Source organism: Nicotiana tabacum, chromosome 19 (assembly GCF_000715075.1).
Source record: "Nicotiana tabacum cultivar K326 chromosome 19, ASM71507v2, whole genome shotgun sequence".
Classification (NCBI taxonomy): Eukaryota; Viridiplantae; Streptophyta; class Magnoliopsida; order Solanales; family Solanaceae; genus Nicotiana; species Nicotiana tabacum.
In genome coordinates this window covers 1,324,932-1,397,020 of record NC_134098.1, presented here as the reverse complement: position 1 = coordinate 1,397,020, position 72,089 = coordinate 1,324,932, and the positions used below count along the sequence as shown (strand labels likewise).

Below are 72,089 nucleotides of genomic sequence, written 5' to 3'. Positions count from 1 at the left end.
TAATACAGTTTTATGATATTTCGCACATATTATTTTTCATTTGAGTTAATTATTGTTATTTACTGAATCGAAATAAGGAAATGGTTTAATGATTGTCTAACGTTAGCTTGCATGGCAAGTGAAATGTTAGGTGCCATCACGGTCCCGTCGGTGGGAAATTTTGGGTTGTGACAGTTGGTATCAGAGCTCTAGGTTGCTTAGGTCCCACGATTCACGAGCAAGCTTAGTAGAGTCTGAAGGATCGGTACGGAGACGTTTGTGCTTATATTCCAGAGGCTATGAAGTTTAGGAACAAGTTTCACTTCTATTTTTCTCTGTCGTGCGATTTTGCTTTCTCAATACTGATTGAACTCTTCTACTCTTATTCTCTCGCAGATGGTGAGAACACGTACCGCTTCCTCAGCTGAGAAGTAGCCAAAACCTCCACTGACGGCTCCTACGCGGGGGAGGGGTCGTGCCATAGGCTGAGGCAGGGGTAGGGCTCAACCTAGGGCTCGGGCAGCAGCCCCAGCAGTGGAGCCTCAGATAGATATTGACGAGGAGGTTTTAGCCTAGACTGTTCCTATCGGACCAGCTCAGGTTCCGGAGGGGTTCATTGCTACCCCAGTACTTCAGGACGCTTTGGTCCGTTTGGTGGGCCTTATGGAGAGTGTGGCCCAGACTAGCGCATTTCCCATAGCACTCACCAGCAATCTCTCAGGCTGGAGGAGGAGCCCAGACTCCTACCACTCTCGCTCTGGAGCAGATATCTCCCCAGTATCAGGCTCCAGCAGCTTAGCCAATCGGATTAATTCAACCGGTTATTGCGGCACAGGTCGTAGATGGGCCAGCTATGTCTTCTGAGGCTTTATGGAGATTGGACAGGTTTACCAAGCTCTTTCCTATTCACTTCAGTGGTGCTCCTTCAGAGGACCCCCAGGAGTATCTTGACAGTTGTCACGAGGTTCTACGGAACATGGGTATAGTGGAAACCAATGGGGTCGATTTTGCTGCATTTGAGAAAAATGTTTCCGCCAAGAAATGGTGGAGAGATTACTTGTTAACCAAACCAGCTGGGTCGCCTGCTCTTACTTGGGGACCAGTTCTCTCAGCTCTTCATAGAGAAGTTTCTGCCTATCACATTGAGAGAGGAGCGTCGCCGTCAGTTTGAGCGTCATTGTCAGTTTGAGCGTCTCCAGCAGGGCAGTATGACTGTTACTCAGTATGAGACCCGTTTTGTGAATTTGGCCTGCCATTCTTCTGCTTCCCACCGAGAGAGAGAGGGTGAGGAGGTTTATTGATGGACTTTCTCAGCCTATCAGATTGCAGATGGCTAAGGAGACTGGAGTGAGATTTCTTTTCAGGCGGCTGCTAATGTCGCCAGACGAGTCGAGATGGTTCTTACTCAGGGAGGTCAGGGGTCTAACAAAAGGCCTTGTCATTCCGGTGATATCAGTGGTGCCTTATCTAGAGGCAGGAGTACTTTTGGTAGAAGCCATCCTCCCAGGCTGTTTCATTCAGCGCTCCAGGAATCCCACGGTGCCTCAGGTAGTCGTGGCCCTCCGATGCATTATTCCGACTAGCTAGCCTACAGTGCACCACTAGCTCCTATTAGTGCACCTCCACTCCAGAGTTATCAGGGTGGTTATTCAGGTCGAGAAGGTCAGTTTTAGGGTCAGCAATCATAGCATCCGAGGTTATGTTATACTTGTGGTGATCCGATGCACATTGCTAGATTTTGCCCTCGGGTAACGAGCAGCTCACAGCATCAGAGTTCTCATGCCATGGTTCTAGCACCAGTTGTTGCACCACCTGCTCAGCCAGTCAGAGACAAGGGTCAGGCAGCCTGAGGTAGGGGCCAGACAGTTAAAGGTAGAGGTCAAGCAGTTAGAGATGGAGACCAGCCAGCTAGAGGCCGTCCTAGGGACGTAGTTCAGGGTGGTGGGGCCCAGCCCTGGTGTTATGCTTTTCTAGCCAGGTCTGAGGCTGAGTCATCTGACGCTGTTATCACAGGTACTGTTTTAGTTTGCAGTAGAGATGTTTCAGTTCTATTTGATCCGGGATCTACTTACTCCTATGTGTCTTCCTATTTTGCTTCCTATTTGGATGTGTCTCGTGATTCTTTGAGTGCTCATGTGTATGTTTCCACACCAGTGGGAGATTTTATTGTTGTAGATCGTGTTTATCGTTCATGTGTGGTCACCATTGGGAGTTTTGAGACTCGTGTAGATCTTCTACTTCTCGACATGGTTGATTTTGATGTCATACTGGGTATGGATTGGCTGTCACCTTATCATGCTATATTATATTATCACGCCAAGACGATGACCTTAGCCTTGTAGGGGTTGCCTCTATTTGAGTGGAGAGGGAATCTTGGCCATTCTGCCAGCAGGGTTATCTCTTATGTGAAGGCTCGGCATATGGTCGAGAAGGGGTATCTAGCTTATTCTGCTTATGTCCACGATTCTAGTGTGGAGGTTCCTTCCATGGATTCAGTGCTGGTTATTCGTGAGTTTCCAGAGGTGTTTCCTGCAGAGCTGCCGGGGATGCCACCCGACAGGGATATTGATTTCTGCATTGATTTGGCTCCAGGCACTCAGCCTAATTCCATTCCGCCATATCACATGGCCCCGCCAGAGTTGAAAGAATTAAAGGAGCCGTTGCAAGATTTGCTTGATAAGGGCTTCATTAGACCTAGTGTCTCGCCCTGGGGTGCACCTGTGTTGTTTGTGAAGAAGAAAGATGGATCGATGAGGATGTGTATAGATTATCGGCAGTTGAACAAAGTCACCATCAAGAATAAATATCCATTGCCGAGGATTGATGATTTATTTTATCAGCTTCAGGGTGCCAAGGTGTTTTCAAAGATTGATTTGAGATCTGGCTACCATCAGTTGAGGATTAGGGCATCCGATGTTTCTAAGATAGCTTTTCAGACTCGATATGGGCATTAAGAGTTTCTAGTGATGTAATTTGGGCTGACAAATGCCCCAACAGCATTCATGGATTTGATGAACCGGGTGTTCAAACCCTACTTGAATTTATTTGTGGTTGCGTTTATTGATGATATCTTGATCGACTCCCACATTCGAGAGGAGCATGAGCAGCACCTTCGGATCGTTCTTCAGACTCTGAAAGACAGCCAGTTATATGCTAAGTTCTCAAAATGCGAGTTTTGGTTAAGTTGAGTTGCTTTCTTGAGTCATGTTGTATCAGTAAAGGATATTCAGGTGGATCCTAAGAAGATTGAGGCAGTCCAGAATTGGCCTAGACACATATCAGCTACAGAGATCCGTAGTTTCCTGGGTTTGGCGGGCTATTACCGTCGATTTATGGAGGGGTTTTCATCCATAGCAGCCCCGTTGACCAGATTGACTCAAAAGGGTGCCCCGTTCAGGTGGTCAGACGAGTGTGAAGCGAGCTTTCAGAAGCTCAAGACAGCTTTGACTACGGCACCGATATTGGTGTTACCCACAGGTTCAGGATCTTATACAGTATATTGTGATGTATCTCGTATTGGTATGGGTACGGTATTGATGCAGGGTGGCAAGGTTATTGCATATGCTTCACGGCAGCTTAAGGTTCACGAGAAGAATTACCATGTTCATGATCTTGAGCTGGCAGCCATTGTTCACGCGCTGAAGATTTGGAGGCACTATCTTTACGGTGTGCCATGTGAGGTATTCACTGATCATCGGAGATTGCAGTATTTGTTCAAGCAGAAGGAACTCAATTTGAGACAGAGGAGGTGGCTGGAGCTATTGAAAGACTATGATATTACCATATTATATCATCCCGGGAAGGCCAATGTGGTGGCTGGTGGTTTGAGTAGAAAGTCAGTCAGTATAGGTAGCCTTGCATATATTCCAGTTGGTGAGAGACTGCTCGCATTGGATGTTCAGGCCTTGGCCAACCAGTTCGTGAGATTAGATGTTTCTAAGACCAGTCGTGTTCTAGCTTGTACAGTTGCTCGGTCTTCTTTATTTGAGCGCATCAGAGATCGGCAGGATGACGATCCTCATTTACTTGTCCTTAGAGACATAGTGTGACATGGTGGTGCCAAGAAGATTACTGTTGGAAATGACGGAGTTTTGAGGATGTGTGGTCGTATTTGTGTGCCTAACGTGGATGGACTTGGTGAGTTGATCCTTGAGGAGTCCCACAGTTCCCGGTATTCTATTCCTCCGGGCACCGCCAAGATGTATCAGGACTTGAGGCAACATTATTGGTGGAGGCGAATGAAGAAGGACATAGTTTCCTATGTAGCTCGGTGCCTAAATTGCCAGCAGATAAAGTGTGAGCATCAGAGGCCTGGTGGTTTACTTCAGAGGTTAGATATTCCTGAGTGGAAGTGGGAGCGTATCACTATGGATTTTGTTGTTGGACTCCCACGGACTCAGAGAAAGTTTGATGCAGTTTGGGTTATTGTGGACAGGTTGACTAAGCCAGTGCATTTCACTCCTGTGGCAGTTACCTATTACTCGGAGCGGTTGGCAGAGATTTATATTCGTGAGATCGTCCGTCTTCACGGTGTGCCCGTGTCTATCATTTCTGATCGAGGTACGTAGTTTACCTCGCACTTTTGGATGGCAGTTCAGCGTGAGTTGGGTATGCGGGTTGAGTTGAGCACATCATTTCATCCTCAGACGGACGGAGAGTTCGAGCGTACTATTCAAATCTTGGAGGATATGCTCCGCGCTTGTGTTATTAACTTTGGAAGTTCTTGGGATCAGTTTTTTCCATTAGCGGAGTTTGCCTACAATAATATCTATCGATCGAGCATTCAGATGGCTCCCTATGAGGCATTATATGGTAGATAGTATAGGTCGCCAGTTGGGTGGTTCGAGACGGGGGAGGCTCGGTTATTGGGTACAGATTTAGTTCAGGAGGCCTTGGATAAGGTCAAGATTATTCAGGATCGACTTCGCACAGCTCAGTCCAGGCAGAAGATTTATGCCGACCGTAGAGTTCGTGATGTTGCATTCATGGTCGGAGAGAGAGTATTACTTCGGGTATCACCCATGAAGGGTGTAATGAGGTTTGGAAAGAAGGGCAAGTTGAGCCCTAGGTATATCAGACCTTTTGAGATTCTGGAGAGAGTGGGAGAGGTGGCTTACAGGCTTGCATTACCACCCAGTTTAGCAGCTGTTCATCCGGTATTCCATGTGCCCATGCTTCGAATGTATCACGGTGATCCGTCCCATGTATTAGATTTCAGCTCTGTCCAATTGGACAATGATTTGACTAAAGAGGAGGAGCCGGTGGCAATTCTAGCCCGGCAAGTCCACCAGTTGAGATCAAAGAGTTACCCTTCAGTTCGGGTGTAGTGGAGCGGTCAGCCTATTGAGGCAGCTACTTGGGAGTCCGAGTCCGATATGCGGAGTAGATATCCCTATCTTTCACCAGCCCAGGTATTTTTCTATGTTCGTTTGAGGACGAACGGTTGTTTAAGACGTGGAGAATGTGATGACCCAAAATGTCATCTTATGTTTTAGAACTCTAATCTTTGCTATTAAGCCTTTAAAATCTCATTGTTACCCTCCTCGATTTGCGTGCATAGTCCAGGCAGGTTTTCGAAAAGCTTTTACGTTAAAAACTAATGAAAATAAAAACATTTACTTTAAAAGTTGATTTTAGTTGACTTTGGTCAACATATTTGTTAAACGGCCCCGGATCCGTGCTTTAACGGTCCCGGTAGGTCCGTATCGAATTATAGGACCTGGGCGTATGCCCGGAATCGAATTCGGAGGTCCCTAGCTTGAGTTATGAATTTTTTTTATGAAAATTAAAAGTTTGGAAATTATTTAATTTTAAGAATTGATTGATATTTGGCATTGTTATTATCGGGTCCGTATTTTGGTTCCGGAGCCCAGTACAGGTTCTTTATGATATTTAAAACATGTCTGTGAAATTTGGTGAGAAACTGAGTTGATTTGACGTGATTCGGACGTCCAGTTGAGGAAATAGAAATTTTAAAGTGTTCTTCAGAATTTAATTTGATTTGGTGCTAAATTTAGAGTTCTAGGTATTATTTTAGCGATTTGATCGCGCGAGCAGGTCTATATGATATTTTTAGACTTACGTGCATGTTTGGTTTGGAGCCCCGAGGGCTCGGGTGCCATTCGGGCGATGCGCGAATTGAGTTCAAATCTCAACAAGGCTGCTGGTGCACCAAATTCGGTGTGCCCGCACCTGCGAGCCTTTGGTCGCAGGTGCGAGCTCGTAGGTGCGAACAAAAGCCCCGCATATGCGACCCAGGCTTGGACTTCATTTTTTCCGTAGATGCAGACTTTTCTCCACAAAAGCGGGACCGTAGATGCGGAACCCTATCCGTAGGTGCGGCCCAAGTTGGCCCAATCCTTCTCCGCATAAGCGCATATTCCGTCCCCACATGCGGATGCGCAGGTGCGACCAAAACACCGCAGGTGCGAAGGTCGCCAGGCAGTGAGCATTTATTTCGGACTCCAGCCATGTTTCTTCTTGTTTTCAAACGGGTAGGAGGCCTAGGGCGCTTTTTCAATGACATTTTCTTCCCCAAATCATAGGTAAGTGTTCCTTAACTCGTTTCTTTTAATCTTTTACTTCATTTTACTAGAATTCAACCTAAAAATCTAGAGTTTCATGGTAGAATTAGGGGTTAGGGTAGAAACTAGGGATTTCGGGAATTTGGGGATTTAGACCTCAATTTGAGGTCGGATTCCAAAACTAATTACATATTCGGGCTCGGGGTGAATGGGCAAAGGAATTTCGGTCCAAACCTCAGGTTTTGACCAAGCGGGCCCGGGGTCGATTTTTCGACTTTTTGGAGGAAAAATTGGGAAATTTAATTTATGCAATATAATTTATTCCTTTAGCAATATTTGATATTATTGAGTAATTTTTGAATAGATACGGGTGGTTTGGAGGTGAATTCCAAAGAAAAAGTTTTGATTGAGAATTAAGTGGCCTTCTGAGCGAGGTAAGTGTTGTGTCTAACCCTGACTTGAGGGAATTAGGAACCTTAGATTATTTGCTAAGTGAAATTCATGTGAGCGGCGTATATGTGAGGTGACGAGTACCTATGCGCCGCCAATTTACCTGTTTTTCCATGTTTCTCTGTTTTGTTTCTGATATTGTCTCATTCCTATGCCAAATTGTTACGTGTCATACTAGTGTTGTTCAAATTATCGTTCTTATCATGTTTACAGAATTTTCTGGTGATAATTGAGTTTTTATTTCAAAGTTGAGATAGATATTATGGAACCAATTGTTGAAGTAAGGTTTGTACTTGTTATTCTATCTCCTGATTGTTATTTATGCATTGCATTATGTTAAGGGAGAGTGTTAATGCACGAAGGGTGATGTCGTGCCATATTGTGAGTATTAATGCACGAAGGGTGATGCAGTGCCATATTATGAGTGTTAATGCACGAAGGGTGATGCCATGCCATATTGTGAGTGTTAATGCACGAAGGGTGATGCCGTGCCATTTCTATTAATTTTATGGTGAGATTGAGAGTAAAAGCACGAAGCGTGATGCCGTGCATTTTCTTTACTGTATTCACTATTCTTGTTGATTCATGGTATATTGACTGCTCCAGTGATCATTCTGTTATAGTTCTTTATCTTGTATTCACCTCAGTATGTCTCCCCTACCGACATTTCCTGTTTAGTTCTCCATTCCTGTTATTTGCATATACATTGTTAAATTGTACAGGTTGATTGTAGGTGCCTTGCCATAGCCTCATCACTACTTCGTCGAGATTAGGCTCGACACTTACCAGTACATGGGGCCGGTTGTACTGATGTTGCACTCTGCACTTTCTGTGCAGATTTTGATATCGGCTCAGGTTGATCGAGATTTGCTATTGGTCCATTGTCCGAAGACTCAAGGTAGATCTGTCGGCGTTCACAGACCTTGAAGTCCCCATCTATCTTTTTTGTTCTACTGTTTCTTTCATTCAGACAGTTGTATTTCATTCAGACTATTACTTGTAGTAAATTCTAGAATGCTCGTGAATTGTGACTCCAGATCCGGGTAGTAGTAATTAATATAGTGTTATGATATTCCACACATATTATTTTTCATTTGAGTTAATTATTGTTATTTACTGAATTGAAATAAGGAAATGGTTTAATGATTCTCTAACGTTGGCTTTCCTGACAAGTGAAATGTTAGGCGCCATCATGGTCCCGTCAGTGGGAAATTTTGGGTCGTGACATGTCCCTACGAGTGGAATTTGTGGCTCGATGAGTGGTGGAATGGCCTTGTGATGAGTATGATGTAACTTCGGGATATGTTAAGATGATTTGAATGTGACCAGAAGTGTTTCCGTGAAATGTAAAGGAAAGGCCATTGGGTGCTTGATTCTCGTTTTAATGTGACGTAGAGTCTCGAGTGTGAATGTTTTGAAAGATCTTTCACGTGTTTAAATTTTGGGACAAATTAAACTCTCATGCCTAGTTAATGAGCTTGGACTCAGATAGATTAAGTGAATGCATAGTAATTGTGGTTGCGAAAGGATATAACAAGATGCCAATTTGAGGTTAGGGAGGTGGGTTATCTCCTGGAAAGTAATCTACATAGGTGTGTTCCTTGTAACATGAGTGGAGGGTTTCTTTTCTGCCAGTGGGGCGTATGTGTGGAGAGTTGAATTTGAATCTGGCTCAGAAAGTTGACTTGAGTGTCAAGGGAATGATTGCGAGCTTAGCGGATGATTTGGGATAGTTTTATGGTTGGCATTGTATGAACTTGAGAAGAAATTGTGTTGCACTGACTACGGTATTATGACAGTAATAGAGTTTGAGCCAAGTGGGGGAGTCTGCTATTGACAATTTGATTTCATGGTTAGGTGTTAAATTTTAATTTTGGTCTGTGGCATACTTGTGGATTGGTTATGACTTGCAGAAGTTGAGATCGAGGATGAATCGAATAAGGAAATTCCTGGTTACGGGGTATATTGCACGTATGAGTATAGAAAAATTGTGGGATGCGTGAGTTGTTATTGGTGAATGATATAGTGCGAACGAAGTATGAATTTGATATGTGGTTTTAAAATAGAGTTACTTCTTTGAGTGTTGTGGTGCTAATGGGGCACGTGTCTTTTGGCCCATTTGTGCGGTGCAATTAGAATTGAGCAAAGTGGGTGACTCCCGAGAAAATTCCAGTGGGTTTGAGAATTATATAAAGCAATTGAGAATGTTTCCGGACTTGTGTATGGATAAAATCTGAGATTTGCGTTTGATGGTGCCTGGACTTGCGGAAATTCTATGTGACTATGGATTCTACATTTTTGTATAAGGAAGGTAAGAAGAACAATTTCAAATTCACATAAAGTATTCTCAGAGAGAGTATTATAGTTGTGGTATTTTTGAAGGTGCTTAAGAAGAATACAGTTGCTTATGAGCCGTAGGGCGTTGTGATTCTATTATAGGTTTGTGGGGTGAGCTGTGGCTAAAGATCGTGGCATTTTAGCAAGGAGAAGTATTAATCTGAAGACAGATTTGGAAGAAACTCGGAGAAAATAAAATAAATGGGTACAAGGTTGGATCAGTATGGTAATGGATAAGATCGGTCCTTTGGGTGCTTATGATGTGGGGGTTTTCTACAGGTGCTTTGTGGAAATACACCTAGGCTTGGCGACCTACGTGGCTTGGTTGATTTAGAGAGATTCAACTCTGATGTCCTGATTATGTGCAAATGGATTCCAAAGCATTCTCGAGGTTTTCTACTATGGTTTGAGATGGGTATTTTTCTACTGGCCTGAGGAGCATGTTGAGTATTGTGATTTTATACCGGATGGGATCAAATGTAAGGCTTCTGGCTGATCAGATATGTATTTTTATTGTGGCTCAGAATGATTATGAGGTTCTCGTATTTTTCAAATGATGGCATGATAGATGCGGTGTGTTGTGTGGGATTAAGGTTGGCGGGTGCAAGGTCATGGTTTAGCTTTGAAAGGGAGGTCATAAATTCTTAGAGGGCATAAACAGTTTTCGATGTTTAGATGAATGCTATAACTATTTGGTATTGCGTGAGTAGAGTGTACATTTTAGAAAGCGCACTCTGTTTTGAATTATGGATACCTCATAGGTATTGCGGCATTTTCCTGGTTGATCGAATGCTGATATTCAAATTTTGTCAAGTGGCACGGAAGAAATTTTAAAGAATTTCTCGTGGGATGATCGTGTATGAGAGAGGTGTTAGGAATTAGGGCAGTGGAGATAGAATCAAATATGGTGATTCGCGTGTTCTATGGAATTGGAGATTGGGAGTTCTCAAATGCAGATTGTTTCATGGTTGTGGACTGTGAAGTTATGGCCGGAGCTAGCCAGATGATAAGATGTGTTATGATTCAGTCATTATGGATTGTCGGAGGGAGTTTTATCTATTTATGGGCAACCCTAGTTGATTTGGGGTCCATAAGTAGGCCCAATTAAGATGTGTATTCTACACCAAGCCAGAATGGTTGGCTCCATACTGCTATTATTGAGGGATGTGTCATTCGGTTGATGTTGAACTTATTCGTGTTCTGAAATGATCTGTGAGTTACTCCTTTATACTACGAGGAGTTGTGATTCATTGGTTATGTGCACAGATGATGCGGTTCTATTTGAACTTTATAGCGGAATTTGAGTGTGATGAGTATTTGGGTATTGCATGATCGATTGCGTAATGGTTATTTTCTTTCAGGTTTTGTGTGGCATTTTTGTCATTTGCCTCTCTGTGGTTATTGATTTTGAGCGGGGTGACTCAAGGTATATATTATGGACCAATATTTGGATGGGGTCACGCACTGCAGCAAGGTATGAACCTTGTGTTAGGATCGGGTGATGGTTCTACGGTGTATGATGAATTTTCAGCATTTCGTTGTGGCGGTACTTGTTAATCTTGCGGGGCAGTTCTCTCATTTGAGTCATTTTTCATGACTGAGTTCATTTGAATTGTTGCGTATTGGTGCACGAATGGCATGGGCTGTGACTCTGAGTTATATTGGTGCGACATGTCCGTGGAGTAGTTATGTTTAGTAATATAAGGTCATTGGACCTAGAATGGGTACTATCATGTTTAATTATGGTATGTTCGGAAGTATAATATTAAAAGTTAGCTCAAAAAGCAATTATGGTTCTGGTTGGGGCGAGAGAGCTCCGCGACTTGTGATCTGGTAAGTGATTATGTCAAGTGACGGAGATCACAAGTCACAAGTCACAATGTAGAACTTGGTTTAATACGAGCATGCGAGTTGTGTAATATGTGAAGTGATTATGTCTGTGGTTATGGTGATGGTTATGGCTTGATACAGCTACTTTAAACTCATACAGTGTGTAAATGTAAGATTCGTGTCTTGAAAGAAATTCTAAAGGTTGGAAATTAAAATCCAAGGTTTATGGGCTAAGGTTAAATTAATGATTTTCAGTTGTATTGTGTAGTCAAGCCTATGTGGAATAAGGTGGTTCACCCCCGGGTACGTGTGTGGTAAGATAGAACAGTGATTTGATGGCTTGGAGACAACTCTTGGCACGTTCAAGGACGAACATATGTTTAAGTGGGGGAGAATGTAACGACCCGGCCGATCGTTTTGAGTATTACAACCCCCTTTCCCCATTTACTGCTCAAATTGTACTTTACAATTGTTGTGTGAATTGCCGGGGTAATTGGTTCGGGTCCGGTGAGGTTTTGGAAAGAATTGGACCACTTAGTTCCAAGGTTTAAATCTTAAGTTAAAATAGTGATCGGATGTGGACTTATGTCTAAACGACCCCGAAATGGAGTTTTAATGATTCCAATAGCTCCGTATGGTGATTTTGGACTTAGGAGCGTGTCCGAAAAATTATTTGGAGGTCCGTAGTGGAATTATGATTTGTATTGAATATATCGAATTGTTTGTGAATAGATTTGAAGCTTTCGGAGGAAAATTTAAAAGAAAAAGTTGTGGTTAAATAATTGATTGGAATTTGCAAAGCAAGGTAAGTGTTGTGGTTAACCTTGACTTGAGGGAATAGAACCCTTAAATTATTTATTATGTGAATTGCATGTGAACGACGTATAGGTGAGGTGACGAGTGTCTATACGTCATCAAATTAATTGATTGCCTGCTTACTTGAAAAATCATAAATTATTTTTAATCATAAATTAATTATTATAATAATTGTTTCTCTCTTATTCTTTATCAAATGTTAATTCTTGAATTCTTGCATTAATTGCTACATGTTATTTGAATTATGTGCCTTAATTGTTATGTTACATTTAGCATATTAATTATTAAATTGTCTATTTGCTCCCTGATTTTCATAATAATTGGCTATTTGTTATTGTTTGCTTCATAATTAAACCATAATTATTATATGCTTGTTGTCTTATAATTTTATATTAATTATTATATTTATTGGGAAAATTTCTTCTATAAGAATTGGTAAATAAATATGTTGGAGGATCGGGTTGCACGCCGCAACAGACTTATTAAAAGTCAATATTGTGGATCGGGTTGCACGCCGCAACAGACTTATTAAAAAGTCAATATTGGAGGATCGGGTTGCACGCCGCAACAGACTTAATTAAAATAAATATATTGGAGGAGCGAGTTGCACGCCGCAACAGAACCGAATGTGAATATATTGTGAGAGCGGGTTGCATGCTGCAACATAACTGAATGTGAATATATTGTGAGAGCGGGTTACACGCTGCAACAGAATTGATAAAAATAATAATGGATTATGACTGCTGAGTTGGCTTCAATTATTATAAATGAGTTACCTGATTTATTTCTATTATTTGTTGTTGTTATCAATATTGCGTACAAGTTAATGTAAGTGAACCGCCTTAGCCTCGTCACTACTTCGTCGAGGTTAGGCTCAACACTTACTAGTACATGGGGTCGGTTCTACTAATACTACACTCTGCACTTCTTGTGCGAATTTTGGAGTTGGTCCGAGCGGCGTACCATAGACTTGCTCGGATTTCAGCGACTAGAGGAGACTTGGGGTATAACTGCATGGCGTCTGCAGTTCTGAAGTCCCCTTCTATTTTGATTTGGCTGTGTGTTTATTTTCAGACAGCTTTACTTTATTCAGAACTTTATTTGTATTTATTCTAGAAGCTCGTGCACTTGTGACACTAATTCTGGGATGGTATTTAGACACCGTTATTTTGATGGATTATTTCAACATATTTCAAACTTTGCTTCCGCATTTGTTTTCTTGTTAGTAATAAATTTAAAATTGTGTTAAAAATGATTAATATTATTCTAACATTGGCTTGCCTAGCAAGTAAAATGTTAGGCGCCATCACGGTCTGAAGGTGGGAATTTCGGATCGTGACAGTTTTTTAAATTCATTACAAATCAATTTCTTTGCCGGTGATCCCAGACTAAAATCTATTTGGTTTCTATTCATTAAAAACTTATCAAAATAAATCAGTCTTTATTAAGACCATTTGAAAAATCAATTTCAGATGTAGTTGGGTCAAGGTTTGAGTCAACCTTTACTATATTATCCTGACTGATTTTAATATGATTAATCCTATTATTTTCTCTAATTTGTGAAGTGGATGCTCTGGAGGGAAAATCTACCATATAATCAATTGGATAAATATAAGATGAGTTAGATCTAGTTATTCTAAATTATGAACTCATATTATCGATTTGAGCGGGTTCATCATTGAAACTAATATTTGTGTTTCCATCTGAGGTTTGCTCAATTTTTGTGACCTCAAAATTACCAGTGCTTTGAGAGGCTATTGCTTCCTCTATGACCCATTCTTTGGAAAAATCAATTTCATCCCATTTAATTGGTCTTTGGATAGTGACTTTAGATCTACCAAAATAAGTTTCTATTAATATAGTTTCATTTTTTAAATTCATAATTTTGCACATAGGATTCAAAGTATATAAAGGTTTATAATATATCCTATAACATATGCATATAACTTCTGTACCAGATAAATAATCATAGCCATGTAATTTGATACTCATAATTAAAGCATCTAACGAATTTTCATCATTAAGAGAAATTTATAAATTAGGATAAGAATTAAAATAAACCGGGCCATAGGCTAAACTGGTTTGAACAGTTCCTATAAGTGATTTCTTCCAGTTTTAGTTTCTGCCATCCCTGAGAGTTGCTATAAAACTCTCTCGTAAGCCTTTTAAAGTAAGTGGCTTGAAGGCAACTTGTATTAAACCTATATGCATGAATCTATGTGTGTCCCTATAAGGGGCTAAGCCATTTTCAGATATTAATCTAAAAGTGGTATGGTCGCTATCTACAGTGATCGTTTCTTCAGTAGTTTTAACTACTTGTTTGAAACCTAGTTTCTCAATGGTTCCTAATTGATATATAACCTTAGGTTCAATTCTAGGAATTATCCATTTATTAAGAAGGTCTAATTGTTGAGGCAATTTATATTCTTCTTTTCTACTATTTTTAACAGTAGTCTTTTACCTAATGATATTCATTAAGGAATAGAAGTGTTAAACTTAGCACCTATTTCTATAGCGTTTACTCGCTCTGATACCAAGGAGATACATGATCTCTTCCAATAAAGCTTCGAAAATAAATTACAAGAACACCAACCCTGGCTAGACACAATCTCAACAGTAGACCCTAAACCACGGTCCTCCTCACAACCCTTTCGCGCCTATCCATCGTCTTAGCGGGCTAACTGAGGACCAACGGCTATGTTTCCATAACCAGGGTTTACTGTCAAAATAGAAGTTGTCTGTACTATATTGTTCTTAACCGTAGAATTTCATCGGAATTGATACAGTAATTCTTAATAACTAAGCATGTTTAACGTATGGCTAAGTTTAACACTTAAGGAATTAGCTTTTCATTTAGGCTAAATATATACCTATAGTTTTATTAACTAAGGGGAACAAAAATAGTGTACTTGAGACCGCCGGGTTGTGGCGAAGTGACTTATTTTTTTTATTGCTTCAATGAAATCTTTACAAAGAGAGAAGTATACAAAAGGATTTTAGAGAGAGGGAGGGCTATTCTAGAGAGATGGCAGAGCGTTTGGCTAAAGCCTGCCTTCTTCTAAATCTTATGACTCTTTATATAATAGAGTCTCTAAGATAAAAATAAAATTAAAAAGCTAAGAGGCCGACAAATGGCCGACAAAGAAAAAGAAAAAGGGGCCTAACATATGGTCGACAAAGAAAAAGAAAAAGTTTGATTCTTTGGTCCCATCTTCTTTATTAAAATATTGGGTCCCATAACTTTATAAAAGTTTTCTATTTTATTACCCCCATAATTTATTGGTGGGTGTTTTCTTTACGCTTTGTCTTTTCCTTTATTATTTTTATTGGTGGAAGATTCTTCTGCATGCTTCTGAAGTTGTTGTAGGAAATTTTTCACATCTTGAAGATTGACTTCAGTCACTTCTTCTTCTCGAGACTCTCCTGCTATGACTCCTTCAGTTTCCATGGTATTACTAGTTGATGCTACTGAAATATCATCCGAGATGTTTATTTCCAGATTTTTTATTAAATTATTTTTTACTTCTTGCATATAAGAAGCCAGCATTTCTGATTTTGTCATTGTCCCTTTCTTCATTTGTAGCTGTCTGGCTAATTGTTTGAAAGGAATTAAATCTTCTAAAATTCTTGTATTATCTTCTTTTTGGATCTTGTATTCATCCGATGTTTGCTGAATATTATCCAAAATATATTCGCCATATAATTTGCCTTGAGGGTCTTTTTGGAGCAATTTGGTCTAGAATTTTATATAAAAAATTCTGTTTAGGAAAGGGAACCCTTCTGTTGTATTATTAATTTCTACATCTCATTTCATTATCCATGGGATAGAAAATTCTATAAAGAAGTATAATGTAGCCATTCCTGGGAAGAAGATATCTTCTTTCTGAAGACTAATTATTTTAGGAGATATTTCTACCCATTGAGTATATAAACTTTTGAGTTGTTCTGGTAGAATTTCCAGAGATGGACCGTATAAAATCCACCAATTATAAAACCAGTTTGGGATTTTTGTCCATAAATATTCGAACAAAATTTGATAAACCATGAATGCTTTTTATTAGCATTCTTATATAAAAGGACTTTATTAAAACCTTCTACATAATCCTAATAATTAAATTTTATTGGCACTTTTTGTTCTGGATGGATATAATCCCTTTCTTTAAATGTGCTAATTCCCCATTCTTCTACAACTATAATTCTTTTTACTATAATTTTTGAGAAGTTATAAACTCTTTTTGTATTAGCCGGGTAAAAGTGTTGAATTTTAACTGATCCTACTGAGGTTAAAGCAAGTTCATAATGCATTCTATACTTGTATGAAAATGTAGCATATGAAGCTGTATCAAAATACCTTGTCATAAGTTGCCAAGGATTTTCTTTTCATTTTAAATCAGAATATTCAAGTAGAGTTATTAATTCTTTCTTTTTATTCTGGTTATAAACCTCCACTGTTTCATGGCTATCCTTTGTTAATGCTGAGGAGTATGAAGGATTGCTGGTATTACCTTGCTTGAATTTCATAATATCCATGAATTCTTTATACATGGGATGATTTGTATTTATCCCTGAAGAACTTGCCATGTCATCATTTGTTAATTGTTGATTTCCCATTTGTGTTATTACCCTTCCTTTTTCATAGGAAGGTGTTTCTCTTCCTCTTCCCCTTCCTCGGGAATTCTTAAATTGTGGCCTCATTATCTGCACAATTTATAATAAACTTATTAGTTTAAATATTCTCTAGTGAGAAAATTAGGAAGACTATTATCTGATTCTTTTTTACAAATAATATAAAAATCAAATGGAGCTAATAGTGTTTGCCATCTTGCAAATATTTGTTTTGATACGTCATGTTTAAAATCTTTATTAAAGATAAATTTAACTGCTTGGCAATCAGTTCCTATTAAGAACTTTTGATTATATAAATCAGTCTAAAATTTCATAACACATTTTACTATGGTAAAAATTTTCTTTGTCACAGTAGCATAATTCTTTTGGGAATTATTCCATTTTCCCGAATAAAATTGAACTAGATACTCTTGTTTATCTATCGGAGAGAACTGTTTCAATATTCCCCCAAATCCAATATCCGAGGTATCAGTTTCTACTACCTTTGCTCAGCTTGGATTTTCAAGAGTTAAACATGGAAGATTATTAACCTTCTGTTTAATTCTTTTGACTGACTCTGTATGATTATCAGTCTAAGGTTTTGGATTTTTCTTTAATCTATCATAAAGAATAACAGTATCTTTAGCAATATCACATATAAACGGGGAGATATAATTTAAACTTCCTAAGAATCTTTGAAGTTGAGTTTTATCAATAATTATATCAGGGAATTTAGAAGCAAATTCAATACTTCTATTGATAGGAATAATTCTTCCTTTTTCTATATTATGACCAAGAAATCTAATATTAATTTGAAAAGGGGCCATTTTGGGTTTAGATATAACTAAACCATTCTGAATAATAATTTTTCTGAATAGATCAAGATGCTTGAAATGTAATTCAATATTTTTTGAAAATACTAAGATATCATCTATGTAAACAATTATAAAATTTGTATAAGGTATAAAAATATCATTCATAATTTTCTGAAATTCAGAAGGGGCATTTTTTAAACCAAAAGGCATAACATTCCACTCATATTGACCCATAGGGACATTAAAAGCAGTTTTATATTTATCATTATCAGATATTTGAATTTGCCAGTATCCAAAAATATAATAGTATCATGTAATCTATCTAATAAATCCCTTTTATTAGGGATAGGATATCTAATTCATTTTAAAACCTTATTAAGAGGTTTATAATTGATAACTAATCTTGGAACACCTCGTTCCTGTTCAGCATATTTATTAACATAAAAAGTAGTACAAGACCATTTGGACTTTGAGAGTCTTATTAAACCTTTTTGTTGTAAGAAATCTATTTCCTTCTTACACAATTTTAAATAATTATAATTCATTTGACAAGGCCTAGCCTTTGTAGGGATATTATCCTCAGAGAAGTCTTCTTCATAAGGAAGACTAACAATATGTTTTTTCCTATTTCAAAATTGGTTTGGATGATCACCACACCTTCTGCATGTCCTTAACATTTATACTGTACATATGAAGTTAAGGAAATGATGTCCTAAAATTCAACAACAGAAGGTGCAAATACAAGTTAAGGATATTATGTCCTTAACATTTACATTGCACACATGAAGTTAAGGACAACATGTCCTTAACATTTACACTGCACATATGAAGTTAAGGACATGATGTCCTAAAGTTTAACAATAGAAGTTGCAAATACAGGACATTGTGTCCTTAATATTTACACAACACTCATGAAGTTAAGGACACCATATCCTTAAATATTTATACAGCATCCATGTCTAGCATTAACACATGGGTATTTTTGTCCGGGCGGGTAAAAATGTATTAAGCACTGGCTAGAGAGTAAATACATAAAACAGTAGCTAAAAAATAAAGGCATCTCTAATTAGTAGTTATATGTGTACTTCCCCCTAGTTATCCATGGTTATCCATTTTCTAAGTGTATAATATGGTTTTTATTCATATTCGATCAGTTTTTAAAATGTTCATTATCCAACTCATTTTTAACGAATAATATGGGTGAATAATTGTTGTCTTTTAACCATTTGGCACCTCTAGTCACAACTACTAGAGTTCTTTCACAGTTTTATCCACCTTCTTTGACATCTTAATGCACTCACAAGTGGTGAAATCGTCCGCAGCTGACAGAACATTCAGAATTATGCTTTCCGCTGGTGTTAATATTTCATAATCATTTCTGAAATTTGTTCAAACGTATCTTTTGTTTTTCAAGCAAATCCACCATAGTCAAGTCAGGCGCACTGTTCTTCTTCACTATGAGTGTTAGATGAGTACTGGATACTTGCTTACCATGTCCAGCGATCTCACTAGTTACACGAATAAAGGCCTCCTAGAAGTGATTCAAGCACACCATACTTCCCAAAAGCAGAGGTGGACCCACAATTTGAGAGTCGGAAGTGGACTTGAAATTCAATCAAAATCTGTTTTATATATAGAGTGTTCACTACTAATATATCAGTATTTTCTAAAGACAAATACATATATACAATACCGGCACCGGTCACGGGTGCCGGTGACCACTCTCGGTATAGTATAGGTCAGCCTCTGGTCAGAAGACTGATCGCCGACTACTACAATGGTAGGCAGCTGAATGCCGTCTTGCATGATGTTGAGATGCCTAAGCTTGTCCACACAGTCGAGGAGGGGTCGAATTCTATGTTTGACGGATGAAACAATGGGTGCATGAACACCAGAAGCTTTTTGTTCTACCACTGCAAGACGTTTTTGATCAACAACTTCTAGTGCATATTCACTAGAAGAAGAGTCATTCATGATTTGCTGGAATGTCATGGTTAGTAAAGTAAGGAGATATAGGTTTTGTGATTTTGTGGTTTCTTGCAAGGTGTGTTTTTACTGTTCTTGAGCCGAGTGTCCATTGGAAACAGCTATCTTCCTTCATACGGTACAGGTAAGGTCAGCGTACACATTACCCTCCCAAAACTCCACGTGTGAGATTTCACTGGACTTTTTGTTGTTGTTGTTCTGCAAGGTGTAGTTTGTAAACTCATTCTATTGCTACTTAAGCATGTCATTTGATCATTATTCGAAAATATCATAAGACCCTTACAGAAATAATAAATAATAATCAGTCTCATCATGTATTTTTTGTAATATAAATCAATAAGCATTAATTATGTATAAACCCGTTAATAATACCTTTTTTTTAACCCCTCCCGATTTAGGAGAATTTATAGTATTTTCACACCTCCCCTCCAGCGTGACTCGAACCCAGGAAATACATTCATCAATCAAGAAGGCCCGTTGCTTTTCCAAGACAATTAGTGCACCACAAAAACACTTGAACTTCTTCTGCAGATGGCGTGAACGGCATATAAAGAGACAATACTTGAGGGAGTATAATTTAATGTTTCTAATTCCCCCATAAAAAACTGATCTCTTTAACTAAGAATTCGTCAGTTGCTTTTTTCAGCCACATTTTATGTAAATAGTTTTTGGGCACGCGCAACGCGCGTGTACCCCTAATGAATATTAGACTTTAAAAATAACATAAATATTATTAAAATTATATTTTTAGTTATAACATAAAGTTTAATTGCAAATTCTAAAATAATGAACGTTGATCTTGCTTAGAAAATTCCATATAAGAAGAAACCTTACCCCATAAGTTGGTGGATACCTTAGATGCTAATGTTCCATTATTTTAGATAATTCGTAAATACAATAGCAAAGAAGCCAATACAAAAGAACGACGCAAAGCAAATATTTCAATTTAATTGCAAAAAATATAGAAAAATGCAATTGGCTATTACAAAAATATCGTAATCATAAGAATACAAGGTTTCGTGAAGCTAATTTAAACATAAATTTTAAGAAATCAAAGAACAAGTTGATTAGGGAATATATATCAACTTAACATAAATTTATATTTTTGTATTTCAGAGATATTTATTCATTTTTCTCCATGAGAAACTAATCACTTGCACTCAACTGCTTCACTTGTTGCATCCTCAACTCTATTAGGCAAAATTTTAATCTTTATCTTACACCTGCAACAAAAACCACAAAATGGGATTTAAGATATCAATATTTTAAATGAATCCAAATCAAAAAATTTAAAATTATGAGTAATGAATGTGCATATATAAAAAACAAAGTGGAGATAATGAAGTTTCTTTTGTAGAATAGAAAGTAAAGTTACATCGGTAGATGAATTCAGATACGAAAAATATTATTTTTTTAGTACTAAACTTAAGTAGAGAAAAGGATGGAGATAAGCTTTTGCCCATGAGATTTTAAACTACGATATGAAAGGCTACGAAAATCAGTCAATTAAGAAGTGTCTTTCTAAATTTTTAAACGGAAGAAAAAATATGAGTGTTCTTGTATTTTAGTGTGATTTAAAGAGCATAATAAGTGTAGGATGTCATAAATCAAAACAAACTCTATCGCCAATATATGCTAAATAAACCTTGTATATATTGAATGGATAATTAATTAATTGGTAATAATTTACATTCACTAGATGAATTGCCGTGTATTAAATTAGCCAAATGAATTTAGCCTATTATTAAGTTATTCAATGCAACTCCTTACATTCTCCAAAAATTTTAAAATTTTATTAGAATTTGTAATTCCATTTTTGCATAATGTTTTTTACTTTAGTAGTACTTGCTTGAAGGGTAAAGAAAGTCATTTAACTTTTATAGGACAATTTGGTAATTTAACTTTCATTTTGAGTCATTCATACTTATAATATAGTGATGATCATAAGAAAACAGTTTAGCATTCCAACAGTTACCATGAATTTCATTTTCTTGTAGAATTTTCTTAACCTATCACAAACATACTGCAACAGGCTTATAAATGGGACATTTCTCACATTATTTTGCGCAACGGGCTCTAAAATTACCAAAATTCTCTTTAGTTTGTTGTGAGGGCGTTCAAACCGAACCGGAAAATCGCACCAAACCGAAAAATCAAGTCAAACCGATTAAAAAACTCGATCAGGTTTGATTTGACTTGGTTTGGTATTGAGTAAAAAAACCCGAACCAAACCGACATATAAATATATAATTTTTATATATATTTTTAAGACTTTATATTGAATTTTCTTTAAAAAATATCGAAATATTTGGGATCCTCTCATGTGTTAACCTTGAAAGCGTACATTAACGAAAGTTATTGTTAGACGACTAAGAAAATAACTATCATGTGTTACTAAAAAAATTCTCCCATTAGAATATTTTAATAGATCATATGTTTGTCAATTTTTTAAATATTTAGTAAACATATATTCACTTATCAAAACTTTATCCATAACTTTAACAAAGTAAGATATATTCATGTAATTAAAAAAAAAAAACCGAAAATCCGACAAAACTGATCCAATCCAAACCGATATAGTTGGTTTGATTTGATTTTGATAAAAATCAAATCAAACCAACTATATCGGTTTGGATTGGATCGAACTAACCCGATCCATGTACCATCCTAGTTTGCTGATAAGAAATAGTGAAAAGTCTGAAGACTTACTAGGGAGACCATTGAAATTCGAACTCAGTGATAATCCCGCTTAAATTTGTTCTTCTGATTTCTTAGTACCATGTTGTTGTCTTACGAATTTATTAAGAGGTTATATAGGTTGAAATGGTTCCAGAAACTACAAAAACGTGCAGCAACAACAACACACTTCTTATTTGAGTTAAGAAGAAGAAATTGCAAAAAATGTAGGACACTTAGTTCTAGTAAAGTTCCATAGTTGAAGAGGTAGACCGTATCTAATTATCAACTAAGGGTGTGGCCTAGTGGTCAATGAAGTGGGTGAGAATCATGAGGCTTCAGGTTCAAATCCCAGCGGAGGTAAATACTAAGTGATTTATTCTCATAAATAGAGTTACCTGATACCTGTTGCTTGTGGGAGGTGGCAGGTATCCCGTAAAACGCAAGCTGATCCGGATACTGGATATCGAAAACCAAGAGAATACCACATTCACTTGTCCTTATTGCACCTATGCTTTTAAGCGAATGTCAATCTTCACTGATATGGTAGAAAAATTATCCTTATTGCACCTATGCTTTTAAGCGATTGTCAATCTTCACTGATATGGTAGAAAAATTATGCTTTGCCACGGTATTGTGAATATGGGATGAGGTATATTGCATGCAAACAATTACAAAAGCATAAACTGTCCAACTACGTTATAGATATTTCAAGAATTGTTTTAAAGATATAATTAGGCTAAGTACGAACCATTGTTTCAAAAAAGCAGTGAGTACAGTAATCTTTTATATGCACTAGTTATCACCAAAAAGACCCATACAAAAGCAATTAAACAACAGCACGGTAAGAGTATAGAGCTTGGGAAAATAATATGCTAACGAACATCCATTAATATAACAACACAATCACAGAGAAAAGACTATAGAGCCAGTGGAAAAGTTTTGCCAGCTTTCATATTAAATTTCTAAAAAGACCCAAAACAGCCACATCAACACAATCAAGATTGGCTCTTTCAAAGAAGCCTGAGAGATAATATTGGCATAGTAACAATGGGCTTGTTCATGAATGTAACCATCATGACTCCAACAGTAAGCTCGTGCAAGTAGTTTGCGTTCAATGTACATTGAAAACTAACACTCCCATCCTCAGTAGTTAGCAACTTTTACACACTTTGACAGTACAAAACAGTTATACTTTCCTCTCTATGTACCAATAGCAGAAATTAGAGCAATGGAGAATCTACTTCACTACATTAAAAGTGGCACGAGGGTTGGAAATCATCACTGGATACTCGCCTTTTTCATCATAGTCAGCAAACTCATCTCCAGACAAATCGATGCCTTCAAATTTTGTTCCCTCAAGCTGCATTAAACGTATCACATTAGAACTGGCTCCACACTTCCCATAACACAACCTTAGAATTGGACATAAAACCTAACTGCAAGTGTCTTCAGCAACCTAAAAGGATTGCTACAGAGAAAATCTCACAAGAAGGTTCACAAGTATGCCACGTAGAAATAAATTCAACAAAACAATGGATGTTAATCATTTCGTATGTCATCAGACCAAAATCAGTCAAGTTTATACCCGTACAATTCTAGGAGTTAAGAGTGGATCCAAAAATGTCATCGAATAGCCAGAAGCAGATGTAAGCAAGTATTAATAGCATTACAACAGGTTAAACTTTCCTGTCAATTGCAAACAGGAAGGAAGTGCATAACTAGTGTAAACCTTACAGTGGTTTTACCCATATGTCAAGTTCTGCATGAAACTGTACTTATTGCTGTCACAAGCATGTAATACCATAAATCTTTCCTTTTTTTAGTAAATACATATTACCATAAATCTTATAAAAGAGATGGATCATACGTAGTAGAGGGTGTGTTTTGGGGTTCGGGTGGGTGGTTAGGGACTTAGGGTTATATCAAGAAGAAACATGCAGAATAGCATAAGGTCCAAAGCATCCTGGGCAAAGAAACTTCACAAGTTAACAACCTAAAGTACAGGACATATCCAGTGCCTCACAAATGGTCTTCAGATGCTTCACAAAGATGAGAAGATGGTCCAATTAGTATCTTCTTAAGCACCATAAAATTCACTGATCTCCCATAATCAGGCCCATTATGCTTGTGAATACGTTCAACCGCACAAACATATGGATGGCATTTTGTGCAGTTCATAACCTAGTCAAAATTAGATCCCCTTAAGAAACAGAAAAGAAAAAAAAAAAAAAAGGCATTTGAGCTTAGGCAGCGATCATATCCAAGGATGATAATCATCACTTATCAAGACAATGACGTCACTGGAAGGGTGGGAGGAAAGGCTGGAGACAAGCAGAAAGCATGCTTCTCTTAAGTGGAAATTGAATTTCAAGTTGATATTCCGAAGACAATTTCAAAATTGAAGACCTATTGGAATAAGCATAACACTCTAGTATCCACTCTGTAGGAAAGAGAAGAAGACTCGTTCATGATTTTTTTTTTTTTGATAAGGTAATTGTATTAATCAAGAGGGAGAGAACTCCCGTGTACACGAAGTATACCAAAGACGTAGAGAATTTACATCAGAACATGATTCTCTACAAAAGACGCCCAATCTTCCATACAAGTAGGGGCTAAATGAGTGCACCAAAAAGCGATCAAAGAAAAAAGGTTATTCTTAAGATGTGAAAAAGGAGACTCAATCTCCTCAAAAGCTCTCCTATTTCTCTCCCCCCATACTACCCACATGAGAGCTAACGGGGCGAATTTCCACTCCTTTTGCTTTCTTCTTCTACGAAAACCGCCCCAGCTAACTTGGCATCACCCATTGAACACCAAAAAGATTCAGGATTGACCTCCACAATGCAGAGGACACAGGGCAATGCAACATAAGGTGATCAACTTCTTCCCCAGAGCTCTTACACATGTAGCACCAACTAACAAGTGTAATTCCCCTCTTTCGGAGATTTTCAGCAGTCAAAGATCACTTCCCTTGCCGCTAGCCATGCAAAAAAGCACACCTTCGTGGGCGCCCTAGGAATCCAGATCGAGTAGTATGGAAAAGTGGTCTCCTCTCTCACCAACATACTCTGGTAAAAGAACTTTACAGTGAACAAACCATCGCCACGCAAGCCCCATCTCCAATAGTCGCAGAATGGCTGGAGCATGTCTTGCCCGAATAGCAGTGCCAACAAGACTTGAAGCTCCGCAATCTCTCAATCTTGCATGTTCCTCCTGAATGAGAGGTCCCATACTACCCCTCCTTCATGCTCCTTGCGAATCTGTTGGACCATCAGTTCCTTCTGGTTTGAAACTCTGAAGACGTGGAGGAAGGAGACCCTCAGAGTATCCTCTCCACACCACCTATGATTCCAAAAGCTGATTCTCCTTCCATCTCCTACCCTGTAAGTGATGTTGCCACTGAATGCTTCCCAATTCTTCATGATACTCCTCCACATGCCACACCCGAAAGGTGTTGTGATCGCCTTGGTCCTCCAACCCCCTCCCATTAAATCGTACTTTTCTACTATGACCTCCCTCCATAGAGCATGCTCTTCTACCCCGAATCTCCACAGCCACTTTCCCATTAAAGCTCTGTTAAATACCCTAAGATCTTTCACTCCAAGTCCACCCCACTTATTTGGGGAAGTGACTGTCTGCCAATTCACTAGATGAAACTTTCTAGTTCGATCCGCCGCATCCCACAGAAAGTTCCTTTGAAGTCGCTCCAGTTTTTCTGTGATGCTCACCGGTGCTTGCAACAGGGATAAGTAATAGGTGGGCATACTCGATAAAGTGCTTTTGATAAGCACTTCCTTACCTCCTTTTGACAAATACCGTTTCTGCCACCCTGCTAATCTTTTTTCAACCCGCTCGATCACTGGATTCCAAACCGTAGTATCCTTATATGAAGCGCCCAAAGGGAGGCCCAGGTAAGTAGTGGGAAGGGAGCCCACCTTGCATCTGAGAACACTAGACAAGGCATCAATATTAATAACCTCACCTACCGGGAAAATCTCACACTTGCCGATGTTGATTTTAAGTCCTGATACTAACTGAAACCACTGCAGGACCTGTTTCCGGTAGGTCAACTGATCCATATCGGTATCACAGAAAACCAATGTGTCATCCACAAAAAGCAAATGTGAGACTCTTCGGGCACTGAGCACCCCAATCGGAGCTGAGAATCCTCTCAAGAAACCTCTGCCCGCCGCACGATCCATCATTTTGCTCAGAGCATCCATCACTAGAATGAATAACATGGGGGATAGGGGGTCACCTTGCCAGAGACCCCTGGAGCTGCCAAAGAAACCACATGGGCTACCATTAACCAAGACAGAGAATCTGACTGAGGAAATGCAGAACTTTATCCATCCCCTCCATCTTTCCCCAAACCCCATCCGCATCATAATGAAGTCCAGGAACTTCCAATTGACATGGTCGAAAGCCTTCTCAAGATCTAACTTGCATAGTAAGCCGGGTTCTCTATTTTTCCTTCTAGAGTCTACAAGTTCATTTGCCACCAAGGCAGCATCCAGGATCTGCCTACCTTCCACAAACGCATTCTGGGAGGACGAAACAGTCATGTCAAGAACCTTCTTAAGTCTGTTGGAAAGCACTTTAGAAATAATCTTGTAAATGCTCCCCACTAGACTAATATGCTTGTAGTCTCTGATACAAGATGCACCTTCTTTCTTAGGCACAATAGTAATAAAGGAAGCATTGATACTTCTCTCGAAAACACCATTCGCATGGAAGTATTCAATGGTTTCCATCAACTCCACCTTGATGGTGTCCCAAAAGAGCTTAAAGAAAGCCAAGGAGAAACCATCAGGCCCGGGGGCCTTATCACCAGCACAACACGACACAGCCTCGTGCACCTCCTCCTCCTCGAAAACCCTTTCTAGCCACTCGATGTCTCCCTCCCCTATATGGTTGAACTCTATTCCCCCCAAAGTCGGCCTCCAACTAACTTCCTCTTTATATAAGTTCTCATAAAACCCTGCTATCGCCCCTTTTACCTCCTCCTCTCCCTCAATCCTCACCCCATCCACAACTAAGGACTCTATGAAGTTTCTCCTTCGATTTGCGACCGCCACCCTATGGAAATACTTGGTATTCGAATCCCCCTCCTTTAGCCAGAGCGCCCTCGATTTTTGCCGCCAACTAGTCTCCTGAGCTATTGCTAACTCGACTATTTCCCTCTTAACCTCCCCCAATCTCTCTTTCTCAGATTCGTCTAACTCCCCCGCCCCTTCCCCTCTTTCTAAATCCCCCAATTCATGCATAAGCTCCCTCATTTTAACCTCTACCCTCCCATAAACCTCCTTATTCCACCTAATAATATCTCCCTCGAGCAATTTGAGTTTCTTCGAAAGACGGTATGAAGGTGTCCCTGATACCCCATAGCTTGTCCACCATTCTTTCACCTTGTCACAGAATCCTGACACTTTCAACCACATGTTTTCGAATTGGAAGGGAACACGCACCCCCCTCCATCTGCATCCATCTAGCAAAATAGGCAAATGATCTGAAGTCAGCCTAGGTAAAAGAATCTGCAGCACATTCGGCACCAGCTCATCTCATGAGGGAGATGTCAGGAATCTATCAAGTCTAGACCTTGAGTTGGAATCCTCCGCCCTGGACCAAGTAAACCTTTCCCGTGACAGAGGAAGGTCAATGAGAAAGTGATCATTGATAAAGTCAGAAAACTCCTCCATGGCCCTCGAAATCACACTACCCCCTAATCTCTCCTCCGGGAATCTAATAGTGTTAAAGTCTCCCCCTAGAACCCATGGAATGTCCCATTCCCCCATAATATTGGCCAGTTCCTCCCAGAAAGACACCTTGGACCCTTTCCCTACCGGCCCATACACTCCCCCAAATCCCCACTCACTCTATCTTTGACGAGAGCTGCCAAAGAGAAAACTCCCTTCCTAATCTCCTTTACCTCCAAGCTTCTATCATCCCACATAAGTAGGATGCCCCCGGCACTTCCCACTGCTGGGACCCAGTCATATTTCACCCAGCTACCTCCCCAGACACTTCTCACGATCGCATCCGACAAAACTTCCATTTTGGTCTCCTGAAAACAAACTAGGTTGGCACCCCACTCCCTAACTCCCACTTTGATGATGGCCCTTTTGTTTGGGTCATTCATCCCCCTCACATTCCATGAAAGGATCTTAACTTCCATAAGCAACAATAGCCCCCATTTCCCCACCCACCCCTAGCTGAGGTCCCCTTTCTCTTTGTCACACACTCGCCCTCTTCTCTGATACACCACTACATCCCCTAAGTTATTTTGCTTAACACTTTTACCCAACTCCCTCTTTGCACTATCGTAAAAAGATTGTTGTTCAATCTCCCTCAATAGTTCTAACACCCTATCTTCGTTCCCTTCAACAGAAACACCTAGAAACTTCCCAAAGTTTAATAGTTTATCCTCCATCCAAAAAGGCATATCCCCTCCTCCAATCCTTGACGAAATTAAGCAGGCTTCTTCTATATGTACTCTTTCCTTGCTACTACCAGAGAAATACAAGACCATAGCATTGCTAGCACTAGGAGTTTTAACCTCCGAAAGGGCCTCACTGTTTCCTTGGGGGTCAGCAACCTCTGAAATTAACACCCCGCTGCTATAGGAATGTCCAGAACCATCAGTAGGGTAGCATGGCGGAAGAGAGCACGGAACCTTTTGCGGCATATTAACTAAAAATATTGGTCCGACACTAACATCAATTGGGGAATGCTCAACAATCTCCCTAGAAGAAGAAGAAGCTTTAAGTGTGGCCTCAGCACAACTAAGCCCAGTAGCAGGTGAGGGGTTGTTGGAACCGGGTCCATCAGAGGCGGGGGGCCGTGGATTAACAGCACCATCCTTAGCCGGTTCTGCCCCTGCAGCAGCGTCCATCGTAGAAGGGCACATGTCACTAGAGCTCGGTGAAGGAGTGACACTGTGTGAAGCACCTTGGCCAGAGGAAGGAGGAACGACTGTTCCCATATGCTTAGGAGCCTTATCATGCACAACTTGAAATAAACTGGGGCCCTTAGGATCAATTCTAATGGAATTGGGGAAAGTTGCTGGGCCCATGTGAGGAGGCCCAGGACTATACTTGCTGAAAACATGCCCGACCCTATGATAAGTAGAAGAGGACCGTCCCATTCTGCCTTTCCAGCCCGCCTCACTGACCCATTCACGTCTTCTCCTCCTGTTAAAATTGTCTTCCTCCCCCAATTTCAAACCTCCCGTCTCTTCTCGACCTAACGTTTGATTCCGGCTTAATCCAGTGAACCCTCTCCTCCCCTCAGAGACTGATTTCCCCTCCCCTCCCTTCTATCTGACCTTCCATTTTCTTCCGTTGCTATCACAGGCATAAAGATAGGGCGAAATTCAGGGCTCAACCAAACCCTATAACTCAAGTAGCCATCTTCCACCACAGTGGAGACAGGGATTCTGCCTCCTTTCCTCACCACAATCCTCACTCGCGAGAGATCGTATAAACTGCAAGTGACATCAATAAAACCCCCACAGATTTCCCCTATCTTCTTGAATAGGTCAAGACACCAAAGATGCACCGGGAGACCCACCATGTTGACCACCAATGTTTCGCCAGTGAAGCGAGGGTCAAGACACCCATCATGCTCCATCCATCTGTCTAGATTTAAAAAGTTCCCATCGAACCACATGTTTTCTCTGACAAGAATTTCCGAAGCTTGAGACTTGTCAACAAAACGAAAGAGATATTGTGTGTCCCCCAATTGCGATATTTTCAGCCCGTCCTTGACGTTCCATGCCTCTGCTGCCCAGTTCCTAACAGCCTCCGGAGAACCAACCCATTTGGAGAAAGACCCAATGAGGCTAGATTCCAAGAAACCCTTGCGCCTGAGGGTGTGCTCCTCGGACAGCGTGAAGTGCGGCTCCTGTCCTACGTCGAGCTTTCGATGACATCTTCCCCCAAGTTCTAGGGTTGGCCAAGAGACAGCTTTCATAAAAGACATGTTTTCCAGTTTTCTAGATTCTATGGAGAAAAAAGAGCTCTCTGTGCAATCCATCATATTCTAAATGTGGTTGTCCCGGAAAAACTGGCCGGAAAAAGCCTCAATAGTCGGGATAACAGTATTCACAATGGATGAAAACAATATATATGAAGGGAGGAAGGTTTTCTCGTACTGAACAAAGGAAACAATCGTCAGAAACTGGGGTTTAAAGGCCGGAAAAAGAAAAAGTCGTCGAAATTTGGTGAAACTGGCACGGGATGGCTCGGAAATGCCTCGAGAAGAGGCTGTCTGAAGAAAAAAATTTGAAAAGTCGCCAGAAAAGGCTATGCGTGGCTGAAATCTCACCGGAAAGACACGCGAGTTGGCGGCGCGTGAGAGCTTAGTTGCCGGAGAAATTTACTGGGGTTTGGACGCGGGGAGCTTGGGTGTGGTGGAAAATTAGGAAGAAGAAGAGATGGAAGAGGCTCGGCCATAGGAAGCACTGTTGTGATGGCACTGTTGCGATGGGAACACTTCTCTCTGGTTATTATCGCTGCTGTCTGATGAAATTGTAGTTTATGTTTTCTTTACTCGTTCATGATTTAGAATGGAATGCGCTATGAATGACTAGACATAATAGAGGTAGAATGTACTAGAAGAATGCTTTTCAAGAAGTTAATTAGGAGATTCATCACCTGGTTTAAAGAAACAATAAATTTATTCAAGGAATCCCAGCATACAATTCAGGAACACGTGTAGGAAACAATAGGGCAAAAAACTTTATGCTTACATATAATATTTCTACAACGTTGCGGTAATGAATATCTCTACATTAGGAAATACCAAACCAGGAAGCAAGGGAAAAGCTTACCGATTCAGCTTGCCATTCTCCCAGGAAAGCAAAATCCAGAGGCTCAAAACCCCTGCACTCAAATAACATCAGGGGTGCATATTTTCCAGCTTGACTATCACCGTGAGTCAGTGGGCGGCCTCGGCCAGTGATCATGGTTACTGTACCATCCCTGCTACAGAACTTACACTGAAAGCAGAAGTCACAAAGCACTTAATAATCAATCATGCCTGATACAGCAACGATAATAACGAAGAAGAGTTGTAATAGCAACAGAACATCAAAGAAAAATGAAAAAAAAAAGAATAACTGAGTTCAAAATAGACTTTAAGGATATTAAAGTTATTCAAAGTGATACAACTAAGAAAAAGCAGATAGAGGCAGTCAAAGATAACTAGCTGAATTAAGTTCACTGTGTTTTTCATATCTATATTAACACATAGAACATTCAGAGTACATCAATATCTCTCTAAGCAGTATAAATATTGTCAAAGATAAGGTAACAGGAGGATGGGTCACCTTCTGAATAAGGTGGGTCGTGCCCTTGCCTATGGGAAGAGGAACAGTGCCACCCAAGATCACGCAAGTCTCCTTTTGGGTGATCTCGCCACAATTGCCACACTTCAGCTGCACAATTTATTTAAAGAAAAAGAAAGCATTTAATGGACTATAAAATAAATATTAATGGAGGACAAGAAATGGATAATTTCATCAGGCAAAAGCAGTAAAAAAATAACTTAGGGAAACAACACTATCTCATACGAACATAGTTGAAAGGAAATTTAAGTAGTAGCATATCTAAAAAGATACAGAGCGAAAGTAGTACACATTAAAAATAAAATGAAACAAGGTTCACACGAGATGGTGTAACATTTCAGAACGTCTTAACATGGAAAAAGTGGCACATAATTTAAAACTAAGTAATAAGATTTCATACAGTGGGAAATAACATTAAAAGATAAAAGAAAAGGTGGCCTTGGGATAAGAAACCTTCAACTACATAACAATAGCTCGATTATAAAATGGCTTTGAAGGTATTCAGAGGAAGAGGTAAACCTTTGGAAAAGTTTGGAAAAGGGTAATTCAATTTCAATCGAAATAAGGAAAGGCCATGGCACACTGGTATAGTTACGATGTAAGTGTCTGGAATCACATCTCCAAGCTGCGATATTTGTTTAATAGGAATATATTGCAGTTAAAGTGGGATATGGTAGAATGCTACAGTTTTGGCAGGATTCATGGCTGGGACGTTTGCCACTAAATTGAAGTTTCCTGATCAATTCAGTCTTAGCAACATCTCAAAGGCAACTATTGCTCAATTGAGGAAAGGAAATGCATGGAACTAGGGCTTCAGAAGTCCACTTTTCAGCAGAATGGCCCTTTTGCTTCATGAGTTAGAGCAAGCCTTATGAAGACCAAAGGAACCAAACTTTATAATGTGGAATGGACGGAATGTACCTTCTCTGAAAAATCTTGCTAGAAAGCTCTAAGAAGCAGAGGTACACAAGAAAAGCATTCCTGCCTTCGAGACAAATATAGAGAGCTAATGTCCCACTAGATGTTGCATGTTTTTGCTGGACTTTATACTATGATGCCTGGTACAAGTAAATTTGCAACTGAGAGGAGTAAAATTTTGCAGCAGCTGCTATCAGAAGTATGACGATACGGGGAAAAGCACTACGGCAGTCATATGCTCCTAGATTACTGCATTGCAGACAGCTTTGGGGCCTTTTTCCAAATCTCTTTGGTGTAAAATGGGTCCCCCACCAGTCAAGGAACTCTTAAGCTGTTGGGGATACAAGGAACAAAGAGCTCAAAATATGGAGAACTATTCCATCTTCTGTATTGGGGACTGTATGGAAGGAGAAAAATCAAAGATGTCTCGAGGGCAGATCTACTGCAATGCAGGTCCTGAAATGCAAATGTTTAAGGCAGTTGGCACTTTGGTGTAAGTTGGATAATGCATACGAGGAAAATAGTGTGATAGGGACTTCACCTTCTTTTGTATAAAGGTCTTTTTTGTGCAGATTCTCTACTCACTCTTGTAATACCAGCACTAATGTAATGCTAGGATTTATTTGCGTCAAAAAAAGACTTCATACAGAACACAAGCAAAATAGACACAAAAATTATGAAGCTAAAATTGTAATTAGGAAAAAGAGAGATAGTTTGACAAAGAAAAAATCACAAAATTGACGAATGAGAAGATAAAATTGGAATGAGCTATCAGATAGCCATAAGCAAATAGCTAGAATGCATCGTCAGTTAGATCAATCTTCATGGAAAAAATCACATAATATCAACAATCACACACACACACCAAAAAAAAACATAAGTATGTTAGCAGTAGTTCACATAAAGCTGTCAAAATGACTAGATCCACATTTACTATAGAGTCGACATCAAGTATATCAAATCTTCATCTAGAAATCACACAGACATAGCAATAGAGCAACTAAAATTTTAGAGAGAAAAAAAACCCGATCATTTGACAGCGAAAATCATGAAAATGAAGAATACGAAGATGAAATAGCAATGAGCTACCTGAATAACCCTAATAAACACCTAAAAAAATAATCCAGTATTTAGAGTTTAGTTACAGTAAGTGCAGCCTATATCGATAAATCACATACACGTAGCATTAGAGTAACTCCAACATTTAGAGGCGTTTAGGTCTAAATAAACACCTAATAAGTAGAAGTAATCCAGTATTTTAGAGTCATTAGTTAGAGTAAGTGCAGTTTACTCTATATATGTCTAAATATAAACACACGCACATCTACTATTGAGTCAAAAATAATTAAACCAAATTTTTAAGGAGAAATCACATAGACATCATGCAATAGAGTAACTACCTGAATCACACATACGCAGACAAAACACACACACTGCAATGAGCTACCTGAATAGACCTAAATAAACACCTAATAAGCAAAAGTAATCCAGTATTTTAGAGTCATTAGTTAGAGTAAGTGCAGTTTACTCACTATGTGTAAATACACACACACACAATGCAATGAGTTACCTGAATAGACCTAAATAAACACGTAATAAGCAAAAGTAATCCTGTATTTTAGAGTCATTAGTTAGAGTAAGTGTAGTTTACTCTCCATATGCGTAAATATACACACACACACATCAATTAGATCAAACTTAATCGAGAAATCACATAGACATACAAATGCGATAGAGCAACTGAAAAATTAACGGCGTTTAGACGGAGACCTTGAAGTGGTAAGGGAAGTCAGGATCAGTACAACCGCCTTGCGGCTGAAGGTTAGTGAGATTCTCAAGCTCCGCCGTGATCGCCAACAAGAAATTCACCATTTTTTCTGCTTTGAATTTCTCTCTAATTGTTCTCGAAAATGGAGAAGCGTGATGAGGAAGATTAGATATTTATGCCCTGGTGAAGGGTAAATGAGTAAATATATACTCCACTATTTTGTTTTGGGAGGCATAATCACAAAAAGTCAAATGGCATTAGGACAAAACAAACTACTTTTCTAACTAAAAAACCTTTTAAATTTTAAATTTTGAATTAATTGGTGGGTTACTCTATTTATTTGAATTAATAAATAAGATATCTTATAATTAGCTATATATATATATATATATATATATATATATATATATATATATATATATATATATATATATATATATATATATATATAATGCCATTCAAATTTAAGAATAGTTTCAAGTTGAAGTTTTAAAATTATTTTAAAATAAAAAAATAAAAATAAGAAAAAATAAAATTAGCTATAATAAAAAATTGTCAATTACTGAGAACAATTGAATAAACTTCAAAATACAAAAAATATTTCAAGAGTTTAGTTAAGGAAATATTGTACCGAGAAGTAAATGTTAGTTAAAATTTTATTTACGACGTAATATAATACACTAAAAATATAAATGATAATTTTAAATAATTAATATTTTTTAATATTGATTGCGCATCGCGCAAGTTCTAATACTAGTGATTAGAAAAATAAATGATTGCAATTCTTTTGGGCTAAAATAGAAGAATACTGGTTAACAGAGCAAGTGCACATATGGCTCAATACGCTATTTAGAGATTAGCCAGTATTTTTTTTTTCTGTAATTTAAATTAAAAATCAATGTTTTAAAAGGCGTTTTCGGGACAAACCCTGGGACGAGGCTTACCAAAAACATCTCGAGGCGATGGTGTAGGGCGAAAGTCTTGAGAGATGTACGCCAGCAATTTGGGGCGTAAGCCCTAGAGACTTTCAAATTAAAACAAAATTTGTTGAATAAGTCCTTTATATAATACCCAAATTCTCAAAAGTTATCTTGTAATTACTCAAAAAATTTAAAAAGGAAATGAAATGTATTAAATTTAAAAGTCAAAATTCTTTTTAATGATTGAAGTCCTAATTTATGGTCTTTTCTGATTTTTTTATCTTGTCTGCTAGTCTGCAAATATATCCCAAAAATAATGAATATTCAATTTTCTTTTACAAATATAAAGAGACTTTCATTTTCCTTCATAGCAACAAGTTCAAAGTTCAAATTGCAGGTTAATCATCATTTTTGTTCCTCCGTATAAAAAATTTTATTCTTTTCGACTCAAACTACTTGTGCTTGCAAGTAGCGTATAATAGATTGCTTTGACTAGTTTTTTATGGGGATGGAGCACATCTCTCTCTCTCTCTTTATATATATTTATAGTTTTCTTCAATTTTTATGCAATTTTACTTGTTTATAAATATTTACTGTAATTATATTATTTTATAAAAGATTAAAAATTAAATACTCATGGGGCTTACGCCTCGTCTTACGCCCAGACTTTTTAAAACACTACTAAAAACTTTAACTTCAAGACAATTCAGGATATTTTTATCCTGAAAAACTAAAATTCAGGACCCACTGCTAATTTCTAAATAATAGCCCTTTAGATTAACTACAGGGTGTCACGACCCGAAATTCTCACCTTCGGACTGTGATGGCGCCTAACATTTCACTTGCTAGGAAAGCCAACGTTATAATAATATTAGCCATTTTAAAAATAATTTTAAAATTTATTAATAACAAAGAAATAAATGCGGAAGTAAGGTCTGAAATATAGTGAATAATTCATAAAACTAACGGTGTCTAAATACCATCCCATAATTAGTGTCACAAGTGCACGAGCTTCTAGAATAATACAGATAAAGGTCTGAATAAAATAAAGTTGTCTGGAAACAAACACACAGCTAAAGTAAAGTAGACGGGAACTTCAGAACTGCGGACGTTGTGCAGTTATACCTCAAGTCTCCTCCGGTAGCTGAAATCCGCGTAAGTCAATGGTATGCCGCTGGGACCAACTCCGAAATCTGCACAAGAAGTGCAGAGTGTAGTATCAGTACAACCGACCCCATATACTAGTAAGTGCTGAGCCTAACCTCGACGAAGTAGTGACGAGGCTAAGGCGGTTCACTTACATTAACTTGTACGCAATATTAGTAACAACAACAAATAATAGAAATAAATGAGATAACTTATTTATAATAATTGAAGCCAACTCAGCAGTCATAACCCATTATTATTTCAACCAATTTCCGTTGCAGCGTGCAAATCGCTCCCACAATATATTCATATTCAATCCTCCAATATATTTATTTTATTCAAGTATATATAGACTTTAACAAGTCTGTTGTGGCTTGCAACCCGATCCTCCAATATAGACTTTTTAATAAGTCTGTTGCGGCGTGCAACGCGATCCCCCAATATAATCATTTCAATTAATTCTGTTACGTATATGGACTTTTTAATAAGTCTGTTGCGGAGTGCAACCCGATCTCCCAATATATTCATTTCAATTGATTCTGTTAAGTATATGGACTTTTTAATAAGTCTGTTGCGGCATGCAACCCGCTCCTCCAATATATTCATTTACCAATTCTTATAGAAGAAATTACCCCAATAAATGCAACAATTAATATAAAATTTTAAGACAACACGCATATAATAATTATGATTTAATTATGAAACAAACAATGACAAATAGTAATTTATTATGGAAATAAGGGAGAAAATAGGCAGTTTAATGTGCTAAATGTCAAGTAGCAATTAATACACATAATTCAAATAAAATATAACAATTAATGCAGGAATTCAAGAATTAATATTTGACAAAGAATATGAGAGAAACAATTATTATAACAGTTAATTCATGATTTAAAATAATTTATGACTTTTCAAGTAAATATGCAAACAATTAATTTGACGACGTATAGACACTCGTCACCTCGCCTCTACGTCGTTCACATGCATTTCACATAACAAATAATTTAAGGGTTCTATTCCCTCAAGTCAAGGTTAACCACGATACTTACCTCGCTTTGCAAATTCCAATCAATTACTCGACCAAAGCTTTTCCTTTGAAATTTGTCTCCAAAAGTTTCGAATCTATTCACAAATAATTCGATATACTCAATACGAATCATATGAATTAATTCCATATGAATTTACTAATTTTTCGGATAAAAATTCGAAATTCATTTAAATATTCGACAGTGGAACCCAAGTCTCAAATCTCGGAAAAACTTACGAAATCTGAACACCCATTCCGAGACGAGTCCAACCATACAAAAATTATCAAATTCCGATGTCAAATGGACCTTCAAATCTAAATTTTTCGTTTTTGGAAAGTTTTATAAAACTTCTTATTTCTTGCATCTAAATCCGAAATAGAGGATGATTATAGACATGGATTCATGAAATATAATCACTATATGATAAGGAACACTTACCCTAATCGCCCAAGAATTCGCCTTACTCGAGCTCAAAATGACCAAAATGAGTAAAAACCTCGGAATCTTTGATTTATACACTGCCCCAGGCATTTCTGCACCTGCGGTGCCTGGGCTCGCACTTGCGAGCTTGCATTTGTGAGAAAAATCGCGCATTTGCGAAATGGGATTGCCAGGTGAGGCCTCGCATCTGCGGAGGAAAAATGCGCACCTGCGCTGACCTCCGCTTCTGCGATTGTTGTGTCCGCTTCTGCGGACGCGCGGGTGCGTGCAGGTTTCCGCACTAGCGGACTTTTGCCCAGCCACGCCTGGGCGCATCTGCGATGGAAGGCTCGCTTCTGTGAGCTCGCACTTGCGGTCAAAAATTCGTAGGTGCGATTACACTAGAAGGCCAAATTTCAGATTTTGCTTAAGTCCAATTCTTGTTCCGATTTCGATTCGAATCACATTCGGGTACTCGGGACCCCGTCCGAATATACCAACACGTTTCGTAATATAATACGGACTTTCTCAAGGTCTAAAATCACGTCAAACAATGCTGGAATTACAATTCACACCCCGATTCAAACTTTGAGTTTTAAACTTTTTAATTTACAAATCCCGTGCCAAAACATATTAAATAAATCCGGAATGACTTCAAATTTGGCACACAATTCCTAAATAACATACTAGAGCTATTCAAATTTTCAGAATCGGATTCCAGCTCCGATATCAAAAAGTCAACCCCGTGGTCAAACTTGAAATCTTTAGCCTTTAAATTACTATTTTCCGTTAAATGGTCATAACTTGAGTTAGGGACCTCCAAATTAAATTTCGGGCATACGCCCAAGTCTTAAATCACGATACGGACCTACCGGAACTGTCAAAATACTGATCCGGGTCCGTTTACTCAAAATGTTAACCAAAGTCAACTCAATTAAGTTTTAAGGCTCTATTTCACATTTTAATCCATTTTTCACATAAAAAATTTTCGAAAATTTTTACAGACTGCGCACGCAAGTTGAGGAATGATAAATAGTACTTTTTGAGGTCTTAGAACATAGAATTACTTATTAAATTTAAAGATGACATTTTGAGTCATCACATATGGTGTCATTTCTACCTGTTTGGGACCCATTTAAGACATAATCGAGTAAAAATAGCACGGGCTAGTCAATTTTCGGACTGGTAATTGAAAAATAATCAGCGTTTGTAAAGTTATTGAAAAATAGCCACTATTTTGCTGCAACACGGAAAGTTCCAGCATAATATACTGGAGATTGGTGCACCTGTGTATGAACTTCCAGCATATTATGCTGGAACTCCAGCACACGAAAAGTTCCAGCATAATATACTGGAGATTGAAGCACTTGTGTATGAACTTCCATCATATTATGGTGGACCGGTATATTATGCTGGAACTCCAGTATATTATGATGGAGTTTCAGCATATTTATACTGGAACTCTATCATAATATACTGGAGTTCCAGCCTAATATAGTGGAACTAGAAGTTCACATGCAAAAATTTTGAACTACAGTATATTATGCTGGAATATTTCTGGATTTTGAACAGTGTTCTCGTTCAGATTTATCTTTACATGAAAAGTGGCTAAATTTCGATTACTTTTGAAACTGTGACTATTTTTTAATTATCACTTATAAATCTGGCTATTTTTGAATTTCACCCCATAATCGAAGATTATAAATTTTGGTAAGTTTAGCCACTTCGGAAACGAAGTTATAAAAATATGCATCCGAAGTTTTGCTTGAACTCTAGCTATTGCTTGTGCAACAAATTTTCGACATATGCGTTTAATAAATATGTATATCTAAAGTTTGAACTACTAATTTCTCAAATATATATGTTCGAAACAAAAAATAGTTTTTCTCAAGTTTAAACTACAAATCTTTCATATAGGCCTTACTTTCTTAAAATTTCGTTTATATATGAAATTTTAAACTTATTTACCTGATTTTAGCTAGATTTTTCTATTTATTTAAAGTAACAAAAGTTTTTTTTTATAAAATATACACAAATTCGGTCAAAGCTACACTTTATATATAACTTGAATATAATTTTTTATTATACAGAATCTGACCAAAAGTTACAATTTATATACAACTTGTATGCAAATATTTTGTATAGAATCTGGTCAAAAATACTAAAATTTATATATAACTTATATACAAAATATATACAATATATACCATTTATATTTTGTATATGAAAGATTTCCCAACTAATCACATGTTAAGTATATACAAAATTGAATTCTAACGACCTTCAAAGTAAGTAAAATGAATAAAGTATGAATTTGCACTATTCTACCTTTCTCTATTGGACAAATGACTGACTTCTCGATAGAGAGCTCTTTATATCCTATAATTAGGTCTATATATTCGTGTAAATCAGAATAAGTCGGACGACTTTGAATATTGAATGGTCAAAATCGAAATAAAAATCGATTGACATCTCAATCTCAAATTCTCAACTAATGAATTATTGAATGGTTGTTTATCTACTTTGCGGATTCTTTTAATCTTTTTATGCTTTTTAGTATCCAAATTTGATGAAAGATTGATGTTAATGTCCAAAGAAAATGACTATATAAAGAAGAAGCCTTGACCCAAAAAAATTGGGAGGGGTAGCGAAATATCTTGCCGCATAAGTAGCGACCTGCACGAATGGTGTAACGACTACCTCTCTCTCCGACATGAAACTGCTATTACACAAAAAAGTTGACAGTATAAAATATAAATTTAAATTATATATAGTGTCATTGTAAGAAATTATTTTACACTATTAAATCAGTTTTACCTTTGACGTATCTTATTTTCAAGATTACAAATCTCATGGAAGCTTATATGTAATAACGTTAGCGTGACTTGTTAATGTCCAAAATTATTTATACTAACGGTGCATATAACTCAAACTCATGAAATATATACTGAACAAAGTTTCAAGCAACTTAACCATGAATACATACTTATTTATTGGACTGATAATGCAAGACTGCAGAAACAAGTAATCAAATGAAAATAGAAAGAAGATATAACAAAATGCATTGTAAATGGTGTTAGAAATTAGACTGGTAGGTAAGTCATGCAAATCTATATAGAGATTAGTTTAAACCTGCTATTCTTCATATAACATAATCATTACAATTATTCACCCCCACCAGAAAATGAAGAATAATTATTCAACAGATTGATTGGATTTTTAGTTTGCTTTCTAAAATGATAATGGCATTCAAATTGATAGCCATATTGTTACTGGAAATAAATCTTGCATTATTTGGCAGGGAAGGAAATGTTTTTGCAGTTAAAAGCATTCAGGTATGGGTAATAGTTTTATGTACATTATATATATAATTTTTAAAAAACATTTCCCAGTTTCTTCTGAAACCTACTTTCTTTGATACCAAAAGAAGGAAGAATGGATATTCCTCTATATACGTTGTTCAGACTTTTCAAAAACTATTGCATATGTGTCATATCTTTAAAAAATACATTGTTTTTGATGAATCGACATGCACTCGACGATATTTTTAAAAAGTCGTAGCAACATATAGTCTACTAGTGCCATTTCCTTTTCCCTTTCACCAAGGTAGTATCAAGTATTATTAGTAGATAGTGGCATTATAAATTTTTCCCTTTCTCTAATACTTATATCAGTTATCACCAGACCATTTTTTCTACACAACTATATTTTCTTATATATCGAATATAATAGTTTTTCTATACATTGAGTTGTTACTTGATGTTTTTTTTTTTTAAATTCTTTTGACTTTTTGTTAGAGTGAAGATGGAGATGTCATTGACTGCATTGACATTTTCAAGCAGCCAGCTTTGTCTCATCCTGCTTTGAAGAACCACAAAATCCAGGTCTGTTCAACTGACATTAACAATTACAGGAAGAGTTTATTAATACAATTATAAATATTAAAGTGTAAAAGAATTTTTATTCTATCATGTCGCTGAAATAACGATAACTTAAGTAATCATCCATAAAATGAAGAGGTAGTAACCTGAAAAACAGGGAAGATTAATTATCTATCTACTACACCATGTTATACTTCACGTATATATTTACGTTTTCCATTTTATACGATACTATTTTTTTAAATTTGCTCCAAAACAAAATGATACATTCTATATTTGGAAAAGATTTAATTTTAAACTTCTCATTTTATCCTTAGTGACATGGTTTTATGGCTATATAAATATACATGGCATGTCCAAGACCACAAAAAAAGTACAGCCCGGTGCACAAAGCATTCCGCGTTCAGGCAGGATCCGAGGAAGGGCCGGCACACCCCAAAAAGTGTGATGTAGGCAACCTACCATGATGCAAACATCAATCGCTAATTCAACAATATGTTTAAGACCACAAATTTAAAAAATTTATCTTTTCTTAAATCTGTGCCGAATCAAACAACTTCATATAAGATTAAACGGGGATATAAGTTACATCATTTAATTATAGGGAAAAAAAGATACATATATTTCATTCATAAAGCAAAGCTGCAGATTAAAACCATTTTGCTTCACTGATCAGATGACACCAAGTGATAAACCAGTGATGGAGAATTTTCTCACACCAAAAAATACAAAAACAGACCAAGAATCCTACAAGTTTGTCACGACACAAATCTGGCAAAAAGATGGAAATTGTCCAAAAGGGACAATTCCCATTCGAAGAACACAGAAGAAGAAGAAGGATCAATTGAAGAAGCCTAGCTTCTTTCATAGAGATAATGGATTGAAGAGCAAAAAGGATATCTACCTTTCACAGATGAATCACTCAGTGAGTAATTTTTCTATCAATGTAGTTTTTTAATATATGATGACGGGTTAGTTACTATTTTTATCAGGTTACTAATTATGCTTATCATATATATATTTACTAGTAATGAGAGTACATTTTAGAAAAGGGGTAAAAAAAATGACCCTCTACTATACGAAAGTTATATTTAATTTTATCCATCATTATATTTTGGACCTTAATATCATTGTCGTTAGCAAACCTTGACGTTAAATGAGTTCAAATCTGAAGTATAACAGAGAATAGATAGTTCTAAACCATAGTCAAAAGTAAAGGATAAATAGGGCCTTTTCAAATATTTTGATCGATACACGAAATCCACTCAATTCAAGTTACAACTCTATTAAATTGTCAAGGGCATATGAACACTAAATATTAAAATTTTAAATATATGTTTTTTCGAAAGTGCTATGTCGTGCCTTTTATGTAATGGATTATATGAATGTCTGTTATTTAGAAATATTATTTATGTTTAACACTAAAGTACGACAAATTAAGGGTACGCCATTGAGATATATATTTAGTATAGAAAAAGAGTAAATTTAAATACTTTCCCTACATTATAAGTGATTTGATAATGTAATATAAATATTGTAGAGAAATTCTTCCTTCCTTTCTAAACCTAATCTTTTTATTTCCTTTTGGTTTTGTTGACATGGATATGTAGTTGGCTATACTGCATACAGAAGGATATAGATATTTAGGAGCAAAAACAGACATGGTAACGTGGAATCCTCATGTGGAAGCAGATGATGAGTATAGCACTTCTCGAGTTGCACTTATCAGTGGAGCTTACTATGACTATCAAGACATTGAATCTGGATGGGCAGTTAGTATAATAGTTTCTCTTACCTTATCTTTTTTCTTTAAATATATCCCATAGTATGTTGCTCGGATTTTTCAAAGATATCGCCAGATACGTATTAGAATCTTTAAAAAAGTAGTGTATTTTGACGGATTCGATAAGGGTGTGATAGCATTTTTTGGATAGTCCGCGCAACATAACTTCTAGTATTATTCATACTTCTAGTTTATGTTGCTAAGACTCTCCAAAAATATCACTGGAAGCACGTTGAATCCTCCATAATAGTACATTTTGGCGGATTCTACACGGATACGACAACATTATTAGAGAGTCCACGCAACATAGCTTTTAGCTAATATTGTTCATACTTCTAGTTTATGTTACTAATTAAGACTCTCCAAAAATATCGTCGGATCCTCCAAAAATAATGTATTTTGGCGGATTCGACACGGGTGTGGCAATATTTTTTAAGAGTCCGCACAACAAAGTTTCTGGTGTTGTGCTCTAGTTATATACATTGCCATTGTAAAAATTCTTTAAACTGTCAGTGTAGTTTCATAGAATTAAACTTGCGTGTTATTAATAATTTGTAGCATTTACTAAATGGTTGATTAATTTCAACATTTTAGGTTAATCCAAGGGTTTATGGCGATAGGCAAACGAGATTTTTCACTTATTGGACTGTAAGTATATTTAGATATCTTCATTTCTTAGTCATTTTGTTTAAATTATCTCGTTTTCTACTTATGAAAATTCCTAAGTTCAACCTAATATTAATTATTTTGACAATTACTCCATTATACTTTAACAGCATTATTACAAAGAAATAGTATCACTTTTTAAAGGTTACCAAACAATATAATCATAAAGAATTACTTGTAACTGGTTTTTGAGTGACTTGATTGTATATAGTCTTTTACACCATTAATTGGCTGATTAAAATAAATGGTAAGTAATATGTTATAACATATTTAATTATACTGATAGTGTAAATAATCTTTACACTTTCAGTGTATATAACTTAAATCCGACCTTCTTAAGGGCTTTTGCCTTGGTCATCGATCTCGACTGCCACGGCAACGAGTTAAAGGACTACAGCCTCTGTGATAAAAATTATTTATATTGATAATATATATAACTTAAACTCAATTAATAACCATGTTAAATTAATGTAATTTATGACAATTTTTTCTGTGTGAACTTACTGTGTGTTTGGATGTTCAAATGATAGAGTGATGGCTCAAAAGAAACAGGTTGCTTTGACCTGACATGCCCTGGTTTTGTACAAACAAGTCATGAGATAGTACTTGGTGCAGCTATATACCCAATCTCAACCCAAAATGGCCTCCCTTATTCAATTACTGTTTACATTTACAAGGTTAGTAACATCATATATATTTTTTGGTTTTCCATTCGGTTCCATATTCATATTGGGTCCAAACTAATTCGGATCCGCGTCGTTAGTGACGGACCCAGGATTTTGTGCAAGCGAGTTCAATTTTAGAAGTACATAACTTTAGTCGTAAAATATTAGTTGTCAAGTGGGTTCAAATAAAATATTTGTACAAAATTTACGCAACTTTAATCCTAATTTATATATATACACAATATTATTTTTTGATGAAGCGGGTTCAATTGAACCCGCTTGCCACCACGTGCGTCCGCCACTGTGCGTCGTATACGCCTCATTATAGAAGAAAACGCTCTATTTTTTTAATTTCCTATATTCAAATCTGAAACTTCTTATTAAGATTGTTGACGGCCAACTTAATAGTGTAGAGCTCTTTTCATTTCAGTGTAATGGCCAATGTTATAAGGCCAAGTATTTATTTCTTGTAATAGCTTCTATTCTATTATTATTTTTCTTTAGGTGGATCCGGGGTAATCATACTGAAATTCTTTACTCATAGTATTACTAATTCTTCTCATGCTTTTGCAAATACACATCGACACACATTATATTATGAATCTAAGTTATATATATATATTGATAATGTAATAATTTTATACTATCACCTTAATTTAATTGGGCATAGCAGGCTATCATATAAAGTTTGCTATGAAAAGTTGACTACTATTTATAGGTCAACTTAACTCTCGATAGTATAAAAATGATAGTTACACATAACTTACTTTTTTTATTACATCTAGGTTGTGTTGACCTACAAGTAACTTTTCATAGCAAATCATATAAGGTAATTACTAAAAGAATAGAACAACAATTGTCAAATTATATCTAGTAAAATTTCCGTAACAACATAAAAATTATTAACACTATAAATATACATCATTAAATTCTTTAAATCATTCTTGTATTATTTCTCGTAGGCGTGCATATCCAAATTCATGTAAGAAAAAAAATATTATTAATTCAATTTACGTGCCTTCCTTTTCGAATAAAGATAACTTGCTCACATTTGACAATGACTGTCTCTTTTTTTTATCTTATAATTTCTCCTTATTTTTCACCTAATTAGGATTTAAATACAAGCAACTGGTGGCTACAATATGGAGAAACAATAAACATAGGATATTGGCCATCAGAGATATTTGAAGGTGGGCTAAAATACCATGCAGAAACAGTTCAATGGGGTGGTGAAGTTTATAGCAGCAAAGTAGGGACACATCCACATACAAAAACACAAATGGGAAGTGGAGCTTTTCCTATTTTCATATATGCAAATACAGGTTTTATGAAAAGAATGAGAGTTCTTCAAAATTCAATGGAGTTGAGATTTCCAGAATATGTTGATGCTTATTCTGAGGAATATGATTGTTATCGTACTCAATATATGGGTGATTATGTTGAAGAACCTGAATTTCACTTTGGAGGACCGGGAAGGAATCCAATATGCCCTTAAAAGCACATTGTTGCGCTAGCTTCAGTTCCAAACAAGTCGAGGTCGGTTGTATGAATTGTTACTAATTTTGAATTTTGTTGAGTTTATTATCAATCTTGAATTCGCTTTAACAGCTTGTTTGGATGATTGTTATCTATTGTATTGTATTGTTACTTTAAATACAATACTTATTTTGATCATTACTTAATTTATTATATCACATCGTTAGATTTGTCGTTATGTAAAGACGAAGAGTGCCACTTTATGTAACGATCAATTTGATGTGGTCGTGTCGTTACCTAATTTTTTCCTCATCTTGCCCTTCCTAATTATTAACTAAAATTATTTTATCTTTTGCGCTACAGCCCGGTGCACTAAGCTCCCGCTATGTGCGAGGTCCGGGGAAGGACCAGACCACAAGAGTATATTGTATGCAGTCTTACCCTGCAATTCTGCAAGAGACTATTTTCACAGCTTGAACTCGTGACCTCCTAGTCACATGACATCAACTTTACCAGTTACGTCAAGGCTCGCCTGTTTTCCAAAAGCAAATGTATTTAAAATTTCACTACCAAATCAACATGATAAACTAGAATATAAAAGTAACGGTGGAGGATAAATCAATTGTTGTTATAAAATAAATACTATAAAGTAGATAAACTGAAGACAAGTATAGAGAGAAACTGATATATTATTCAACTTCAAATTCATGTACATAATGAATTGAAAACTCCTCTATTTATAGAAGAAAGGAAGCAGCTGCAAGGCTTTTCTTTAGTTGCTTGTAAGCTGTCTGCATAAGCTGCTTGCAACCTGCCTGCTTAATAAGAAGCTGCTGCAAATCATTTCATTGAGCTGCTTGCAACCTGTCTGCATCAGTTGCTTGTAGATAAACTTCAACAGAGTACTAAATGGATAATCTTCTTAAGGAAAATTATCTATAGCGGAGTAATAAATGAACATCCACAATATAATTATTTTTATAACACTCCCCCTTGGATGTTCATTAAAAGGTATTGTGCCTCGTTAAAATCTTACTAGGAAAAATTCAGTGGGAAAAATCCTAATGAAGGAAAAAGAGTACACATATTTAGTAATACGCATTTCTAGATGCCTCATTAAAAACCTTATAAGGAAAACCCTGTGGGAAAAAACCTTAGTAAGGAAAAAAAAGAGTACATCGCGTATTTTACTCCCCCTGATGAAAACCTTATTTCAAATATTTGAGTCTCCGCATTCCAATCTTGTATACCATCTTCTCAAAAGTTAAAGCTGGCAAAGATTTAGTGAATAAATCTGCCGGATTGTCACTTGAACGGATTTGCTGCACATCAATGTCACCATTTTTCTGAAGATCGTGTGTGTAGAATAATTTTGGTGAAATGTGCTTCGTTCTATCTCTTTTTATAAATCCTCCCTTCAATTGGGCTATGCATGCAGCATTGTCTTCGTATAAAATTGTGGATCTTTTATCACACTCCAAACCACATTTTTCTTGAATAAAATGAATCATTGATCTCAACCATACGCATTCCTTACTTGCTTCATGAATAGCTATTATCTCAGCATGATTTGAAGAAGTAGCAACAATTGACTGCTTTATGGAGCGCCATGATATGACAGTACCTCCACATGTAAACACGTACCCAGTTTGAGATCGAGCTTTATGGGGATCAGATAAATAACCTGCATCTACATAACCAACAAGATCTGCACTACCTTTATTAGCATAAAATAAACCCATATCAAGAGTTCCCTTTAAATATCGCAAAATATGCTTAATCCCATTCCAATGTCTCCGAGTAGGAGAAGAACTATATCTTGCTAGTAAATTAACAGAAAATGCTATGTCAGGCCTTGTAGCATTAACAAGATACATAAGTGCACTAATTGCACTGAGATAGGGTGTTTCAGGACCAAGGAGTTCCTCATCCTCTTCTGGAGGTCGGAACGGGTCCTTATTCACTTCAAGTGATCGAACAACCATTGGTGTACTCAATGGGTGCGCTTTGTTCATGTAAAAGCGTTTTAAGACCCTTTCTGTATAGGCAGATTGATGCATAAAGATCCCGTTTGCTAAATGTTCAATTTGCAATCCAAGACAAAGTTTTGTTTTTCCAAGATCTTTCATCTCAAATTCTTTCTTAAGATATTCAATTGCCTTTTGGAGCTCTTCTAGAGTTCCAACAAATTTATGTCATCAACATAAACAGCAAGTATAATAAATTCTGATGTCATTTTATTTATAAAAATATATGGACAAATAATATCATTTATGTAACCCTCTTTCAGTAAATATTCACTAAGGCGATTATACCACATGCGCCCAGATTGCTTTAAACCGTACAAAGATCTTTGTAATCTGATTGAATACATTTCCCGAGATTTCGAATATGCTTCAGGCATTTTAAATCCTTCAGGAATTTTCATGTAAATCTCATTATCAAGTGACCCGTACAGATATGCTGTAACCACATCCATCATATGTATTTCAAGTCTTTCACGTAAGGCTAAACTGATGAGATATCGAAATATTATGACATCCATAACTGGTGAATATGTTTCTTCATAATCAACTCCAGGTCGTTGTGAGAATCCTTGTGCGACAAGGCGAGCCTTGTATCTTTCAACTTCATTTTGGTCATTCTTTTTTCGCACAAAAAACCATTTATGACCAACTGATTTTACACCAGCAGGTGTTTGGACTACTGGTCCAAAGACCTCTCTTTTAGCAAGTGCGTTCAATTCTGATTGAATTGCCCCTTGCCATTTTGGCCAATCAGATCTTTGTTGACATTCTTCGACAGATCGGGGTTCAAAATCCTCACTATCTTGCATAATGTTAAGTGCAACATTATATGCAAAAATATTATCCACCACTATTTCAGATCGATTTAAATTAATCCCATCACCAGTAGAACTTATTAAAAGTTCCTCGCTCACTTGAGTCTCGGGTTTATTGATTTCTTCAGGAATCTCATAACTAATCAGATCTTGGGTCTCTTCAGGAGATCCCTTCATAATATCATTTTGATCATTTGTCGATTTTCTTTTTCTAGGATTTCGATCCTTAGAACCTATAGGCCTACCACGCTTTAGGCGTGCTTTAGGTTCACTAGCTCTCATACTAATAGATAGTCCTGCTGGGACATCAATTCGGATAGGCACATTCTCTGCAGGGATATGTGACTTAGTTATCCTTTTCAAATCAGTAAATGCGTCTGGCATTTGATTTGCTATATTCTGTAAATGGATGATCTTCTGGACCTCCTGATTACATATAGGGGTACGTGGATCAAAGCGAGATAATGATGAAACTTTTCACATAATTTCTCTTTTGATTTCCTTTTTCTCTCCCCCTAATTGTGGGAAATTTATTTCATCAAATCGACAATCTGCAAATCGAGCAGTAAATAAATCTCCCGTTAATGGTTCAAGATAGCGAATAATAGAGGGTGATTCAAACCCAATATATATTCCTAACCTTCTTTGGGGGCCCATCTTACTGCGCTGTGGTGGTGCTACTGGCACATATACAACACATCCAAAAATTCGTAGATGGGCAATATTTGGTTCATGACCAAAAACTAATTGTGACGGAGAATATTTATTATAATGTGTTGGTCTGAGACGGATAAGTGATGCTGCGTGCAAGATAGCATGGCCCCAAACAGTAGTGGGCAATTTTGTTTTCATAAGTAGTGGTCTTGCTATCAATTGCAGTTGTTTAATAAATGACTCTGCAAGGCCATTTTGAGTATGAACATAAGCTACCGGATGTTCAACTTTTATTCCCAACTGATAGACAGTAATCATCAAAAGCTTGAGATGAGAATTCTACAGCATTATCAAGGCGAATAGCCTTTATAGGATAATCTGGGAATTGTGCCCTTAATCGAATTATTTGGGCTAATAACTTTGCAAACGCCAGGTTGCGAGATGATAGTAGGCAAACATGAGACCATCTTGAAGATGCATCTATTAGGACCATAAAATATCTAAACAGCCCACTTGGTGGGTGAATAGGTCCACATATATCCCCATGTATACGTTCTAAAAAGGTAGGGGACTCAATGCCAACCTTCATTGGTGATGGTCTAGTGATCATTTTGCTTTGATAACAAGCATCACAAGAAAATTCATCATTTGTAAGAATCTTCAGGTTCTTTAATGGATGCCCACTCGAATTTTCAGTAATTCGTCTCATCATTATTGATCCAGGATGACCCAAACGGCCATGCTAAAGCACAAAAGTATTTGAATCAGTAAACTTCTGGTTTACGATAGAGTGTGCTTCAACTGTACTAATCGTTAAATAGTATAAGCCAGAAGATAAAGTTGGTAACTTTTCTACAATGCATTTCTGGCCAGAAATATTCTTTGTAATACAAAGATATTCCACGTTCATTTCATCTATTGTCTCAACATGATACCCATTTCGGCGGATATCTATAAAACTCAACAAGTTTCTTCGGGACTTAGAGGAGAATAATGCATTATCTATAATAAGTTTTGTTCCCTTAGACAGAAATACAATAGCTCTTCCGGAGCCTTCAATCAAACTTATATTACCAGAAATTGTAGAAACATTTGCTTTTTCCTTATGCAAATAAGAAAAGTATTTCTGATCTTTGAATATGGCATGAGTTGTTCCACTATCAATTACACAAATATCTTCATGATTGGTCTTTGATCCAAACATAATTTGAGGATTATCCATATTCTTCAAAATGACATAAACAAAATAAATATGATAGTAAATATTATTATCAAAGCATAACTTTTATTTATGTACAACAATTACATAACCATATTATCTACTACAAATATCAAAAATTAAAATATTTATATTTCTACAGATTCACTACCGATCACATGACTTGTTTCTCCTTCTGGGAGTGCAAAATAATCAGCTACATCCAAATGTATGAAGTCTAAATTATCTTCAGAAATAAAATTTGCTTCAGCATTTTTCTCTGTCTTCTTCAGGGAGGCTTGATACAGCTCAACCAGGTGCTTCGGCGTACGACATGTACGTGACCAGTGCCCTTTTCCTCCACATCTATAGCATGCATTTTCTGGCTTTGCTTCTTGTACCGCTTCATGCTTTTGTTCCTTCCTTTTCTACTGCTGGTGGTGAGGAGGGTTCTTTGGTGCATTGTTATTACCACAATTAGAGTTTTCTCCCCGACCACGGCCATGACCACGACTGGGGCCACGTCCTCTTCCACGCTTAGCTTGGTGGAAGTTCGTCTCATTCACTTCAGGGAATGGACAAGAACCAATAGGTCGGCTTTCATGGTTTTTCATTAATAGCCCATTATGTTGCTCGGCTACAAGAAGATGTGAGATAAGTTCAGAATACTTTTTAAATCCCATCTCTAGATATTGCTGCTGCAGGAGCATATTCGAGGCATGAAAAGTGGTGAAAGTTTTCTCCAACATATCATGATCAGTAATATTATCACCACATAGTTTCAATTGGGAAATAATTCTGAACACAGCAGAATTATACTCACTGATAGATTTAAAATCTTGTAGCCTTAGATGAGTCCAATCATAACGTGCCTGTGGAAGAACGACCATCTTCAGGTGGTCATATCTATCTTTCAAATTATTCCACAGTATGACTGGATCTTTAACAGTAAGATATTCCATTTTCAGGCCCTCATCAAGGTGATGGCGTAGGAATATCATTGCTTTGGCACGGTCTTGGTTTGATGCCTGATTTTTATCTTTGATGGTGTCTGCCAGACCCATCGCATCAAGATGAATTTCGGCATCAAGCACCCAAGACATGTAGCTTTTGCCCGATATATCCAGGGCTACAAACTCAAGTTTAGAAAGATTTGACATTATTTAGAAAAAGAAAGTCTGTACCTCTGATACTTTCAAAGTATTTTCTCGAGATGGCAGAGTCTCGTGCTGATAACGTGTTATAAAATAAATACTATAAAGTAGATAAACTGAAGACAAGTATAGAGAGAAACTGATATATTATTCAACTTCAAATTCATGTACATAATGAACTGAAAACTCCTTTATTTATAGAAGAAAGGAAGCAGCTGCGAGGCTTTTCAGGAAGCAGTTGCAAGGCTTTTCTTTAGCTGTTTGTAAGCTGTCTGCATGAGCTGCTTGCAACCTGCTTGTTTAATAAGAAGTTGCTGCAAATCATTTCATTGAGCTGCTTGCAACCTGCCTGCATCAGCTGCTTGTAGATAAACTTCACTAAATGAATAGCGGAGTAATAAATGAACATCCACTATATAATTATTTTCATAACAATTGTAACAATTTTGACTATACTTGTTGCTCTGCAATTAGACCTTTGTAGTACATATTATCCAATGATAAAAAATGTAGGCCACCGTCTCTCCGATGAATCATTCTTTGTCTTATTGTCTACCAATCAAAAATTACTTGTATATTAAAAGAGGCATACACTTAATTATTATAATGACCAAGTTGCCAATCTGACATAAAAAATTGAAAGAAATCTCAATCACAGTCCCAATAATTTTTGTACTCCCATAAACTATCTCTATATTCTGCCAAAAATTGGGTCCATGGCCGAACTTTTTTGGCTTGGATTTTTTCCTTCAAGAATCTCCCTTTTCCTATTTTAAGAATCACTTCTTGTTTTTTCACTTTCATTAACTCTTTTTTTCCTTCTTTGTTGTTCCCAACATTTTAGCCTTCTGTTCATCATTGTACTATGATGGACAAGTACTGAAGGGGGTTTCTTCTTGTTCAAAGCAAAGCTCATGTCTTTTTGCTTCTGGGTACTTCTAAAAGTGCTTGATTTGAGGTAAAAGAACTAGGCTTTTTTATTTCTGGATATATGGATTTCAGTGTTTTCTCAAGTGGGTCAGATTAGTTTCGAGCAGGTATAACAGAATAGACTTTTTCAGTTTCTAGTGTTAGTGCTAGTGAAATTTGAATTTTCTACTCATTTGAGGACATGGATTGATTTTGGTTTATGGGGTTACGAGTTTGTGATCATCTGAATAGTTGATGGCAGCTCTTGGAGGATTCTTGAATTAGTCAATATTAAATACTACTTTGTTGTATTGTGCGGGCGAGAGTTAGCACGAACCCGGTGGAATAGTCGAGCTGCGAGCAAGCTGTCACGAAAACCATCGTCATAGAAAGGAAATAGTACTTTGTTGTATCTGTGCCGGTGAGTAGTAGCAAGTATCCGGTGCAATAGTCAAGTGCAAGCAAGTTGTCGTGTAAACCGTGGTCATAAAAAGGAAATAGTACGTTGTTGTATTGTGCTAGTGAGAAATAGCAAATAGTCGAGATGCAAGCAAGTTGGCTTGGACAACACCATCATAAAACAAATAGTGCTTTGTTGCATTTGTACTGATGGGAGGTAGTAGATATTTAGTGGAATAATCGAGGTGCGTGCAAGCTGGCCCGGACACCACCCTCGTAAAAATAAAAAAAATAAAAAATACAGTACTTTGTTGTATCTCTTACAAGACTACAAGGGGAGTAAGCGGAGGAGGACGGGCGGACCCATTATCCGGAGTTTCGACCAGAAGAAGTGTAAGTGGAGAAAGGTAGAGGGGCGGGTCCATCACTCAAGAGTTTCGAGGGCTGCGGTTGGCCCTAGACGGAGTTCTCGGTCATAAAAAAGAAGTACTAGAATTGGAGTGGTGAGGTGGAAGAGGATGAAGAGAGGGAAAAGTGAAGAGAGAGTAATGGGGCCAATGTTTCCAAGGCTTCATGTGAATGATACAGAAAAAGGAGGTCCAAGAGCACCTCCAAGGAACAAGATGGCTCTTTATGAACAGCTTAGTATTCCTTCTCAAAGATTCAACCCTGGTGATTTGCCTCTTAACAATAATACTAACACTGTACCTCCTTACTCAAGTCAGGTAAACCAAGTTCACATAGCTGTTTTTTATTTCTATATTCTAAACTTTGTCAGTGGTTTTAGGTCAGAACATTCTGCTTGAATTTACATTGTTATGGTAAGCAGAAGCAGATCCAACATACAAACAACGGGAGACTCTACATGTGTATATATAAAATCCAATTTAAAAATATTTATATATGTTAAGAGGTGCACCATTTGTCTTTAAATTTTGATTCCACCTCTACTGAGAAGTAGCTTTTGTTGTTGAGTAACCCCGCCAACCCCAAAAGCAAACCCAAAAAAAAGGAAAGGAGAAAAGGGGGGGGGGGGGGGGACAACCTGATGCACTAAGCTCCCAATATCGTGGGGTTTGGAAAGGACAGGATCACATTGAGTCTTAAGTACGCAGCCTTACCTTGTATTTATGCAAGAGGCTGTTTACCACGGCTTGAACATGTGACCTAGCGGTAACATAGATGCAACTTTTATTGTTGCGCCGAGGCTCCCCTTAAAAAATCCAAAAACAAAAGAAAGAAAAAAGATAATAGGTTGTTCTTCTTGTTAAGATAAATGGTAGTATAAATATTTTTGCATTGAGCTTGAATTCCGGTGCATTGCTTGACGATGAAAAATGAATCAACTGTCATCACTTTATGATTTGGTATCATGGCATTGCTGCTTGTCTATGTTATCTGCACTTTTTGTTCTTGTGTGTCTGTTTTTTTCTTTTTACAGAAAAAGGGGGTGGGGGGGTGGGGGGGGTGTGTGTGTGTTCAGTTCGAGTAAGGCTTACATTGGAATTTTTCCTCTTTACCAAGTATCAAGTACCAATAACTACAACTAATTCCCAAATGTTTCACTTTAATGCTCCAGGAGGATGCTATTCAACTCTGTCGATGCGATTCCATTTTCTTAAAGGTCTCTTTATGCAAGTTTGATCCCTTCTTCCACGTAAAATATGTCGTTTCCATTCCTCCATTTTTCTCCTTGTGGTCATAGTTACAGTTAAGGTAACTGTGTACTTAAGTTGTGAGGTGGTACTCCCTAGTTGCTGGTTTAGAGGGTTTCTTGATGTCAAACTTTATCTTTCCTGACTGAGCTGTTATTTCTATTTTTAGTGCATGGATAGTAAGTTTGTGGTTGTTTGAATTTGTTATATCTGAGTTCAGCAACTAAATTGTGTAGGGGAATGATCATGAAAGAGGTGTATTTTTCTCGAGACAGCTTCCTGATCCAGTTGAGAAGCCACATGGCAGCAGTTGTGATTCAAATACCCCGTTGCAGAAAGTTGAGTCTAGAAAGCAAACAGAAAAGAATGATTTTAGAATTCCCACGTTTGGTAATTTCAAGGTGGATCAGGGACATGTGAAATCTTATAACATTCTTGATATGGAAAAGCTCTCTCCCTCTAATCAAGCGATTTCAGGGTGCTCAAACAAAGAATCGAAAGAAATTACATGTCTGATTACGAGACAGCTTGGTAAAATCCAGCATGGAGAGAACTCCAAAGCTGGTGCAATAAGCCGTAAATCTACCTCAGATTCTTTATCTTTGGATAAGGCAGAAGGTATTTTGAAGCAAACTGATAAATTGTTGCATTTCAAACCGAGAAAGAATCATGCAAATACCTTTGGTGAATTACAGACGACCAATATTGTACGGTTACAATTCAGACCTGATTCTCGAGGTGATTGCACTGTCTTTTCCGGATCTGCCGTGGATGTCGATAATGGTAATTCTTCATTCCATTTGAAGGAATTTGTATCAAAAAAGAGTATAAATCCTAATAACCTTATTAATGATACAGAATCCCCGGAAGACAAGACATGTAAATCATCACAAACAGGAGATATGGGCCGGAGTGATGACTTATCAGAGACTTCTATGGTGGAGTATGTACCTGAAATGGACATATCTCCCGATGATATTGTTAGAATAATAGGACAAAAGCGTTTCTGGAGAGCAAGACGAGCTATTGCCAAGTAAGTTCAGTTTCTTGGTGCAAGCTTTGATTGATTGTTGCATATGCTTGAGGTTGATATCTTCATTTTCTTATCACGTTGTGCAAAAATGAGACGTAACATTCTCTTTGGCAGATGGGTTTTTGGGGATATTATTAGTTGGCTTTGTTTTGAACCCGACATTTACTTGCTGATGATGTACTTTCAAGTATCACAAAGATCATGACTTGTATAGTGAAAGTAAAATTGTCCCTTTTGTGTATCCTTATGGTATTTTTCTTTTTGGAAAAATAAGAGGGATGTTCTCCTCAAATATTTCTACAGTAAAATTCTGTAGTGTACTTCATCATGCTTTTTAATGCTGATAGGCTTTGTTGAACGCTTAGACCTAACAATTTTGTATTGATAGCCCCGCTTTTCGTTTGCTTGAGTTTGTCTTTTTAGTTTTAAAAATCTTTAAAAAAAGAAAAAAAGTTTAACAATCTAGAGTTCACTGGTTATTGCAATTCGATGTGATTGGGGAAGCCTTCAATTTGTGTAAGCACCAAGGAGAATTAGATATAATTTATATTCTTCTTTTAGTAATGGTAGTAATCATTGTATAATTTAGAGTGGTATTCATCTTCCAGCTGATTTTCATCTGTACATGAGTCTTATATTAGTTTTATTTTGTATCGGTACTTCGGCTGCATGAATGTTAAAGAGCTAATCTCTTTTTATCTGTTATTTGTTTTCTTGATGCTGTCCCTATTGTCCTGGTTACAGCCAACAGAGAGTGCTTGCAGTTCAAGTATTCGAGTTGCATCGACTACTCAAGGTAAAGCAGCTGTAGAGACTGAATAACTTCAATTTATCATCTTTGAGATTTTGTATTCCCTGTTTTTCTTTGGACTTAGTATTTTGCTCAAGTTTTTCTGTTTATTACTCATTAGGTCCAGAAACTGATAGCTAGTTCGCCAAATAGTATGCTCGAAGATGGTTCTTCTTTAGGCAAACCTTTAAAGAGGTTGTCTACTAAAAGACTTGCATTGGAGTATAATGTCAAAGCACCTGAAAATGTTTCGAAACAGAAGAATGATTCTGAGAAGCCTAACTCTAGGACGGAATCCAATGCCGAAAATGTAGGAGAGACATCTCTTTCTAGCCGCAGACCACTTTCAGAAATCGCGTCACCAACACCGGTAAAACACGACTCCCACATGGGTCCGTGGCTCTTCAATCAATCTTCAGGGCAGCAATGGTTAATACCCGTGATGTCTCCTTCTGAAGGACTCGTATACAAGCCACACCCCGGACCTGCATTCACGAGTCCAGTATATAGAGGTTGTGGACCCCCGAATCCAAACTTTTTAGCTCCAGCATACTATCAAAGAATGGGAGCTCCTTTCGCGCCTCCAACTGGTCATGGCTACTTTCCTCCGTTTGGCATGTCAGTTATGAATCCAGTAATCCCGTCTCCAGCTATTGATCAACCGGACCAGATTGCTGAAACAAGTTCTCAAGGTCAGTTCTCAGAAGGGAGAGCTAATTTTAACATTCAACACCAGAACTCAAGTAACGTTGCCAGTGAGAATAATGTAACCATGCCAGACGTGAGATTGTATCTCTCTAGAGATTCTGAGTTGCAGGCCAGCACTGCAAGTAGTCCAAGTGAAAGAAGTCGTAGAGCAGACGTGGTAAACTCCACGGGAGGAAGAAGTGTGTTTCCTCTTTTCCCGACTTCTCCAGCTAGCAACCCTGATCTTAGGCAGCAGCAACATTTTCCTAGTAGTCCTACCAAAGTCATCAAAGTTGTGCCTCATAATGCGAGGTCTGCTACAGAATCTGCTGCTCGGATTTTTCAGTCGATTCAAGAAGAGAGAAAACAACAATGACTCGGATTTCCATCATCTGCTATACAGAGAATAGAACTGACTCTTTTTCCGTCATCTAGAGGGTGACCATGTACCTTTGATAACTCTATCGGTGAGCCACTTTTTAGATAATATACAGTGTACAACGAGTGCTTCTTCCCATGCTGTACACTTGAGTCCATTTTTTTGTTGGTCCTCATTTTGAAAATGGACAGAGCTCTCTTAAGATGTCTTCGTTCAGACTTCGGAGTTTGGATAAATGAAAAAGAAATTTGGAACCTGCTGTAGAAATTTGGTCGTCATTTCATATGTATTTGAGGTTAAATTTTCCATTTGCATGTGTTGCTACAACTGATTGGTTTTATGGATGATGTGAACAAATTAATTTAGCATCTAACTGTAAAGAAGCATATCTTTGAATACTTTCTGTTGCATCCCTATCTTTAAAGGGTGAGGGCGACAATTTTTAGTGGTAGTAATTGCGAACTCATTCTATGTTTGGGGCTCTTGTCCCTTGTACATTCTTGTTCGCGGGAAATTATACCAAATGACTTCAAAAATGGATGGTCTTGATTTTTTTATCAACGGTTTGGCCATAGTATTGACCATGGGGCAAGCAGGGGCAACACTTGTTAAACTTGAAGTTATGCCCATTGGGCTAAGCGGAGTCAAAAAAATCAATAGTGGTACCAAAGTGTCCTATTTGTGCAAGTCACCCGTTCATTCCTTGGTCTTGCCGGTTTGGCTTCATATTGCTCATAACTTAGTTCATACAACTCACCAATTTTATTTGCTTCTATGGGAGGCTCGCTTCGAGCAGGTTTGGATCACTTACAATACACGGGCTCTATGAAAAAGAATGGGTTAAAATGTTTTGAATATGATTTTAAAAATGTTTTCGATATGGTTCTTTTCCGTATTTCACACACCTTCAAATGATAGCTTAAACTTGAGAATTCTCACTAATGGCTAACTAGAAAAGCTAAGCTCAGAAAATCTTCAAGAAAATATGGTAGTAACTAGTAAATCAAAAGCATTGTAAACAAGTTAGATCCCTTTGTTGATGAAACCGATTGATAGACGATTCTCTCTTTCATTCCCAGCTATCGGTTTCTGAACGCAAAGTCGCAAACACAGTTTCCAGGAAAGATTGATTTAATTCTAGTACTTGAGATATTGTGAAGGGTGAGAGACAACTCTACATTGTCACTTATTTCTTTTCCGGTTTAACCATCCAATATCCGAGCCCACTGCTCAACTAATCCGAATCCGCATCAGGCAATCCCACCAAGGGGGTAAATTAGCTTCTTACAAAAAAGATTCTCTATTTCTATGATTTCAACTTGAGACATCTGATTCAAGGTGGATAAATCCCGACCATTCCAGCACACCCTGAGACATCTGATTCGGTGGTCAACATTGCCACTCGATTTTTGAACCGTTGCAATCAAACCACTAGGAGCAATGCAATGATCTTCTCACTAGATCACCATGAGTCAGACTAGTACCAGGCAGTGTACACAATCATATGCCAAATTTGTATATAGGAAAAGCATAAGACATGATTTATAAGATCAAGTACAAGGAAATTCTGTATAGTAGTAAAAGAGGCACAGCAAAAAAATATTTTGCACTCTGCAGGATAGCCGCATGGTGTGTGTGTGTGTGTGTGTATAAACTAGTAGCCTGTTAATGACATAACATTGATCACTTTCCTAATGTGCACCAAAACACTACTGCTCTCTACTTCTATTTAGAGGTGAAATTCACAAATGAATATTTAGTGGGAACTGGGAGGAATGAATCTCAGTTGTGGTGATATGCGAAATCACTTTTGGAAGCTGCCAAATTGATAGTTCTGGTGACTTGAAATAAAGTCAGCGCCGCCCGTTGATGTGGACGTGAACCCGGATTGGCCAAGCCCGGTTCCTTGACCCATGGCTCTACCCATGTAAAATGTAGTAGGCCCTTTTTCTTTCACATCTGACCCATCGGTCAATCCACCCACGATGCCTACATCTGCAAGGTTGACCTTTTTGGCTGCAAATTTTGGGGGGGGGGAAGGAAGAATAAGTACAAACACCTATAAGATGAGTAACTATAGCCTAGTTCTACTATATAAAGCTAACAGATTCAAACCTAATATCTAATGGTAAGCATACTATGTACAATTGTTCAACCACCAAAGGGTCTGGGGTCACTGGTGGAACTGTAAAGGTTCCTCTACCCTTAACCAGAGGACTCGGGTTTGAGCCCTGAGAATGGAGTCCTCTTTGGTAGGGACTAGGGAGCACTAAAACTCCCATAGTGAGCTTCTACAACTTCCAAATTAATCGGGCCACTGGCTTCCAGGCACCGTATGGTTAAACCAAAAAAACATGTAGTTGTTCAACAGAATGTTGCCAGTGATGACAGAGAACAGAAACTTACGTGCAGAGATATTCAGATCAATCAGTCCACGGCTCAATGAATCAGCCCATATTCCAGACCTGACTTGAAAATCATCCTTCTTTGGTGCGGGCTTAGCTTCGACAGGAGATTTATCTAATTTGCTAGGAGTCTCCTCCTGATTCCCACCACGGTTAGCATTTTCACTGGCTACTGATACAGGATCAGCATGAGAAACAAATGTACCAAAAGGATCAGAACTATCAAAGGTATTTAGTGGAACTGCAGCAAATGGATCAACCGTAGTAGCATTTATCTTGTCTGATTTAGAAGATCTGATATCGCATTGTACAACAGGATCTGGTGCAGAAAAAAAATCTATGGTTGAAGAAGCTGTAGATGAAGAGGCAGGCTGAGAAGCAAACAGATCTACACTTATCTGCAGAAAAGACATATGGCCAATTTTTAACTAACAAACCAAAAAGTAAAATTGCAAAAAAAACATGATGGAGTGTTGCACACTGGAGCCTGAGAAGTTACCCTCACCTCAGACTGTGGTTTCGCCGATACAAAATTGGCGTCAGCAAATAAATCAACCTCTGATGGATGACTGGTGACAGTAGAATTATCAGCCAGAACAGGTGTTGGTACATCCAAGAGGTCACCAATCAAATTTTGTCCAAATAGATCTACTTGGTCAGATTTTTCGGTGGAAGGCTCTGCTTGACAATCAAAAGAAATAGTAAATTGCAAAGAAACAACAACTGAGCCTCAATCCAAAACTAACTAGAACACACATTCTACATGGAATAGGTTCCAGATGAATTTATTATACGGATCTTTCTTTAAATATTTTGCATCACAGAAACCAAATCCAATAAAAAAAAAATTGCTTAGGATTTGCCCCATTGGAATTCCTGCCAGGTTGTTGAGAACAAAATATCAAGGTACTTAGGCTTTCTTTCCATTTTCCGGTAAATCGAGTCCTTAAGATTTTACTGGCATTATCTTCGTCAAATCAGAAAAACAATCAACCAGACAGGTCAACTAAAGAAAGGCTTCATTGAAGGCCCTTAATCACACAAACAATAGGTTGACTACATGCACAAGTACCAAAAGGCAAGGGTGTGCGTGGAAGCGGGTATAAACATGATAGAGAAAAGAAAAGGGTAAACAAACTAAAAGTGAAAGTTGCACAAGGAAATCTGTATGTTGTGACTTTAGCACCAAAATGTAATATTAATGCTACATCATAAAGCATATAAAAATGAGACGTACATAATCATGAGAAAAGGCTGCTCAAGTTACATGACCATAATGAAGATTTCACTTGATTTATTTTTCATTTCTTTGAAATGTTTGAGGACGTCTCTTTTGTTTGCTCCCAAGTAGTTGGGGAGTTACTTATTTACCTTTATATAGAAGTAATTTCCTAGGAAATAAGAAAATACGTTCCAGGAATGCCCAAGTTTAGAATCCTCCATGTCTTACTTTTCGCCCACATATATTGTCACAACTCTGCAATTTGGAAGTTCCTGTCACACACCCCACCCACCCAAAAAAAAAACCCAAAAAGAAAATGTATTTCATGTAAAAAGTTGCATTGTTCGAAACATCCAAAATGTTCGGCACACCACTTCATTAGATAAAAGATTAATTTAAAGATAAATGTCTTCTCTATGAAACAAAACGACAGCCGGACAAGCAAACCTTATCTTTGGCTTTTCATAACCAATAAATAGCGTTAGTATTTTGTAGTCCAGCCAACCTCTTTCTTCTTTTTTTCTTTTGAAGGCATCAAAAGGACATCTTTTTAAAATTTACTAATTTCCCACTTGGAAACCTAAGCTTTTGTGAGGCGAAAGAAAAATTCTTCCTATCTTTTGGATCCCCCAAGTGGATATCTGATAGATAAAAAGACCAGTTAAGTTCTTTGGCACAGACCACCAAAAGTTTGTAAAAGTGAAACTTTGCCTTTGTATGCAAAACATTGGTGATACTTCACCTTTTTTTTATGACTGAGAAGTTTGGCTGGAGCCGGCCCTTTGGGCCAACCGCAGCCTTCGAAACTCACGGTGATGGGTCCACTCCTACCTTTCTCCACTTAAATACCAGAGTTGGTTCGGTTGGTGCAAGGCTCAAACGTGCTAAGACACAAGTCCCTCAACCTTTGCCAATTGAGCTAACTCCCAGGGGCAAAAAGAAATGAAATGGAACCTAGTGATACTTCACCTTTTTATGCAAACATTAGGCAAAAGACTTGGAAAGGGCCTTCTAGAAAACATAAAGTAGAATAGCATTGCATCAATTACAGATATACAGATACTTACTAGTACTTGAAGTCCCTCGAGGATCAAAATCATCAAAATCTTCCTCATATTTGCTTAACGATACAGCTGCGCTATGTGGAGGATTAGAAGTAGCTTTATTAGGTTTACCTACCCTCTCTGACGTCTTTGATCCACTAGATGAAACAGTGTCTTGAACCTTGCTGCAAAATGTCCTTGAGTTTAAGAAAACGGATATATAATGGAGTTTAAAGTGCAACAGTACAACCATTGTGGAGATGATTGCCACTTAAACTTTAGTCAATTTGAATGCTAAATCTAACAGTGATATAAAGAGGAAAATAAAGTTCGAACAGGTACGTATAAGCTGCCTAAACATGCCGGACAGAGAACTACACAACAATTGAGGCCCAAAAGTATGCATAGAGTACACTATGCAGTAACCAATTCAGAAAATTGAAGACCCAATTGGGGAGAGAACCAATGAAGAAAAAGAGACAAGTTTCTCTCTTTTAGAATCAAAAGCAATTAGTAAAACTTTATATACCCCCCCCCCCCATTTATGCTTTATTACACTTCTCCCTCAATAGAAACCAGATAACACCACACTCTCTCTAATCCACATTCTTCACTCGCATCACTCTCTTCAGATACCATAGCCTACAAACCCATTAACCTGCTTATGGCAATAAAGAAAGCTACTGGATTTGGTAACTAGAGTACTAGACCATCCTAATGCAGTTTGTTACTTTGTTTCTTGTAGAAGATTCTAGGCCCACAAGTTGGTGATGATACTTCCCGAAGAAAAGTGAGGAAAGAAGAAACAAGTCCACTGGCTCTAGAAGTTCTTTGTCAATTATAATGACCTTCTTGATTAGATAACAACAACAACAACAACAACAACAACAACAACAACCCAGTATAATTTCACTAGTGGGGTTTGGGGAGGGTAGTGCGTACATAGACCTTACCCCTACCCTGGGGTAGAGAGGCTGTTTCCGATAGACCCCCAGCTCCCTCCCTCCAAGAACTCCCACCTTGCTCTTGGGGTGACTCGAACTCACAATCTCTTGGTTGGAAATGGAGGGTGCTCACCACTAGAGCAACCCACTCTTGTCAAACAACAAAAAGTATGATTAACTCAGATATGATTAACTGATGGATATGTTAAGTTACTAAAAAGATTTTAGTGCATTGTTCGTCCATAGAGAGTGACCATAATCATGTATACTTCATTTAACATGGGTTTGCCGAGGCAATCAAAGAATCAGGGTTTAAAATTGCTTCTTCCCGTAAATCTAGAATATGCAAAAAAGAACTTGGAGTGAAAAGTCACGCAATACCAATGAAATGATAAAGTGAAAGGACAATAACAAAAGATCTTCAGTCCCAAATGCTGCCAGAAATAGAACTTTTGGCCCTTTCCTTTACTGATCATTTTGTTTATTTTAAAAAAGGTACTTTTTTGGTAATTTAAAAAAACAAATTTGGCCCTTTCCTTTACTGATCATTTTGTTTATTTTTAAAAAGGTACTTTTATTTATTAAAAAAGAAGATATATGCAATTGAATGGTTATACATCAGTGCATAACAGGCTGTTGCAACTGTAACGAAACCAATAGTAAAAACACCTATGCCACAAACCCCAAATACGAATCACGAATTTTTCAACCAACAGTACATGGTTAAAAAGCTCAGAGTACAATAAAATAGAAGGACAAAGTGAAGCATAGTAGAGAAAAAATAATCATACTGACCTTCCAAAACGAGAAGACCCCTTCTTTGATTTAAACTGGTCAATTTTATCTTCACCATACCGATCCTTTTCCCTGTAACTATCCTTAACTGAATCGCCATCACTTTTATTTCCAAAACCTCCATATCGATCGCCACTCTGAAAGTTGCTGCTGCTATTTAGGGAGGCAGAGCTCGATTTAAATGTTACTCCAGAAGATGACAATCCAAAGTACCTAAAAGGTGGCATTCCATCATGACCGTGCAACTATGCAACTAGTTACCAGGGACTCATTGAATAATCAAGAGCAAAGTCAGACCCTACAGGATTAACTTACTTGTCGCGATTTGCAGCAGCTTTATTTCTAGCGTCTTCGATCTTTTCCTTGTTATTCAATAGTGCCACAATATTTTCTGCTTTCTTCCTCACATTGATCCCCATATCTTTCCCATTGGGTTCAACATACTCGAAACTTGTGAGAGACTTGAGTAGCAAAAGGAAAGAGGGAAAGAGGTAAGATACACGGGGAGGAGGGGAAGGACCACACTCCTTTAAGTATGACCATGGCACAACTGTCATTGGCAAGGAAATTTAACGCAATGACACAAAAATACATACAGATATCTGATAGGTATGTTCTACGATCTCATCAACAGCGCGTTCAGATCCGTGAGCCACCAAATACTCAACAACAGCCAAAGACTGGTACCAAAAGTATTTCACAACTATTAGACCTTATATAAGTTGTTCGAGAAGGTACAGAAATGAAACTCAAAATTTAAACAAAGAACCGACTATTGGGAGCTTGATATTTTAAACTTTTCTTCAGTTTTCTACAGGTTCTTAGGTTTTTACAATTAACTACAAAAAGTTGATACCGCAAAAGGATATAGTACACACCTTATAAACATAACGCCAATTCTTTCCTGTTTCAGTCAATCTTGTCCACAGGACATTCATAACCATCTGACACTCAGAGCTGCAGGATACACCAGTAATTGATAGGTCAATGAACTTACCTTTATGATGAGAACAAATGAGAAAATCCAAATAGTTAAGAATTAGCAACTATATTGATGAGGTTGTACAATTTTTTTGTAGCCTGAGCTATCTCAGCCAATGCAGTACCATGGGGGCCCCAAGGTTCATCATCCGTAGCGTCCAATACCTATTCATGTTAAAATATTACATTATAATCAGAATATGAAGGGGAAAGGACAAAAAGAGCATAGGATGCAAATCCATAGTTTTTGAAAGTGAAAAAGCACAAATAAGAAAAAGGCCTCAATTGCTTTAGGATTGTACTACACATAGGCGGATATAGTCTTTTGGCTACGGCTTCATCTGAACCCAGAATTTTTGACATGAAATATAGATATATATGTAAAAACCTACTAAAATCTTAAGAAATATTAGATATGAACCCATAATTTTAACTGTACATTGAGTTCAATGCAAAGTTGAACCAATTAAATTTAAATTCTGGATCCGCCTCTTGTACTATAATAACTTTAATTGAAAGATTATTTCCTAACAACCTGTAGAGGTACAGAATTTTTTGATAATTGAGATAGAGAAAAGACAAGAGTGGACTGAGTAGAAGAAAAAAGCAAAAGAAAATCCAAAAGTAGAACTAGCATAAGAGGAGGACTTGACAAAAAAATGAAGAAGAAAGAGTCATTTCAAAGGGAAAATAGGAAGCTAAAAAGCAAATCTGAGAACTAGTGAAACAGTAATAGTTAAAGAAGAATTGCTGCAACCCACAGAAGAAGAAGACAACAAAAAATACACTGAAGTATGTCGGGAGAGGAGTCCTAGCACTCACAAGAGAATGCCCTATTTCCTTATCCTCCCTTTACCTATCTCTTAAATCTTTAGGATCAAATTCAAAGAAATGATAGCTTCTCCATTACTTTGTGCCTCGCTGTCTGAAGCGCAGACTTCTTCTGAATCGCTTCATTTAACCCATGATAAGTCCCTCACTTCGCATGCTCAGTCGAAATTACTGTTAATAACTGTGTACATATGATACAGACATACAGTCCATACAACTAAAGTTTCCCCAGTAATCTCACCATGTAGTCTACGTTCATCACTATCTGATTCTATTGAATACATGTCGAAAGAAAAACAGCAAAAAGCACCATGATCATATGCCCAGACATCTCGTCATTGGCATTTCAGCACAGACATAATTATGACTTTCACGAATCTCATTTCTGCATCAAATGATAGATATTACACTTCACAATGCATGTGAGAAAGTGGTTATTGGCATCTACCACAACATAATTAAGTAGAAATTTGTTGATCAACAAGTAGGAAACAGAAAGACCGAATCTAGTTCAGAAAAACCAATAAACTTCAGACAAATCCTTAGTTTACTAATCAGTCAATGTGCTTTCCTTGAGCCATCTAGTTCTTTGTTAATCATCCATTACTATATAAGATCAAGGAATAAATATTATTTCCAAACTAAAACACATGATCCCTTGATATCGAGAAACAACAATTTGAGTTCACCTTTTTTTAGTCCTTTGAAACGACACGTGCTACTCCTTTTCTGAGAATGGGTGCACCGATACTTTTCTTTTTTTTTATAACCGAGAAATCTCTGAGGTCTAGTGGCACACGATTCGAAACTAATGGGTCCGGTTCTCTACCCTTCTCTACTTAAATACCAAGTTTTTGTTTGTGGCAGGGTTCAAACTCGTGACGTGCGTCTATTGTGTAATGGGTGCACGTACCGATACTTTGCACTCATTGACTTACAACAACAACAAACCCAGTGTAATCCCACAAGTGAAATCTGGGGAGGGTAGTGAGTACGCAGACCTTACCCCTAACTTATGAAGATAGAGAGTTTGTTTTAGGTAGACCCGCGGCTCTTTGCACTCATTGACTTAAAATACTGAATTGATTTCTATGTTACTTGATTATGTCATGTACTTTATGTGTATTCTACAAATATTAATGCTAAAAGTTAAAGCTGAAAGTATTTATTTTAAGCTTTTTTACCTTCTGCTCAATCTCAGGAACCTTCAACACTTTCAAATTCACCTCCCTCTTTCTGCAAAACACACAGTTCACCAATTTTCAAAAAAAAAAAAAAAAAAAAGCGTAAGATATTGGGGACAAATTGAAATTTTCACACAAAAAAACACGATGAATTAAGAGGTAAGAGAGGAAAATAGCTTACATTTCGCGAACTGTTTGATCGAATACCTTCATGAAATCCATATTGGACCTGCAAATCACAAAATTCGAAAAAAATTGAATTTGAATTCGTAAAATATGTAAATCGAATCTGAAATTTAAAGTTAATGAATTTTTCTAATGACTTTGATAATTTTGGGGAAAATATATTGGGTTGAGAGAAATACGTGAAACAGATGAGACTTTTGTAAATTTTTTTATTAAACTAATACTAATAAAGAGAGAAGCAGCAGAAGAAGACGAAGTTTGTTATCATAATTCGTTATTCCTAAAATTCTTTTGATATTTGTATAATTATTTTAGTAGTAGGTCGCTAGTACATCCGACTACCTGCTTAAAATATTTTTCTCTAATTCTTTTTGTTTTTTTGATTGAAAAACTATTTTAACGTCCCTGAAATCCAGCGATTTGCTTTTAAAATATTTTCTATACTTCCTTAAATTCCAAAATTAGTTTAACAATAGGTCGCCTAGAACTAGGGGGGTGTCAATGAATGTTTAAAAAACAACTAAACCGACCTCGTATCGCACTTAATCGATTTTTAGATTTCTTTTAATAAAATTATAGGGTTTTCTATAAATTTACAATTGTACCGATAATTAGGGTAAGTTCTTTATTTTATAAAAATAAATTAAAAAATATCGAACCGTACCGAATAAATTTACTTATGAAAAATATATTTATATATTGAGTTTAAAAATAATAAAGTACTAAATTTTTTCTTGGGTCTTACATTATGAAAATTGTTACAAGCCAACAAGTAATTAAGATCAAAAACCTAATTCCCAAACATACTATGCTACTCATATTGAAACTAAATTATTTCCAGCATACTCACTAGCAAGAAACAAAGTATTCTAACGATTATGAATAGCAAACTACAATGTATTGAATATGATTCCTTTCGTATGATTTAGATTTATCTTTTTGAATATTTAATCTTTGACGAACTTTATTTTTTAGTCTCAACTTGGTTAATATCTTTCTACTTGTGTGATTTATCCTTTCTTTGTCTTTGCGTGGTTTCTTTTACGCAGTGGTAGAGTAGTTGATTGATCTATGCTATAACCATCTTTCATGTTTTCATAATTTATCATTGTCACGACCCCAATTCACCCTCCCGTAGGATGTCGTAATGGCACCTAGTCTCTAAGACTAGGTAAGCCTAGTAATTTGCGGAATAACATAACAAGAGTCTGAAACTCAAACCTCAATAGCTGAAATAAATAAAAACTGCAATTCAAATAACTACAAAATCCCAAAACCCGGTACAAATAAATCACAATTTTCTAAGAGAAATACTAAGTATCTCTATATATCAGAGTCTACTCAAAATAAGGGAAACAACATGATAGGGATAGAGGGGGACTCCGAGGTCTGTGGACACTGCAGATGTACCTTGAAGTCTCCACATACGACTATCTCACTGGTATTTGGCATGATAGGAAGAACCTGGATCTGCACAAAAAGATGTGCAGAAGAGTAGCATGAGTACACCACAACGGTACCCAGTAAATGTCAAGCCTAACCTCAGTAGAGTAGTGACGAGGTCAAGTCAGGCCGACCCTACTGGAAATAATAGGAAAATAAGGCAGAAGATTTAATAATATAATGAAATGACTGAGAAGTGAACAATGAGAATTTATAGGAAGACAACAACATAGCAAATAGAGGTAAACAACAAGGGCGCTCCCGAGTAACTGCCTCGTAGTACCAAAAGTAAATATGCAAACAGGGAGAATCTCCCGAGTAAATGCCTTGTAGTCCCAAAAGTAAATATGTCATAAGGGATCTCCCGAGGAATCACCTCGTAGTCCCAAAACTAAATATGTGACAGGGGGTAATCCCGAGGAATCACCTCGTAGTCCTAAAAGTAAATATGCAATAGCAGGGGGATCTCCCAAGGAATCGCCTCGTAGTCCCAAAAGTAAATATGCAAACAGAGGGATCTCCCTAGTAAACCCCTTGTAGTCCCAAATGTTAATATATGACAGGGGGTCTCCCGAGGAACCGCCTCGTAGTCCCAAAAGTAAATATGCAGCAGATAACCGAAGAAACAACGAATTTACACCAAGAAATCCTTTAATTAAAGATTTAATTCAAAATCAAGAAAATAAGTAATTCAGCTAAGCATGTTGCACAGGTTGCAAGTAAGAGTTAAGGCACGTAGGCATGCGATATTAGATTAGGCCTGGCAAGTGGGCCGGTCCAGGCCCGGGACCGGCCCAGGACCGCGGGCTAGGCGGGCCAAACGGCTAAACGGGCCAGGACCGTTTGGTCCGGTTTTAGCGGGCCTGGTCCGGTCTCGTGGGCCGGTCCTATGATTGAGCCCGTCAGGCCCGGGACCGTTTGGCCCGCCAGGGCCCGGGACCGGCCCGGTCCCCTTAGCGGGCCTAGCGGGCCCAACGGCTATTTTTTTTTTTAATTTTTTTTTAAAAAAAAAAAACGTTGGACTGTCAAAAATAGGCGTTGGGCTGTCAAATACATCTTAAGATATACTATATATACATAGTATACTAGATATACTAGATATATATAGTAGATATACATGTATATATAGTATATCTTAAGATGTATATATAGTATATAAATCGAATATAGCTTATATATAGTAAGATGTATATATATATTATAGTATAGTATAGTATACATATAAGCTTATATTTATACTATACTATAGTCTATACTATATATACATCTCATAAGATATATAAACTATATTCGATATACTATATATACATCTTAAGATATACTATATATACTATACTATATATACATCTTAAGATATACTATATATACTATACTATATATACTATACTATACTATATATACATCTTAAGATATACTACATATACATCTTAAGATATACTAAGTATACTAGATATACTAGATATATATAGTAGATATACATGTATATATAGTATATCTTAAGATGTATATATAGTATATAAATCGAATATAGCTTATATATAGTAAGATGTATATATATTATAGTATAGTTTAGTATACATATAAGCTTATATATATACTATACTATAGTCTATACTATATATACATCTATATACTATATATATATATATATCGAATATATCGAATATAGCTTATATATCTTAAGTTGTATATATAGTATATACTATACTATACTATAATATATATACATCTTACTATATATATTATATATATCTTAAGATGTATATTATCGAATATGACTTATATACTATGTATATATAGTATAGTGTGTTCGTTCACATGGACCGAGGAGTGTGACGAGAGCTTTCAAAAGCTCAAGACTGCTTTGACTACAACACCAGTGTTGGTATTGCCTACATCTTACTATATATATATATATATATATATATATATATATATATATATATATATATATATATATATATATATATAGAGAGAGAGAGAGAGAGAGAGAGAGAGATTAAGATGTATATATATATATTAAGATCTACTATACTATACTATATATAAATATAGTATATCTTAAGATGTATATATAGTATATTTTAAGATGTATACTATGTATATATAATATAGTATATATATATTTTAAGATGTATATATAGTATATAAATCGAATATAGCTTATATATCTTTATTACTATTTTTTTCTCTAACTTCTATAAAAAAAAATTAAAAATAGAAAGTATCTGTTGAGGCCTGTTTAGGCCCGTTTGGGCCCGGGACCGGACCACTAAACCCGGGCCCGTTAGTTCGTTGTCCCGGTCCCGAGCCGGTTCCAGCAATAAGCCCGCGAGACCCAGGACCGTTTAGGACCGGACCGTATAGGACCGGCCCACTTAGGACCGGGCCCGCGAAGCCCACTTATAAAATTACTATTAGACTAAACATGATAGCTACACATACTAAGGCAACTCAGTTAAGGAATAAAAAGGAGACTACTCAGCAAGAATCGAAATTTCCACATTTAGCCCATGTACGCACTCGTCACCTCGCATACATGGCACTCACATATCACAAAATGTTAAAACAGTATCAAATCCTAAGGGGATTTCCCCCACACATGGTTAAACAAGCCACTTACCTCAAATCTCGCTCAATCAGTCAAGTAGTATGCCTTTCCCTCGATTTTCCAATATCGATCGTCTCGAATATAGCCAAAGCAATTTCATACTATAAATATATCTACAAGAAACTAATTTAAATAATAAAATTACTATTAGACTAAACATGATAGCTACACATACTAAGGCAACTCAGTTAAGGAATAAAAAGGAGACTACTCAGCAAGAATCGAAATTTCCATATTTAGCCCATGTACGCACTCGTCACCTCGCATACATGGCACTCACATATCACAAAATGTTAAAACAGTATCAAATCCTAAGGGAATTTCCCCCACACATGGTTAGACAAGCCACTTACCTCAAATCTCGCTCAATCAGTCAAGTAGTATGCCTTTCCCTCGATTTTCCAATATCGATTGTCTCGAATATAGCCAAAGCAATTTCATACTATAAATATATCTACAAGAAACTAATTTAAATAATAAAATTACGACTTTAGCAAAGAATTGAAAATTCAGCCCAAAAAGTCAAGCATGGAAATATGGAACAGTGGATGCACTGCAGAGAGACTAGGAGGTAGTTCAAGTGTGTATGCCACCTCTCCAACCCTCTCAAGAATCTCAAAAGGCCCTGTATACCTAGGGTTCAACTTGTCCTTCTTCCCGAACCTCATAACACCCTTCATGGGCGAAACGCGGAGCAAGACCCTCT

At 37.2% G+C, this 72,089-nt stretch overlaps 4 protein-coding genes across 6 annotated transcripts; 2 read left to right on the top strand and 2 right to left on the bottom strand.

Moving 5' to 3' along the window:
• Window positions 1-22,950: 22,950 nt before the first annotated feature.
• LOC107790807 (uncharacterized) lies at window positions 22,951-34,215 on the bottom strand. Its single transcript, XM_016612775.2, has 4 exons — window positions 34,056-34,215; window positions 31,350-31,457; window positions 30,852-31,019; window positions 22,951-23,381 (listed from the first exon to the last, which is right to left on the bottom strand). Exons 1-4 carry the CDS (start codon window positions 34,155-34,157, stop codon window positions 23,259-23,261), a joined length of 501 nt encoding a protein of 166 aa, XP_016468261.1. The 5' UTR covers window positions 34,158-34,215; the 3' UTR covers window positions 22,951-23,258.
• A 6,519-nt stretch (window positions 34,216-40,734) lies between these two features.
• Window positions 40,735-46,198, top strand: LOC107790806 (protein neprosin-like). Its single transcript, XM_016612773.1, has 7 exons — window positions 40,735-40,902; window positions 41,365-41,451; window positions 42,125-42,373; window positions 43,059-43,220; window positions 43,826-43,879; window positions 44,428-44,574; window positions 45,674-46,198. Exons 1-7 carry the CDS (start codon window positions 40,804-40,806, stop codon window positions 46,055-46,057), a joined length of 1,182 nt encoding a protein of 393 aa, XP_016468259.1. The 5' UTR covers window positions 40,735-40,803; the 3' UTR covers window positions 46,058-46,198.
• A 6,330-nt stretch (window positions 46,199-52,528) lies between these two features.
• Window positions 52,529-58,123, top strand: LOC107804272 (ELF3-like protein 2). Of its 2 annotated transcripts, XM_016628123.2 has the most exons (6): window positions 52,529-53,919; window positions 54,774-54,818; window positions 55,086-55,632; window positions 55,708-55,882; window positions 56,627-56,678; window positions 56,794-58,123. In XM_016628123.2, exons 1-6 carry the CDS (start codon window positions 53,713-53,715, stop codon window positions 57,733-57,735), a joined length of 1,968 nt encoding a protein of 655 aa, XP_016483609.1. In that variant the 5' UTR covers window positions 52,529-53,712; the 3' UTR covers window positions 57,736-58,123. The 2 variants fall into 2 exon arrangements, with proteins under 2 accessions (XP_016483609.1, XP_016483611.1); XM_016628125.2 differs by lacking the exon at window positions 54,774-54,818 and having other exon boundaries at window positions 52,531-53,919.
• Window positions 58,124-59,258: 1,135 nt separating this feature from the next.
• LOC107804273 (clathrin interactor EPSIN 1) lies at window positions 59,259-67,619 on the bottom strand. Of its 2 annotated transcripts, none has more exons than XM_016628127.2 (12): window positions 67,509-67,619; window positions 67,325-67,372; window positions 67,144-67,195; window positions 65,214-65,293; window positions 65,026-65,104; window positions 64,744-64,827; window positions 64,463-64,608; window positions 64,148-64,360; window positions 62,433-62,593; window positions 60,649-60,821; window positions 60,145-60,541; window positions 59,259-59,754 (listed from the first exon to the last, which is right to left on the bottom strand). In XM_016628127.2, exons 2-12 carry the CDS (start codon window positions 67,363-67,365, stop codon window positions 59,543-59,545), a joined length of 1,638 nt encoding a protein of 545 aa, XP_016483613.2. In that variant the 5' UTR covers window positions 67,366-67,372; window positions 67,509-67,619; the 3' UTR covers window positions 59,259-59,542. The 2 variants fall into 2 exon arrangements, with proteins under 2 accessions (XP_016483613.2, XP_016483612.2); XM_016628126.2 differs by having other exon boundaries at window positions 67,467-67,510.
• Window positions 67,620-72,089: the final 4,470 nt, after the last annotated feature.

What these genes read in the sequence shown, in the direction of transcription:
- LOC107790806 (XM_016612773.1), top strand. Translation starts at nt 40,804, where the DNA reads ATGATAATGGCATTCAAATTGATAGCCATATTGTTACTGGAAATAAAT. An exon ending in TTTCACAGATGAATCACTCA is followed by an intron (nt 42,374 to 43,058) that starts GTGAGTAATTTT and finishes ATGGATATGTAG; the next exon opens with TTGGCTATACTGCATACAGA. An exon ending in ACATTGAATCTGGATGGGCA is followed by an intron (nt 43,221 to 43,825) that starts GTTAGTATAATA and finishes TCAACATTTTAG; the next exon opens with GTTAATCCAAGGGTTTATGG.
- LOC107790807 (XM_016612775.2), bottom strand. Translation starts at nt 34,157, where the DNA reads ATGGTGAATTTCTTGTTGGCGATCACGGCGGAGCTTGAGAATCTCACT. An exon ending in CGACCCACCTTATTCAGAAG is followed by an intron (nt 31,020 to 31,349) that starts GTGACCCATCCT and finishes TTCTGCTTTCAG; the next exon opens with TGTAAGTTCTGTAGCAGGGA. An exon ending in GAGAATGGCAAGCTGAATCG is followed by an intron (nt 23,382 to 30,851) that starts GTAAGCTTTTCC and finishes CGTTTAATGCAG; the next exon opens with CTTGAGGGAACAAAATTTGA.
- LOC107804272 (XM_016628123.2), top strand. Translation starts at nt 53,713, where the DNA reads ATGAAGAGAGGGAAAAGTGAAGAGAGAGTAATGGGGCCAATGTTTCCA. An exon ending in GCGATTCCATTTTCTTAAAG is followed by an intron (nt 54,819 to 55,085) that starts GTCTCTTTATGC and finishes TAAATTGTGTAG; the next exon opens with GGGAATGATCATGAAAGAGG. An exon ending in TGCCGTGGATGTCGATAATG is followed by an intron (nt 55,633 to 55,707) that starts GTAATTCTTCAT and finishes TTAATGATACAG; the next exon opens with AATCCCCGGAAGACAAGACA.
- LOC107804273 (XM_016628127.2), bottom strand. Translation starts at nt 67,365, where the DNA reads ATGGATTTCATGAAGGTATTCGATCAAACAGTTCGCGAAAT. An exon ending in GATCAAACAGTTCGCGAAAT is followed by an intron (nt 67,196 to 67,324) that starts GTAAGCTATTTT and finishes TGTGTTTTGCAG; the next exon opens with AAAGAGGGAGGTGAATTTGA. An exon ending in GGGTCTTCTCGTTTTGGAAG is followed by an intron (nt 62,594 to 64,147) that starts GTCAGTATGATT and finishes GACATTTTGCAG; the next exon opens with CAAGGTTCAAGACACTGTTT.